Source organism: Amblyraja radiata, chromosome 30 (genome assembly GCF_010909765.2).
Source record: "Amblyraja radiata isolate CabotCenter1 chromosome 30, sAmbRad1.1.pri, whole genome shotgun sequence".
Taxonomy (NCBI): Eukaryota; Metazoa; Chordata; class Chondrichthyes; order Rajiformes; family Rajidae; genus Amblyraja; species Amblyraja radiata.
In genome coordinates, this window is record NC_045985.1 from 33,154 (window position 1) to 94,101 (window position 60,948).

General features: G+C 47.2%; 1 protein-coding gene and 1 long non-coding RNA gene across 6 annotated transcripts in view; one reads left to right on the forward strand and one right to left on the reverse strand.

Annotated features, from left to right (window-relative positions):
• LOC116990063 overlaps positions 1-11,604 on the forward strand; it is a 12,378-nt gene extending 774 nt beyond the window's left edge. Inside the window, exons 2-3 of the long non-coding RNA XR_004416398.1 lie at positions 8,034-8,126; positions 11,555-11,604. This is a non-coding gene — a long non-coding RNA (uncharacterized LOC116990063). The remainder of the gene's footprint in view (positions 1-8,033; positions 8,127-11,554) is intronic.
• A 6,257-nt stretch (positions 11,605-17,861) lies between these two features.
• On the reverse strand, positions 17,862-59,209 carry tmem268 (transmembrane protein 268). 5 transcript variants are annotated; one of them, XM_033047592.1, is made up of 11 exons: positions 59,142-59,209; positions 54,409-54,664; positions 42,145-42,419; positions 40,631-40,708; positions 36,995-37,104; positions 31,679-31,786; positions 26,792-26,953; positions 24,850-24,960; positions 24,076-24,165; positions 20,427-20,627; positions 17,862-18,419 (listed from the first exon to the last, which is right to left on the reverse strand). In XM_033047592.1, the coding sequence occupies exons 3-11, from the start codon at positions 42,242-42,244 to the stop codon at positions 18,249-18,251; spliced, it is 1,131 nt and encodes a 376-aa protein (XP_032903483.1). In that variant the 5' UTR covers positions 42,245-42,419; positions 54,409-54,664; positions 59,142-59,209; the 3' UTR covers positions 17,862-18,248. The 5 variants fall into 5 exon arrangements, with proteins under 5 accessions (XP_032903483.1, XP_032903487.1, XP_032903484.1 ...); XM_033047596.1 differs by lacking the exon at positions 26,792-26,953; XM_033047593.1 differs by lacking the exon at positions 54,409-54,664 and having other exon boundaries at positions 59,142-59,203.
• Positions 59,210-60,948: the final 1,739 nt, after the last annotated feature.

Here is a 60,948-nt window from a genome sequence, read left to right on the forward strand (position 1 = left end):
GGATAGGGGAGAAAAAGCAGTAACGGGGTACAGTGCTGGCTCGAAGGGCCGAATGGCCTACTCATGCACCTATTTTTCTAGGTAAGACCTCAACATGCGTTGGCACACAGTGAAACACTTGTACCCACTTCTGTTCCCAGTTACAGAGAACAGTACAGCACAGGGACAGGCCCTTCGGCCCACCATGTCTATGCTAGCTCCCAATTTTCATGGGTATTGTATTGTATTTTTTTGTATTGTATTTTAATGACCACACAGCCAGGCTGGTGGAATTTGGGTTGGTGGAATTTGGGCTGGTGGAATTTGGGTATGGAAACCGATTCATATAACCATATAACCATATAACAATTACAGCACGGAAAACAGGCCATCTCAGCCCTACAAGTCCGTGCCGAACAACTTTTTTTTTTCCCTTAGTCCCACCTGCCTGCACTCATACCATAACCCTCCATTCCCTTCTCATCCATATGCCTATCCAATTTATTTTTAAATGATACCAACGAACCTGCCTCCACCACTTCCACTGGAAGCTCATTCCACACCGCTACAACTCTCTGAGTAAAGAAGTTCCCCCTCATGTTACCCCTAAACTTCTGTCCCTTAATTCTGAAGTCATGTCCTCTTGTTTGAATCTTCCCTATTCTCAAAGGGAAAAGCTTGTCCACATCAACTCTGTCTATCCCTCTCATTATTTTAAAGACCTCTATCAAGTCCCCCCTTAACCTTCTGCATTCCAAAGAATAAAGACCTAACTTATTCAACCTATCTCTGTAACTTAGTTGTTGAAACCCAGGCAACATTCTAGTAAATCTCTTCTGTACTCTCTCTATTTTGTTGACATCCTTCCTATAATTGGGCGACCAAAATTGTACACCATACTCCAGATTTGGTCTCACCAATGCCTTGTACAATTTTAACATTACATCCCAGCTTCTATACTCAATGCTCTGATTTATAAAGCATACCAAAAGCTTTCTTTACCACCCTATCTATATGAGATTCCACCTTCAAGGAACTATGCACGGTTATTCCCAGATCCCTCTGTTCAACTGTATTCTTCAATTCCCTACCATTTACCATGTACGTCCTATTTTGATTTGTCCTGCCAAGGTGTAGCACCTCACATTTATCAGCATTAAACTCCATCTGCCATCTTTCAGCCCATTTTTCCAAATGGCCTAAATCACTCTGTAGATTTTGGAAATCCTCTTCATTATCTTGGTATCATCTGCATACTTACTAATCCAATTTACCACACCTTCATCCAGATCATTGATGTACATGACAAACAACAAAGGACCCAACACAGATCCCTGAGGCACCCCACTAGTCACCTGCCTCCAACCCGACAAACAGCCATCCACCATTACCCTCTGGCTTCTCCCATTCAGCCACTGTTGAATCCATCTTGCTAATCCTGCATTTATACCCAACAGTCGAACCTTCTTAACCAACCTTCCATGAGGAACCTTGTCAAAGGCCTTACTAAAGTCCATATAGACAACATCCACTGCTTTACCCTCGTCAATTTCCCTAGTAACCTCTTCAAAAAATTCAAGAAGATTAGTCAAACATGACCTTCCAGGCACAAATCCATGTTGACTGTTCCTAATCAGACCCTGTTTATCCAGATGCTTATATATATTATCTCTAAGTATCTTTTCCATTAATTTGCCCACCACTGAAGTCAAACTAACAGGTCTATAATTGCTAGGTTTACTCTTAGAACCCTTTTTAAACAATGGAACAACATGCGCAGTACGCCAATCCTCGGGGACTATTCCCGTTTCTAATGACATTTGAAATATTTCTGTCATAGCCCCGGCTATTTCTACACTAACTTCCCTCAATGTCCTAGGGAATATCCTGTCAGGACCTGGAAACTTATCCACTTTTATATTTTTCAAAAGTGTCAGTACTTCTTTTACTTTGAAACTCATAGTATCCATAGCTGTAGAAACCCTTTGGATTTATTTTCACCTTACTTGCCAAAGCAACCTCATATCTTCTTTTAGCTTTTCTAATTTCTTTCTTAAGATTCTTTTTACATTCCTTATACTCCTCAAGCACCTCATTTACTTCATGCTGCCTATAATTATTGTAGACCTCCCTCTTTTTCCGAACAAGATGTCCAATTTCCCTTGAAAACCAGGGCTCTTTCCAATTTTTACTTTCCTTTCAACCGAACAGGAACATAAAGATTCTGTACTCTTAAAATTTCCCCTTTAAATGTCCTCCATTTCTCTTCTACATCCTTCCCATAAAACAAAATGTCCTAGTTCACTCCTTTTAAATCATCTCGCATCTCATCAAAGTTAGCCTTTCTCCAATCAAAAATCTCAACCCTAGGTCCAGTTCTGACCCTCTCCATAATTATATTGAAACTAATGGTATTGTGATCACTGGACTCAAATTGCTCCCCAACGCATACCGCCGCCACCTGTCCCGTCTCATTTCCTAACAGGAGGTCCAGCACTGCCCCTCCTCTAGTAGGTACCTCTATGTATTGCTGCAAAAAACTATCCTGCACACATTTTACAAACTCCAAACCATCCAGCCCATTTACAGAATGTGTTTCCCAGTCTATGTGTGGAAAGTTGAAATCTCCCACAATCACTACCTTGTGCTTACTACTAATATCTGCTATCTCCTTACATATTTGCTCTTCCAAATCTCGTTCCCCATTTGGCGGTTGATAATACACCCCTATAAGTGTTGCTACACCTTTCCCACATCTCAGTTCCACCCAAATAGCCTCCCTAGATGAGCCCTCCAATCTATCCTGCCAAAGCACTGCTGTAATATCTTCCCTAACTAACAATGCAACACCTCCACCTCTTGCCCCTCCAATTCTATCACACCTGAAGCAACGAAATCCTGGAATATTTAGTTTCCAATCACAGCCCTCCTGCAACCATGTTTCACTGATCGCCACAACATCATACTTCCAGGTGTCTATCCAGACTCTAAGCTCATCCACCTTTCTTACAATGCTCCTAGCATTAAAATATGCACATTTAAGAAACCCCCCGTCTCTTATTCTCTGTTTATTTCCTTTTTTTCTTTCTCCTCTTGTGTCCGAGTGCTTCCCTTTTCTGCTTCCTGCCTCCCATTCTGTCTACTAGCTTTCTCTATTTGAGTCCCTCGCCCCAACCATTCTAGTTTAAAGTCTCCCCAGTGGCCTTTGCAAATTTCCCCACCAGGATATTGGTCCCCCTCGGGTTCAAGTGCAACCCATCCTTTCTGTACAGGTCACACCTTCCCCAAAAGAAGTCCCAATGATCCATAAACTTGAATCCCTGCCCTCTGCACCAGTCTTTCAGCCACGCATTTATCCTGCACCTCGCTCCATTTCTACTCTCACTGTCGCGTGGCACAGGCAGTAATCCTGAGATTGTTACTTTTTTGGTCCTTTTCCTTAACTCCTTCCAACTCCCTAAATCCTCCCTTCAGGACCTCTTCCCTTTTTTTACCTATGTCATTGGTACCTATATGTACCACGACCTCAGGCTCCTCTCCCTCTGATTTCAGGATATCTTGGATGCGTTGAGACACGTCCGAGACCTTGGCACCAGGGAGGCAGACCACCATCCTGGTCTCCCGACTGCGTCCACAGAAACGCCTATCCGACCCCCTAACAATAGAGTCCCCAATTACTATTGCCCTCTTCTTTTTGTCCCTACCTTTCGGAGCAACAGGGCCGGTCTCTGTGCTGGAGGCCCGTCCGCTGTTGCTACCCCCGGGTAGGCTGTCACCCCCATCCGTACTCAAACAGGAGTACTTATTTGCAAGGTGTACCGACATTGGAGTACTCATTTGTCCCTGCCTCTGCCCCTTGCCCTTCCTTAGCGTGACCCACATGTCACTCTCCCGTGGTTTTGGAGTGACCACCTCCCTATAACTCCCCTCTATGACCTCCTCACTCTCCCTGACCAGACAGAGGTCATCGAGCTGCTGCTCCAGGATCCTAATACGGTCCCTTAGGAGCCCCATCTCACTGCACCTGGTGCAGATGTGGACGTCTGGAGGGCCATCCGACACCATGACCTCCCACATCTGACATCCAGAACAGTACACTGCTCTGACTGTCATTCTCTCGCCTTACCCTGGATCTGATACCAGTATAATACAATAGAAACTGCTGGGAGAAATCAGCAGGTATCTGACTCACAACAGCTGCTCCCTCTTGACCTTTAAACTGCACCTTTATTATATAAACAAAAAGCACTGTACCTTTAGCCCACTGTACCCTTAGCTCACTGTACCTTTACTAAAGCACTGTACCTTTAGCCCACTGTACCCTTGGCTCACTGAACCTTTACTAAAGCACTGTACCTTTAGCCCACTGTACCTTTAGCCCACTGTACCCTTGGCTCACTGCACCTTTACTAAAGCACTGTACCTTTAGCCCACTGTACCTTTAGCCCACTGTACCTTTAGCCCACTGTACCCTTGGCTCACTGTACCTTTACTAAAGCACTGTACCTTTAACCAGAAAGCAGAAATGCTAACCCGAGGTTGCACCCAATCTGCTGCTTCCTCTAGTCTGCTTCCGCCAATCAGCGGCTTCCACCAGAACCCTCCCTATGGAGTGTGGAACGTTACGGATTTTGGTGAAAGCCCCGACCCTCCTCCACTCGCTCCAACGATTCGTAACAGCTTCCCCACCCCCTCCGCCCAGCCTCGTGTTACCAGTTTAGTTTAGAGACACAGCACGGAAACGGGCCCTTCGGCCCACCGAGTCCGCGCCGACCAGCGATCCCCGCACATTAACACCACCCTACACACACTAGGGCCTGATCCGCGCCCATTCCTTCCCTCCCCGAGACGCTGCCCATCCCGCTGAGCTACGCCAGCTGAGAGACAATTTACAATTGTTACCAAGCCGAGTGGGCGGACACGGTGGCGCAGCGGTAGAGTTGCTGCCTTACAGCGCTTGCAGCACCGGAGACCCAGGTTCGATCCCGACTACGGGCGCTGTCTGTACGGAGTTTGTACTGCGTGGGTTTTACCCGAGATATTCGGTTTCCTCCCACACTCCAAAGGCGTACAGGTTTGTCGTTGAATTGGCTTGGTGTATGTGTAAAACACTATCAAGTGTTCAAGTTCAAGTTCAAGTGAGTTTATTGTCATGTGTCCCTGTATAGGACAATGAAATTCTTGCTTTGCTTAAGCACACAGAAAATAGTAGGCATTTACTACAAAACAGATAAATGTGTCCATATACCATGATATAAATATATACACACATGAATAAATAAACTGGTAGTGCAAATAACAGAAAGTGGTTGCTAATAATCAGAGTTTTGTCCGAGCCAGGTTTAATAGCCTGATGGCTGTGGGGAAGTAGCTATTCCTGAACCTGGTTGTTGCAGTCTTCAGGCTCCTGTACCTTCTACCTGAAGGTAGCAGGGAGATGAGTGTGTGGCCAGGATGGTGTGGGTCTTTGATGATACTGCCAGCCTTTTTGAGGCAGCGACTGCGATAACTCCCCTCGATGGAAGGAAGGTCAGAGCAGATGATGGACTGGGCAGTGTTTACTACTTTTTGTAGTCTTTTCCTCTCCAGGGCGCTCAAATTGCCGAACCAAGCCACGATGCAACCGGTCAGCATGCTCTCGACTGTGCACCTGTAGAAGTTAGAGAGAGTCTTCCTTGACAATCCGACTCTCCGTAATCTCCTCAGGAAGTAGAGGCGCTGATGAGCATTTTTGATAATTGCGTTAGTGTTCTCGGACCAGGAAAGATCCTACTATCCTACACACACTAGGGACAATTTACATTTACACCAATTCAAGTAAACTACAGACCTGTCCGTCTTTGGAGTGTGGGAGCCATGCGCTCATGGGTAGAACGTACAAACTCCCCCGTGGTCAGGATTGAACCTGGGTCTCTGGCGCTGTAAGGCAGCAACTCTACCGCTGCACCACCGTGCCGCCCAGATTTGTCCCTTGTGGCCAGTCTGATGATACCCAGGCTGGAAGGGTTACAATCCACATATATCTGGTCTGTCAGTTCATTCTTTATAGGGGTCACAATGCCTTTTCGTTTCCTACTACTTTTTGAAGTTGAGTATAGGAGCAAAGAGGTCCTTCTGCAGTTGTAGTGAGACCACACCTGGAGTATTGTGTGCAGTTTTGGTCTCCAAATTTGAGGAAGGACAATCTTGCCATTGAGGGAGTGCAGCGTAGCTTTACAAGGTTAATTCCCGGGATGGCGGGACTGTCATATGCTGAGAGAATGGAGCGGCTGGGCTTGTACACTCTGGAGTTTAGAAGGATGAGAGGGCATCTTGTTGAAACATATAAGATTATTAAGGGTTTGGACACGCTAGAGGCAGGAAACATGTTCCCGATGTTGGGGGAGTCCAGAACCAGGAGCCACAGTTTAAGAATATGGGGTAAGCCATTTAGAACGGAGACGAGGAAACACTTTTTCACACAGAGAGTTGTGAGTCTGTGGAATTCTCTGCCTCAGAGGGCGGTGGAGGCAGGTTCTCTGGATGCTTTCAAGAGAGAGCTAGATAGGGCTCTTAAAAATAGCGGAGTCAGGGGATATGGGGAGAAGGCAGGAGCGGGGTACTGATTGGGGATGATCAGCCATGATGACATTGAATGGCGGTGCTGGCTCGAAGGGCCGAATGGACTACTCCGGCACCTATTGTCTATTGTTAAATGGCCCTCTGTAAATTGCTCCTAGTTTGTAGGTTTAGTTTTGTTTAGAGATACAGCTCCGAAACAGGCCCTTCGGCCCAGCAGGTGCATGTCGACCAGCGATCCCGCACATTAATACTATCCTACACCCACTAGGGACAATGTTTACATTTACCAAGCCAATTAACCTACAAACCTGTACGTCTTAGGTGTGTGGGAGGAAACACGAAGATCTCGGAGAAATCCCATGCAAATATCACCGTACCTTATGGTGCATATGACAATAAATGTGAATGTGAATCCTGCACCTATTGTCTATTGACTATTGAAGATCGTTTCTGAATATTGAACAGTACAACACATAAAGTCACAATGTCTGTGCCGAACATGATGGCAAGAACATCTCTTATCTGATGCAACCAAAACCTGACGACTATTGCGAATGGGCTCGTGGATTGTTTCTATGTATTATCTAAATGGTGGCCGACTAGGAAAAGGGGAGATGCAGCGAGACCTGGGTGTCATGGTACACCAGTCATTGAAAGTGGGCATGCAGGTGCAGCAGGCAGTGAAGAAAGCGAATGGTATGTTAGCTTTCATAGCAAAAGGATTTGAGTATAGGAGCAGTAAGGTTCTACTGCAGTTGTACAGGGTCTTGGTGAGACCACACCTGAAGTATTGCGTACAGTTTTGGTCTCCAAATCTGAGGAAGGACATTATTGCCATAGAGGGAGTGCAGAGAAGGTTCACCAGACTGATTCCTGGGATGTCAGGACTGTCTTATGACGAAAGACTGGATAGACTTGGTTTATACTCTCTAGAATTTAGGAGATTGAGAGGGGATCTTATAGAAACTTATAAAATTCTTAAGGGGTTGGACAGGCTAGATGCAGGAAGATTGCTCCCGATGTTGGGGAAGTCCAGGACAAGGGGTCACAGCTTAAGGATAAGGGGGAAATCCTTTAAAACCGAGATGAGAAGAACTTTTTTCACACAGAGAGTGGTGAATCTCTGGAACTCTCTGCCACAGAGGGTAGTCGAGGCCAGTTCATTGGCTATATTTAAGAGGGAGTTAGATGTGGCCCTTGTGGCTAAGGGGATCAGAGGGTATGGAGAGAAGGCAGGTACGGGATACTGAGTTGGATGATCAGCCATGATCATATTGAATGGCGGTGCAGGCTCGAAGGGCCGAATGGCCTACTCCTGCACCTAATTTCTATGTTTCTATGTTTCTATTCGGAACTAAATCAGGGATTGTACTTATGTATGGCATTAATCTTGTTGATGTGTAAGCCAAAATAAATTCACTGTAACTGGGTACACATGTTAACACAAAGAACCATTGAAGCATTGCATGTTCTGAATGGTATTTATTTTGCAGCCTGCAGCTATGTGGCAAGCAAGATCGGCAGTGTCATAAGCAAAAAGGAAGGCCCACCTGGCACGTCTGAGCTCCAAAGCAGCCAGGTCCAAGGTCAGTATCTCCCTTATATTGAAACATATAATATTATGAAGAGATTGGACACGCTAAAGGCAGGAAACATGTTCCCGATGTTGGGGGTGTCCAGAACCAGGGGCCACACAGTTTAAGAATAAGTGATAGGCCATTTAGAACAGAGTTGAGGAAAAACATTTTAATAATAATAATAATGGATGGGATTTATATAGCGCCTTTCTAATACTCAAGGCGCTTTACATCGCATTATTCATTCACTCCTCAGTCACACTCGGTGGTGGTAAGCTACTTCTGTAGCCACAGCTGCCCTGGGGCAGACTGACGGAAGCGTGGCTGCCAATCTGCGCCTACGGCCCCTCCGACCACCACCAATCACTCACACACATTCACACACAGGCAAAGGTGGGTGAAGTGTCTTGCCCAAGGACACAACGACAGTATGCACTCCAAGCGGGATTCGAACCGGCTACCTTCCGGTCGCCAGCCGAACACTTAGCCCAATGCGCCACCTGTCGTCCATTTTCACCCAGAGTTGTGAATCTGTGGAATTCTCTGCCTCGGGCCAATTCTCTGGATGCTTTCAAGAGAGAGCTAGATGGGGCTCTTAAAGATAGCGGAGTCAAGGGATATGGGGAGAAGGCAGGAACGGGGTACTAATTGTGGATGATCAGCCATGATCACATCGAATGGCGGTGCTGGCTCGAAGGGCCGAATGGCCTACTCCTGCACCTATTGTCCATTGTCTATTGACTTCATTGCAGGGGTTCCATGCACTTGTTTTAGATTTGATTCCTTGCCTGTTGCTGGGTTCACAAGTGATGGCAGCAGAATGAGGCCATTCGGCCCAGCAGGTCTTTTCCACCATTCAATCACAGCTGATCGATCTCTCCCTCTTAACCCCATTCTCCTGCCTTCTCCCCATAACCCCTGACACCCGTACCAATCAAGAATCTATCTCTGCCCCCCAAAAATATCCATTGACTTGTCCTCCACAGCCTTCTGCGGCAATGAATCCCACCAATCATTAATTAATCAAATAATGCTGACCTCGATGGTAATGTAAATATCAATCCTCAGTCAGAATTCTATAACAAACCCTCCTGGAATGAAACGCCTAGACTCTTGGTCACGGTGGCACAGCGGTAGAGTTGCTGCCTTACAGCGAATGCAGCTCCGGAGGCCCGGGTTCGATCCCGACTACAGGTTCTGTCTTTACGGATTTTTTAAGTTCTCCCTGTAACCTGCGTGGGTTTTCTCCGAGATCTTCAGTTTCCTCCCACACTCCAAAGACGTACATATTTGTAAGTTAGTTGGCTTAGTGTATCTGTAAATTATCCCTAGTGTGTGTAGGATAGTGTTAATGTGTGGGGTTCGCTGATTGGCGTAGACCCGGTGGGCTGAAGGGCCAGTTTTCGTGCTGTATCTCTAAACAAAACTAAACCTATTATATCCATGCACTAGACAATAGACAATAGACAATAGGTGCAGGAGTAGGCCAATCGAGCCAGCACCGCCATTCAATGTGATTATGGCTGATCATCCACAAACAGTACCCCGTTCCAGCCTTCTCCCCATATCCCCTGACTCCGCTATCTTTAAGAGTCCTATCTGGTTCTCTCCTGAAAGCATCTAGAGAACCGGCCTCTGAGGCGAGAATTCCCCAATCATCTTCAATCGGTTTCATGGGGAGAAGGCAGGAACGGGGTACTAATTGGGAATGATCAGCCATGATCACATTGAATGGCGGTGCTGGACCGAAGAGTCTAATGGCCTCCTCCTGCACCTATTGTCCATTGTCTATTGGAATTAAGTCACGTGGCATTGAAACAGGCCCTTTGGCCCAACTCGTCCACTCGTACTGCAGATAGCATCAGCAATGGCTAGACCGATCGTTTCGCTGAACGCCTCCGCTCAGTCCATCTCAATCTACCTGATCTCCCGGTGGCTCAGCACTTCAACTCCCCCTCCCATTCCCAATCCGACCTTTCTGTCCTGGGCCTCCTCCATTGTCAGAGTGAGGCCCAGCACAAATTGGAGGAGCAGCACCTCATATTTCACTTGGGTAGTTTACATCCCAGCGGTATGAACATTGACTTCTCTAACTTCAGATAGCCCTTGATTTTCCTCTCTCTCCATCACCTCCCCTTCCCAGTTCTCCCACCAGTCTTACTGTCTCCGCCTACTTTCTATCGCTGTCCCACCCCCTCCCCCGACATCAGTCTGAAGAAGGGTCTCGACCCGAAACGTCGCCCATTCCTTCTCTCCAGAGATGCTGCCTCACCCGCTGCGTTACTCCAGCATTTAAGTAAGTAAGTAAGTCAGTTTATTGGCCAAGTATTCACATACAAGGAATTTGCCTTGGTGCTCCGCCTACAAGTAACAACATGACATACAGTGACAGTTATGAGTGACTCAGAAAACACTAAACATTAATAATAATAAAACATTAATGATAAGGTAAAGAAAGCTTTTGGTGTGCTGGCCTTTATAAATCAGAGCATTGAGTATAGAAGTTGGGATGTAATGTTAAAATTGTACAAGGCATTAGTGAGGCCAATTCTGGAGTATGGTGTACAATTTTGGTCGCCTAATTATAGGAAGGATGTCAACAAAATAGAGAGAGCACAGAGGAGATTTACTAGAATGTTGCCTGGGTTTCAGCAACTAAGTTACAGAGAAAGGTTGAACAAGTTAGGGTTTTATTCTTTGGAGCGCAGAAGGTTAAGGGGGGACTTGATAGAGGTTTTTAAAATGATGAGAGGGATAGACAGAGTTGACGTGGAAAAGCTTTTCCCACTGAGAGTAGGGAAGATTCAAACAAGGGGACATGACTTGAGAATTAAGGGACTGAAGTTTAGGGATAACATGAGGGGGAACTTCTTTACTCAGAGAGTGGTAGCGGTGTGGAATGAGCTTCCAGTGAAGGTGGTGGAGGCAGGTTCGTTTTTATCATTTAAAAATAAATTGGATAGTTATATGGATGGGAAAGGAATGGAGGGTTATGGTCTGAGCGCAGGTATATGGGACTAGGGGAGATTATGTGTTCGGCACGGACTAGAAGGGTCGAGATGGCCTGTTTCCGTGCTGTAATTGTTATATGGTTATAAAACACCATTGATCAAGCATGTGAACCAACAAAATACCAGATCAAAGGGAAGCTACAGATTGTTGGCTGTTGAGTAGAGCTACTGCTCGTGGATAAAAACTGTTTTTATGTCTGGCTGTGGCAGCTTTGACAGTCCGGAGTCGCCTTCCAGAGGGAAGTGATTCAAAGAGTTAGTGGCCAGGGTGAGAGGAGTCAGAGATGACCTTGCCCGCTCGCTTCCTGACCTTTGTGACGACCTTCCTCCACGTATGTTCACCTACCTGTTGCAACGCTGCAAGTAAGAATTCCTCTGTCGTGTTTCGGGACGTACCGTGAATAAAAACAACCTTTACACTTGCAGGTGAAAAGTACAATCCGGTAAACACAATGGAGGATGAGGGATTCTTCCCGGAAAAGCCGCCGAAATCGGGAGCCATGATCCAGCAGTCTGGGTCCTGAGGATAAAGGTTGCACCAGCCTTGTCTTGGCATTCGGTGCATTTTCATAGTTCCTGACACAACAGAATATGTGAGACCACAGCAAAGCATGAAGACTTGCCCAGCAACTCTCTTCCCAGTGAGATGAGCATTTCTGAATATACCTGCTGTGTTTCAAAGTTCACAAGTTCATGTTGTAGTGTAATCAGACCATTCGGCCCATCAAGTCTAATCTGCCTTTCAATCATGTCTGATCTATCTTTCCCTCTCAACCCATTCTCCTGCCTTCTCCTCATAACTCCTGACACCTGTACTAATCAAGAATACATCTGTCTCTGCCTTAAAAATATCCATTGACGGCCTCCACAGCCTTCTGTGGCAAAGAATTCCACAGTTTCACCACCCTCTGACTAAAGAAATTCCTCTTCATCTCCTTTCTAAAGACGCATCCTTCTATTCCGAGGCTGTGACCTCTGGTCCTAGACTCTCCCACTAGTGGAAACTTCTCTCCACATCCACTCTATCCAAGCATAACACTATTTGGTAAGTTTCAGTGAGGTCCCTCTGCCCCTCATCCTTCTGAAATCAAGCCCAGCACTGCCAAATGCTCATCGTAGGTTAACCCACTCATTCCTGGGGTCATTCTTGTAAACCTCCTCTGGACCCTCTCCAGAGCCAGCGCATCCTGCCTCAGATAAGGGGGCCCAAAATTGCTCACCATATTCCAAATGCAGCCTCACCATCAAGATGACATCCCTGCTTCTGTATGCAAGCCCTCTTGAAATTAATACTGGCATTCCGTTTGCCTCCCTTACTACTGATACGACTTGCAAACTAACTTTACGGGAATCATGTCCCAGCACTCCCTTTGCTCCTCTGGTCTTGGGCACTTGATGTATTTGAATAATTTCCTGGCGAAAAACAGTACGCTTGAGACCACCGCAAAGCATGAAGCCGTGCCCAGCTACTCACTGACCTGTGAGATGGGCATTTCTGAAAATACCTGCTGTGTTTTAAAGTCTACAAATTAAAAATCAATCATGCCTGATTACAAAGATGTCTGTCTTCTCTGAACTAAAGGGTGTGTGGAATGAGCTGCCAGAGGAGGTCATTCTTGCTGTTGAGGGAGTGCAGCGTAGGTTCACCAGGTTAATTCCCGGGATGGTGGGACTGTCATCTGCTGAGAAAATGGAGCGGCTGGGCTTGTATACTCTGGAGTTTAGAAGGATGAGAGGGCATCTTATTGAAACATATAAGATTATTAAGGGTTTGGACACACTAGAGGCAGGAAACATGTTCCCGATGTTGGGGGAGTCCAGAACCAGGGGCCACACAGTTTAAGAATTCAGATTCAGATTCAGATTCAATTTTAATTGTCATTGTGAGTGTGCAGTACAGAGACAACGAAATGCAGAATAAGGGGTAAGCCATTTAGAACGGAGATGAGGAAACACTTTTTCTCACAGAGAGTTGTGAGTCTGTGGAATTCTCTGCCTCAGAGGGCGGTGGAGGCAGGTTCTCTGGATACTTTCAAGAGAGAGCTAGATAGGGCTCTTAAAGATAGCGGATTCAGGGGATATGGGGAGGAGGCAGGAACGGTGTACTGATTGAAGATGATCAGCCATGATCACATTGAATGGTGGTGCATGGCTCGAAGGGCCAAATGGCCTCCTCCTGCACCTGTTGTCTATTGTATTTGACGCAGGGACTATCGCAACATTTAAGAAACAGGTACATGGATAGGACAGGTTTGGAGGGATATTCGCCAATTGCAGGTAGGTGGGGCTGGTATAGCAGGGACTTGTTGGACAGTGTGGACAAGTTGGGCTGAAGGGTCTGTTTCCATAGTGTGTGACTCTATTAACCACTGCTGCACGATGGCTGCCTCGCCAACAGTCTGTCTGTCGTTATTTTTTTGTGTGTTTTAAAAGTTTGTGTTAATGTTCTCTGGTTTGTTTTATGTGGGGGAGGGGGGAGGGTTAGGGGAGGGGGTCGGGGGAAACTTTTTTTCAATCTCTTACCTTGATGGAGATGCGATTAATTTCAGGATCGTATCTCCGGTTGCTCTGCGGCCTAACATGGTGGAGCTGGAGGCCTCGCTCGGGACTGACTTTGAGCCCCACCGCGCAGACGTGGACTTACCATCGGAGCCTGCGATCCCTTGCCCGGGATCGACGCTCCAGCCTGCGGATTTCACATCGGGAGCTCGCAGTCTCGGGAGAGAGACCGTGGATTTTGGGAGCTCCAATTTCGCGGAAGGTTCGACCAGCCCCGACGCGGGGTTTGTTACCCCTTATTCATAAACTGTGTGGCCCCTGGTTCTGGACTCCCCCAACATCGGGAACATGTTTCCTGCCTCTAGCGTGTCCAAACCCTTAATAATCTTAGGTAGACAAAAATGCTGGAGAATCTCAGTGGGTGAGGCAGCATCTATGGAGCGAAGGAAATAGGCGACGTTTCGGGTCAAAACCCTTCTCCAGAATAATCTTATATGTTTCAATAAGAAACCCTCTCATCCTTCCAAACTCCAGAGTGTACAAGCCCAGCCGCTCCATTCTCTCAGCATATGACAGTCCCGCCATCCCGGGAATTAACCTGGTGAACCTACGCTGCACCCCCTCAACAGCAAGAATGTCCTTCCTCAAATTTGGAGAACAAAACTGCACACAATACTCCAGGTGTGGTCTGACTCGGGGGGCCCCGTACAACTGCAGAAGGACGTCTCGACGGGATCGTTGAGTTCCGTCATCCCGGGAATTAATCTCGTGGACCACCCTACCTGCGACTCCATCTTCAAAAAACGTGCCGATACCATACCTGCCAACATTTGAAAATGAAAAATCTTCCTCTGAGTGCGCGGGTTGACGGAGTGCGAGCGCGGGGTGGGGTCATACCCATGTAAGAGTACAAGAATGCATAACTTGTTTATTGTGTATTTATAGAAATATAGAAACATAGAAAATAGGTGCAGGAGTTGGCCATTCGGCCCTTCGAGCCTGCACCGCCATTCAATATGATCATGGCTGATCATCCAACTCAGTATCCTGTACCTGCCTTCTCTCCATACCCCCTGATCCCTTTAGCCACAAGGGCCACATCTAACTCCCTCTTAAATATAGCCAATGAACTGGCCTCGACTACCTTCTGTGGCAGAGAATTCCACAGATTCACCACTCTGTGAGAAAAATGATTTTCTCATCTCGGTCCTAAAAGACTTCCCTCTTATCCTTAAACTGTGACCCCTGGTTCTGGACTTCCCCTACATCGGGAATAACCTTCCTGCATCTTCCCGATGTTGAGGAAGTCCAGAACAAGGGGTCAGAGTTTAAGGATAAGGGGGAAATCTTTTAGGACCGAGATGAGGAAAACCTTTTTCACACAGAGAGTGGTGAATCTCTGGAATTCTCTGCCGCAGAAGGTAGTTGAGGCAAGTTCATTGGCTATATTTAAGAGGGAGTTAGATGTGGCCCTTGTGGCTAAAGGGATCAGGGGGTATGGAGAGAAGGCAGGTACAGGATACTGAGTTGGATGATCAGCCATGATCATATTGAATGGCGGTGTAGGCTCGAAGGGCCGAATGGCCTACTCCTGCACCTATTTTCTATGTTTCTATCTAGCCTGTCCAGCCCCTTAAGAATTTTGTAAGTTTCTATAAGATCCTATAATATATAATATATAACATATAACACAGTTTATTGTGTATTATATGTCATAGCTGCTTTCTTTGCATTTGTCCAGAAGTTTATAATTGAAAGTCATTTGGTAGCAACGTTTCCCCATGGCCCGTGGAAACGTTAAGAGGCTGGAATCCCTCTATATCTCGTTCTCTCTTTCTCTCTCCCTCTCTCTGAAGCTGGTCGGTGATTGGCCGCACGCCCCTCGGAGACAGTGTCTGATTGGCCGCCGAGTGACCAGCGCATTATGTGATTGGACACAATGTCCTTGGCGACAGCGGCTGATTGGACGGGACTTTTAAGGGAAGCTGGTCGGTAATTGGCCGCACGCCCCTCGGAGACAGTGTCTGATTGGCCGCCGAGTGACCAGCGCATTATGTGATTGGACACAATGCCCTTGGAGACAGCAGCTGATTGGACGAGAATTTTAAGGGAGTCTGATCGATGATTGGACGCAATCCCCTTAGAGACAGCGGCTGATTGGACGTTTTTTTCCCTTCATTTCAAAATCGTACTCTCATTTTTCACACTTTTTTTACCTAAAAATCGGAACAAATACGATAAAATCGGACTAGTCGGCAGTTATGCAATGCACACCTAGATCCCTCTGCTCTGCAACACTCCCCAGAGCTGCACCATTCACTGTGCAAGTCCTGCCCATGTTAGATTCTCCAAACTGCAACAGCTCACATTTCCTTTATGGTGTGAAAATAAAAATATCTGCACACCCAGTCATCAGCTGCTCCTTGACCAAACGACGCACACACCCAGCTTCCAGGAAATCTTACTGCAGAGCCATAAGAACAAATAATCCTGCTTGCTGCTCCTAAAATAAAGAGCTCTTTATTTAAAATCCCATCCACAGGAGTTTTCCAGGGTTCACTTTGCCAGAATCACACCCCCCCAACTCTCCTGAAATGTCACTGCTCGCAGCCCATCTACAAAATTGCCGCTGTGTTATAATAATAATAATAATAATAACTTTATTTATAAAGCACTTTAAACAACTGCAGTTGCCACAAAGTGCTGTACATGAGAACTCATGAACAAAAAGCTATTACAAACAATTAAAAACCATTAAAAACCATAAAACGAAGGACTATAAAAAACACACTAAAAATTAAAAGACATTAAAAGTACTAAAAACAGGAGCAATGCCTCAGCCAGTGTCGAAAGCCAAAGAATAAAAATGTGTTTTTAGGGAGGATTTGAAGATGGACAGTGAGGGGGCCTGTCTGATGTGCAGCAGCAAGGTGTTCCAGAGTGCCGGAGCAGCAACAGAAAAGGCTCTATGCCATTAAATAAACAGTTAAATTACACCGAAGATAGACACAAAGTGCTGGAGTAACTCAGCGAGGACAGGCGGCATCTCTGGAGAGAAGGAATGGGCGACGTTTCGCGTCGAGACCTTTCCTCAGACCAGCATTCTGAAATTACACCAGCGTTCTAAAGAAAGGTCTCGACCCGAAACGTCACCCATTCCTTCTCTCCAGAGATGCTGCCCGTCCCGCTGAGTTACTCCAGTATATGTTGTGCCCGTCTTAAATTACAACTAACATATTTGCGCAGTTCAGCACTCACGAGAAGCCTTTACACTTTCAAAAAGAAAATGTTTTTGGTTTGGAATCTTGCACAGTTAGTGAGCTCAGAAAATAGAATCACAGGCGGCAAAGATGGCACAGAGGTCGAGCTGCTGCCTAGCAGAGACAGAGACCCGGGTTCGATCCTGACTATAGGTGCTTGTCTGTACGGAGTTTGTACGTTCTCCCCGTGACCTGCGTGGGTTTTCTCCGACATCTTCAGTTTCCTCTCACACTCCAAAGACGTCCAGGTTTGCAGGTTAATTGGCTTGGCGTAAACGTAAAATTGTCCCCAGTGTGTATAGGGTAGTGTTAATGAGCTGGGATCGCTGGTCGGCGCAGAATCGGTGGGCCTGTTTCCATGCTGTATCTCTAAACAATAGGACAAGGCTTCACACCATGGTAGACCAGCACAAAGCACTGGTCCGTTGAGTTGTACAAGCATACACTAGGCAATAGGGGCAGGAGTAGGCCATTCGGCCTTTCGAGCCAGCACCGCCATCCAATGTGATCATGGCTGATCATCCACAATCAGTACCTCGTTCCTGCCTTCTCCCCATATCCCCTGATTCTGTATCTTTAAGAGGCTCTTTTGAAAGTATCCAGAGAACCGGCCTCCACCGCACTGAGACAGAGAATTCCACAGACTCACAACTCTCTGTGTGAAAAAGTGTTTCCTCACCTCCCTTCTAAATGGCTTACCCCTTAATCTTAAACTGTGGCCCCTGGTTCTGGACTCCCCCAACATCGGGAACATGTTTCCTGCCTCTAGCGTGTCCAAACCCTTAATAATCAGATTTCTGATGCTGGATTTTGACCGCCCAAAGAAAATGGATTTATCTTCAAGTATAAATCTGCTCAGTTCAATCCCACCATTTTGTGGTGGAGAAAATGTAAATAGGAATCTGCAGCCATGCCTTGCAATATTAAAATTCTGTTTAAAAATAGACTCAAGAACGATTCCTACTCACCCTTAATGATTAGTCAGATCATGTTTTTATTCCTGCTTTATTCCTGCTCTGCAGTTGCTGGTTGGGAAAGAAAAGGTGGAAGATGGGGGGAGAGGGAGAGCAGGGATCCAGACTTTCCTCGTGTTCCGACTAACGTTCAGTTCAGTCTGACCCCTCTGGAGAAACGGGGCCAACTCGCAAAGTTGGACTAAACTCCAGCAAGTTTTTTGATGAGATTGTAAAGTGAGTGTAAGGGCTGCTGATCAACAGATTATTTCCTTAGACGTCCTTGCAGGTCTTGAAAACAACCGCATTCATCCAACGTGGTAACAGTGTTATACACAGTCGTGGCTCAAAAGTCCAATAATGTTTCGGAGATGAGAAGCCATCCAAAGTTCGCTGTTGAGGGCACGGCTATGACTCACAGCCGGAGAGCTTCAGTATCGAGGTCTCTATGTACTGGCAAAGGCAAGGGACATGTGCATCACCAGTGTGGATGGAAGCTGTGGTGTGGGGGAGCTGGTTCATTGCAAGTAGTTTCACGTAATATCCACTGTATATGACCAGTAGTTGATAAGCTATTTCCTGAAACAACAACCACAAGAAAAGATTTTTGATAAAAGGGAAAGTGAGATGAGACATCAAAATATCAACTAGACAGTGTCGTTCTCAGGAACTCACAAAGTATTTCTTAGATACAATAGACAATAGACAATAGGTGCAGGAGTAGGCCATTCAGCCCATCGAGCCAGCAACGCCATTCAATGTGATAATGGCTGATCATACCCAATCAGTACCCCGTGCTTGCCATCTCCCCATATCCCCTGACTCCACTATTTTTAAAAGCCCTATCTAGCTCTCTCTTGAAAGCAAGAGAACTGCAGGAATTGCAAGAACCACAACTAGACTGCAGTCCTAAACTGCTATCTACCTCATTGGTGATCCTTGACCCATCAGTCTGAAGAACGGTCTCGACCCAAAACGTCTCCATAGATGCTGCCTCACCCGCTGAGTTTCTCCAGCATTTTTGTCTACCTTCGATATTTCCAGAATCTGCAGTTCTTTGTACAGGGCCCTAATGAGACCATTTAGATAATAATCTGCCTTCCTGTTTTAGCTACCAAAGTTGATAACCTCACATTTATCCACATTAAATGTGGATAAACACCCCATGAGATTGATGGTAGATGATCAGTCTGAAGAAGGGACTCAACCCGAAACGTCACCTATTCCTTCGCTCCATAGAGAGTGCCTCACCCCCTGCGTTTCTCCAGCCTTTGATGGTTGCTCAGCACTGTTCTCTAGTAATAATAATAATAATGGATGGGATTTATATAGCGCCTTTCTAATACTCAAGGCGCTTTACATCGCATTATTCATTCACTCCTCAGTCACACTCGGTGGTGGTGAGCTACTTCTGTAGCCACAGCTGCCCTGGGGCAGACTGACGGAAGCGTGGCTGCCAATCTGCGCCTACGGCCCCTCCGACCACCACCAATCACTCACACACATTCACACACAGGCAAAGGTGGGTGAAGTGTCTTGCCCAAGGACACAACGACAGTATGCACTCCAAGCGGGATTCGAACCGGCCACCTTCCGGTCGCCAGCCGAACACTTAGCCCATTGTGCCATCTGTCGTCCCGGAGGCGAGGAGACCAAGAGAGAGATGCATTACCTCAGAGAACGCTCCCTCCATAACTTCTGGTCAATTCGTCCCTTCCCACCCAAACCACCCCCCTCTCCTGGTACTTTCCCTTGCAACCACAGGAAATGCTACACTTGTCGCTTTACCTCCCCCCTTGACTCCATTCAAGGACCCAAGTAGTCTTTCCAGGTGAGGCAGAGGTTCACCTGCACCTCCTCCAACCTCATCTACTACATCCGCTGCTCTAGGTGTCAGCTGCTCTACATCGGTGAGACCAAGCGCAGGCTTGGCGATCGCTTCGCCCAACACCTCCGCTCGGTTCGCACTAACCAACCTGATCTCCCGGTGGCCCAGCACTTCAACTCCCCCTCCCATTCCGTATCTGACTTTTCAGTCCTGGGCCTCCTCCATGGTCAGAGTGAGTCCCACCGCAAATTGGAGGAGCAGCACCTCATATTTCGCTTGGGTAGTTTACACCCCAGCGGTATGAACATTGACTTCTCCAATTTCAGGTAGTCCCTGCTTTCTCCCGCCTTTCCCGCCCCTTCCCAGCTCTCCCTCAGCCCACTGTCTCCGCCTCTTCCTTTCTTCTTCCCGCACCCCCCACCCCCCCCCACATCAGTCTGAAGAAAGGTCTCGACCCGAAACGTCACCCATTCCTTCGCTGCATAGATGCTGCCTCAGCCGCTGAGTTTATCCAGCATTTCTCTCCACCTAAAGAGCCTGTCCCACTTTCACGACCTAATTCACGACCTTTTTTTACTCGTGGACATTTTTCATCATGTTGAAAAACACCCCGACCTACTTGATGCCACGAGTACCTACGACTAGCATCACGGCTTGCTACGATCTACCTACGACCTCGTGATGACCATGCTGCGAGTACGAGTCAAGGGCAAACTCGGGAATTAGGTCATGAAAGTGGGACAGCCCCTTAACGTTACCTCAGATGTGCCTTCAGGCACTAAGCTGGTCAGAGTGTCAAAGACATGCTTCGGTTGATGACTGCTGTGACTCGGAGAGCCACCGTCATTCCCTGGTAACAGAGGAGCCTCTTCAGACCCAGCGACCACTTCATTCAGAGCACTGACTTGAGTTGTCTCAATGACGATGTAGAGATGGCCCAGCTTCTCACGCAGAAGGGACTGTGGATTGGAAACACAAACTGATTAGTTTCATTTAGAGATTCAGTGTGGTAACAGGCCATTCGGCCCACACCGACCAACTACCCACCCTGTTCACTAACCCTATATCCAACACACTGGGGACAACTAACCTAGAATCTCACTGTAAGCCAACATCTGCAGCTCCTGGGTCAGGGTCTGAAGAAGGGCCTCCACCCAAAACGTCAACCTTTCCTTGACAATCATAGCCAATAACTGCAGGAGTAGGCCATTCAGCCCTTTACCGCCATTCAATATGATCAGGGCCAATCATCCACAATCAGTACCCCGTTCCTGCCTCTCCCCATATCCCCTGACTCCGTTATCTTTAAGAGCCCTATCTAGCTCTCTCTTGAAAGCATCCAGAGAACCGGCCTCCACCGCCCTCTGAGGTAGAGAATTCCACAGACTCACAACCCTCTGTGTGAAAAAGTGTTTCATCATCTCCGTTCTAAATGCCTTACCCCTTATTCCTAAACTGTGGCCCGATTCTGGTCTCTCCCAACATCGGGAACACGTTTCCTACCTCTAGCTTGTCCAAACCCTTAATAATCTTATTTTTCACAAGCAACAGGACTGGGAGAAATTCAGAGACCAGCAGAGGAGGACAAAGGGCTTAATTAGGAAAGGAAAAATAGATTATGAAAGAAAACTGGCAGGGAACATAAAAACTGACTGCAAAAGTTTTTATAGATATGTGAAAAGAAAGAGATTAGTTAAAACAAATGTAGGTCCCTTGCAGTCAGAAACAGGTGAGTTGATCATGGGGAACAAGGATATGGCAGACCAATTGAAAAACTACTTTGGTTCCGTCTTCACTAAGGAAGACATAAATAATCTGCCGGAAATAGCAGGGGACCGCGGGTCAAAGGAGTTGGAGGAATTGAGTGAAATCCAGGTTAGCTGGGAAGTGGTGTTGGGTAAATTGAATGGATTAAAGGCCGATAAATCCCCAGGGCCAGATACCCAGAGTACTTAAGGAAGTAGCTCCAGAAATAGTGGATGCATTAGTAATAATCTTTCAAAACTCTTTAGATTCTGGAGTAGTTCCTGAGGATTGGCGGGTAGCAAACGTAACCCCACTTTTTAAGAAGGGAGGGAGAGAGAAAACGGGGAATTACAGACCACTTAGTCTAACATCGGTAGTGGGGAAACTGCTAGAGTCAGTTATTAAAGATGGAATAGCAGCACATTTGGAAAGTGGTGAAATCATTGGACAAAGTCAGCATGGATTTACAAAAGGTAAATCATGTCTGACGAATCTTATAGAATTTTTCGAGGATGTAACTAGTAGCGTGGATAGGGGAGAACCAGTGGATGTGGTGTATCTGGACTTCCAGAAGGCTTTCGACAAGGTCCCACATAAGAGATTAGTATACAAACTTAAAGCACACGGCATTGGGGGTTCAGTACTGATGTGGATAGAGAACTGGCTGGCAAACAGGAAGCAAAGAGTAGGAGTAAACGGGTCCATTTCACAATGGCAGGCAGTGACTAGTGGGGTACCGCAAGGCTCAGTGCTGGGACCCCAGCTATTTACAATATATATTAATGATCTGGATGAGGGAATTGAAGGCAATATCTCCAAGTTTGCGGATGACACTAAGCTGGGGGGCAGTGTTAGCTGTGAGGAGGATGCTAGGAGACTGCAAGGTGACTTGGATAGGCTGGGTGAGTGGGCAAATGTTTGGCAGATGCAGTATAATGTAGATAAATGTGAGGTTATCCATTTTGGTGGCAAAAACAGGAAAGCAGACTATTATCTAAATGGTGGCCGGCTAGGAAAAGGGGAGATGCAGCGAGACCTGGGTGTCATGGTACACCAGTCATTGAAAGTAGGCATGCAGGTGCAGCAGGCAGTGAAGAAAGCGAATGGTATGTTAGATTTCATAGCAAAAGGATTTGAGTATAGGAGCAGGGAGGTTCTACTGCAGTTGTACAGGGTCTTGGTGAGACCACATCAGGAGTATTGCGTACAGTTTTGGTCTCCAAATCTGAGGAAGGACATTATTGCCATAGAGGGAGTACAGAGAAGGTTCACCAGACTGATTCCTGGGATGTCAGGACTGTCTTATGAAGAAAGACTGGATAGACTTGGTTTATACTCTCTAGAATTTAGGAGATTGAGAGGGGATCTTATAGAAACTTATAAAATTCTTAAGGGGTTGGACAGACTAGATGCAGGAAGATTGCTCCCGATGTTGGGGAAGTCCAGGACAAGGGGTCACAGCTTAAGGATAAGGGGGAAATCCTTTAAAACCGAGATGAGAAGAACTTTTTTCACACAGAGAGTGGTGAATCTCTGGAACTCTCTGCCACAGAGGGTAGTCGAGGCCAGTTCATTGGCTATATTTAAGAGGGAGTTAGATGTGGCCCTTGTGGCTAAAGGGATCAGGGGGTATGGAGAGAAGACAGGGATGGGATACTGAGTTGGATGATCAGCCATGATCATATTGAATGGCGGTGCAGGCTCGAAGGGCCGAATGGCCTACTCCTGCACCTAATTTCTATGTTTCTAATCCCTCTCATCCTTGTAAATTGCAGAGTAAAGCCCAGCCGCTCCATTCTCTTCAGAGATGCTGCCTGTCCCGCTGAGTCACTCCAGTTTTTTGTGTCTGTCCGATTTAAACCAGCACATGCACTTCCTTCCTGCACATCTGTAGTTCCTTTCCACACAGTAATTTACAAACCTGTTGAGTTGCGCTGACACTTTGTGTCCAAGCTGCAAACTTGCATGTTTTCGGAATGTGGGAGGAAACCCGGAGCACCCGGAGGAAACCCACGTGGTCACAGGGAGAACGTACAAACGTCTTACAGCCAGCACCCTGGGTCAGGATTGAACCCTGGTCTCGAGCGCTGTGAGGCAGAAACTCTACCATTGCGTCACTATGGTGCGTTAAAATGGTCTGAGAAAGGGGGACCCAAATATGAATGAATGAATAAGTTTATTGGCCAAGTATATTCACATACAAGGAATTTGCCTTGGTGCTCCGCCCGCAAGTGTCAACATGATCTACAGTGACAGTTAGGTATGACACATATAACATTAAACATTATGGGCAAATGGGATGAGCTTCGATGGGGTAGGGACAATAGGTGCAGGAGTAGGCCATTTGGCCCTTCGAGCCAGCACCGCCATTCAATGTGACCATGGCTGATCATCCCCAATAATAGACGATAGATAAAAGAGACCCTTCGGCCCAGCGAGTCCGCACCGACCAGCGATCGCCACACTTGGTGTTTTTTTTTGTAATGTAAATAACTGGAGTAAATGTAATTTCGTTCAAACCTAGGTTTAAATGACAATAAATAGCATTCCATTCCATTCCATTCCATTTCCATTCCATGGACCTAAGGGTCAGTTTTGGCGCAGCGCGAGTCTACGATTCTACGATCAGATTCACGAGCAGGCAAAGAATGCAAAAGCTACCTGGAGCCCAGAGCCTGCATGACGTCTTGATTCCAGCAGAGAAGCCAGTCTCCTCTCACATCCCCGAATGTTGAAATAAATGAAACAGAGCTGTGCGTTGGTCAAGGAACAATTTCCACTGGTGATGTCACACACCCATGCACCAGCCCGTTTATAGAGACCATAATCACAATACTACTTTATTAGCCAAGTATGTCTTGCAACCTACGAGGAAATTCATTTGCCATATAGTCATACCAATAAAAAGCAACGGAACACACAAAATATATTTTAACATAAACATCCACCACAGTGACTCCTCCACATTCCTCACTGTGATGGAAGGAGAAAAAAAAAGTTCAATCTCTTCCCTTCACCACCAGGTGACGGGATGATCTTGGTTCCCGTAGCCGGTGGCGATTGGGGCCTCCGCGTTGGGGCGATCAAGCTCATGCATCGGGGGAGGGGGGACGGTCAAGTTTCGGGTCAAGACCCTTCTTTCAGACTGAAGGGTCTCGACCCAAAACATCACCCATTGCTTCTCTCCATAGATGCTGCTGGTCCCGCTGAGTTACTCCAGCATTTTGTGTCCATCTTCAAATGACGTCACGCGCTCCAGATGGCTGTGTGGATGCATGAAGTCGCGCGGGTCCATCACGTATTTAGCATGCCAAGGACACGCAAGTGGGACGGGGGGCTTAAGAGTTTCATTGTTCCCTGGCCAGTACATGTGACAATTAGGCACTTTGGACATCTTTAATCCCCAGAGATTATTCTGCTGTTTGAGAAGGATACGTGTAGCACACTTGAGCAGTATTTTGTGGCATCCATTGCTCCAACTAGGATGTTGTGTTTCACGAGATTCTCGTTGGTCCACATGAGACGCAGATCTGTATTTGCGTTAATCTTTAAAATAGATAAAATAGAAAGATAGAATTGAGACTTAATCGAGGAGTTCTCATTGGAGATCAACATACAAGAATTGGGGTGGGAAGATTGCAACCTTCACTCTGTTTCGACGAATGCAATCGACCTGGCGTGCACAATCAAATAAGATCAAATAGAACAATTTGCCCTACAACTTTAGGCTGTGCATGCCATTCGCAAGATGAAGAATGTGCAAGAATATTACATGATGTCACGATGCAGCTCATACAAACATAGAAACATAGAAATTAGGTGCAGGAGTAGGCCATTCGGCCCTTCGAGCCTGCACCGCCATTCAATATGATCATGGCTGATCATCCAACTCAGTATCCCGTACCTGCCTTCTCTCCATACCCTCTGATCCCCTTTAGCCACAAGGGCCACATCTAACTCCCTCTTAAATATAGCCAATGAACTGTGGCCTCAACTACCCTCTGTGGCAGGGAGTTCCAGAGATTCACCACTCTCTGTGTGAAAAAAGTTCTTCTCATCTCGGTTTTAAAGGATTTCCCCCTTATCCTTAAGCTGTGACCCCTTGTCCTGGACTTCCCCAACATCGGGAGCAATCTTCCTGCATCTAGCCTGTCCAACCCCTTAAGATAAGACTACTCGATAAGACATTGGACACGCTAGAGGCAGGAAACATGTTCCCGATGTTGGGGGAGTCCAGAACCAGGGGCCACACACACAGTTTAAGAATAAGGGGTAAGCCATTTAGAATGGTGATGAGGAAACACTTTTTCACCCAGAGAGTTGTGAATCTGTGGAATCTCAGAAAGGCAGTGGAGGCCAATTCTCTGGATACTTTCAAGAGAGATTTAGATAGGGCTCTTAAAGATAGTGGAGTCAGGGGATATGGGGAGAAGGCAGGGACGGGGTACTGATTGTGGATGATCAGCCATGATCACATTGAATGGCGATGCTGGCTCGAAAGGGCCAAGTCGCCTACTCCTGCATCTATTGTCTATTGTTAGGCCACATTAGGAGAATTGCCAGGGACCCGGGTTCAATCCTGACTACAGGTGCTGCCTGCACAGAATTTGTACATTTTCCCTGTGACCATGTGAGATTCCCTCCATCATTCCAGTGTACTCCAAAGACAATAGACGAAAGGTGCAGGAGTAGGCCATTCGGCCCTTCGAGCCAGCATCGCCATTCAATGTGATCATGGCTGATCATCCACAATCAGTACCCCGTTCCTGCCTTCTCCCCATATCCCTCGACTCCGCTATCTTTAAGAGCCCTATCTAGCTCTCTCTTGAAAGTATCCAGAGAACCGGCCTCCACCGCCCTCTGAGGCAGAGAATTCCACAGACTCACAACTCTGTGTGAAAAAGTGTTTCCTCATCTCCGTTCTAAATGGCTTACCCCTTATTCTTAAACGGTGCCCCTGGATCTGGACTCCCCCAACAACGGGAACAAGTTTCCAGCCTCTAGCATGCCCAAACCCAAAATAATCTTATATGTTTCAATAAGATGCCCTCTCATCCTTCTAAACTCCAGAGTGTACAAGCCCAGCCGCTCCATTCTCTCAGCATATGACAGTCCCGCCACCCCGGGAATTAACCTGGTGAACCTACGCTGGGCTCCCTCAATAGCAAGAATGTCCTTCCTCAAATGTGGATACCAAAACTGCACACAATACTCCAGGTGTGGTCTCACCAGGGCCCTGTACAACTGCAGAAGGACCTCTTTGCTCCTATACTCAACTCCTCTTGTTATGAAGGCCAACATGCCATTGGCTTTCTTCACTGCCTGCTGTACCTGCATGCTTACAGTGTGGCAACAAAACATTTGTTTTCTCTCCTACCTTCTTGTGCTGCCAGTGTAAGATGAGAAGCAGGGCGGTGGTGAGCAGAACAGCTACAACGCTGACCAAGAGGCAGAAAGCCCAGAAGAAGCTCTTCAGATACTGGCTCAAGTAGACATGGAAGGTGGAGTAGAGACAACACCAGGTGACCACATAGAACACCTAAGTGATCAACAGACAAGATTGTAACAATGTGTAGGAACAAGGAACTGCAAATGCTTGTTTAGATAAAAACATACTGTAGAAACACAGAAAAATAGGTGCAGGAGTAGGCCGTTCGGCCCTTCGAGCCTGCACCGCCAATCAATATGATCATGGCTGATCATCTAAAATCAGTACCCCATTCCTGCATTTCCTCATATCCCTTGATTTCTTAGACGATAGACAATAGGTGCAGGAGTAGAGGCCATTCAGCCCATCGAGACAGCACCACCATTCAATGTGATCATGGCTGATCATCCCCAATCAGTACCCCGTTCCTGCCTTCTCCCTATATCCCCCTGACTCCGCTATCTTTAAGAGCCCTATCTAGTTCTCTCTTGAAAGTATCCAGAGAACCGGCCACCACCGCCCTCTGAGGAAGAGAATTCCACAGACTCACAACTCTCCGTGTGAAAAAGTGTTTCCTCGTCTCTGTTCTAAATGGCTTACCCCTTATTCTTAAACTGTGTGGCCCCTGGTTCTGGACTCCCCCAACATCTGGAACATGTTTCCTGCCTCTAGCATGTCCAAACCTTTAAATATCTTATATGTTTCAATATGAAAGAACTGCAGATGCTGATTTAAATCGAAGGTAGACACAAAATGCTGGAGTAACTCAGCGGGTGAGGCAGCATCTGTGGAGAGAAGGAAGGGCGATGTTTCAGTCTGAAGAAGGGTCTCGACCTGAAACGTCGCCCATTCCTTCTCTCCAGGGATGCTGCCTCACCCGCTGAGTAACTCCAGCATTTTGTGTCTTCCTTAGTTCCGTTAGCCCCAAGAGCTAGATCTCTCTTGAAAACATCCAGTGAATTGGCCTCCACTGCCTTCTGTGGCAGAGAATTCCACAGATTCACAACTCTCTGGGTGAAAATGTTTTTCCTCATCTCAGTCCTAAACAGCCTATCCCTTGATCTTAAACTGTGAGACCACACCTGGAGTATTGCGTACAGTTTTGGTCTCCAAATCTGAGGAAGGACATTATTGCCATAGAGGGAGTGCAGAGAAGGTTCACCAGACTGATTCCTGGGATGTCAGGACTGTCTTATGAAGAAAGACTGGATAGACTTGGTTTATACTCTCTAGAATTTAGGAGATTGAGAGGGGATCTTATAGAAACTTACAAAATTCTTAAGGGGTTGGACAGGCTAGATGCAGGAAGATTGCTCCCGATGTTGGGGAAGTCCAGGACAAGGGGTCACAGCTTAAGAATAAGGGGGAAATCCTTTAAAACCGAGATGAGAAGAACTTTTTTCACACAGAGAGTGGTGAATCTCTGGAACTCCCTGCCACAGAGGGTAGTCGAGGCCAGTTCATTGGCTATATTTAAGAGGGAGTTAGATGTGGCCCTTGTGGCTAAGGGGATCAGAGGGTATGGAGAGAAGGCAGGTACGGGATACTGAGTTGGATGATCAGCCATGATCATATTGAATGGCGGTGCAGGCTCGAAGGGCCGAATGGCCTACTCCTGCACCTAATTTCTATGTTTCTATGTTTCTATGTGATCCCTGGTTCTGGACTCCCCCAACATCAGGAACATTTTCCCCAAAGATTACACCAAAGATATACACAAAAAGTTTGAGTAACTCAGCGGGATAGGCAATTTCTCTGGAGAGAAGGTACGGGTGACGTTTCGAGTCGAGACCCTACTTCAGACCGTAACAAACTCCGACGCTGTGAGGCAGCACCTCTATCAGCTCGATTCTTCACAATGAACTTATATTCGATATACTATACCAGTCGGAAGGGTTAGTTATTTATTTACAAAAATCCCAAGTTGGTGACCATGATTATATAACTTCCTCCTGAATTTTTCACTTTTAAAAAAAAAACTTGGAGTTGCAAAATGATTGGCAATGCTATTAATGGAAAATAGTTAACATTGTGCCTGGGCTGCCTGGTGTCAAGTTACTCCACTACATCTCATGTCAATTAAATGGGATGCCGTGTTGGTTTCTTAGGAGTCTTGCTATTGAGGGAATGCAGCGTAGGTTCACAAGGTTAATTCCCGGGATGGCGGGACTGTCATATGCTGAGAGAATGGAGCGGCTAGGCTTGTATACTGTGGAATTTAGGATGATGAGTGGGGATCTTATTGAAACACGTAAGATTATTAAAGGTTTGGACACGCTAGAGGCAGGAAACATGTTCCCGATGTTGGGGGAGTCCAGAACCAGGGGCCACAGTTTAAGAATAAGCGGTAAGCCATTTAGAACGGAAACGAGGAAACACTTTTTCTCACAGAGTTGTGAGTCTGTAGAATTCTCTGCCTCAGAAGGCGGTGGAAGCGGGTTCTCTGGATACTTTCAAGAGAGAACTAGATAGGGCTCTTAAAGATAGTGGAGTCAGGGGATATGGGGAGAAGGCAGGAACGGGGTACTGATTGTGGATGATCAGCCATGATCACATTGAGTGGCGGTGGTTGCTCGAAGGGCCTAATGGCCTACTCCTGCACCTATTGTCTATAGGAACAAACTCAAGACCAAAGGAACCACAGAATTTCGACCAACTAAATGTCACGGAGACTTGCTCCCACAACAAACAGTTCCCCAATTTGCACAGGGGACCAATGGTAGATTTTTGCTCGATTTCAGCGCCAGAGATCCGGGCTCAATCCAGACTAGAGGTGAAGTCTGTACAGAGTTTGTACGTTCACGTTCGTTACCTCCGGGTCCCTCCCACACTCCAAAGACGTGCATGTTTGTCGGTCAAGAGCTTCAGTGAATTGTCCCTAGTTTGTCAGAGAGAACTAGTGTAAGGGTGATCGATGGTTGGTGCATTCTCGGTCGGCCGAAGGGCCAGATTCCACGCTAGAGATACTGCATAGAAACAGGTCCTTCGGCCCACCGAGTCAGCGCGGACTAGCGATCCCCGCACATTAACACTATCCTACACACATACTAGGGACAATATACACTTATACCAGGTGTACAAAGCCAAGCCAATTAACCTACAAACATAGAAACATAGACAATAGGTGCAGGAGTAGGCCATTCGGCCCTTCGAGCCTGCACCGCCATTCAATATGATCATTGCTGATCAACCAACTCAGTATCCTGTACCCGCCTTCCCTCCATACCCCCTGATCCCTTTAGCCACAAGGGCCACATCTAACTCCCTCTTAACTATAGCCAATGAACTGTGGCCTCAACTACCTTCTGTGGCAGAGAATTCCACAGATTCACCACGCTCTGTGTGAAAAATGTTTTCCTCATCTCGGTCCTAAAAGATTTCCCCCTTATCCTTAAACTGTGACCCCTTGTCCTGGACTTCCCCAACATCGGGAACAATCTTCCTGCATCTAGCCTGTCCAACCCCTTAAGAATTTTATACGTTTCTATAAGGTTCTATAACCTGCACATCTTTGGAGTGTGGGAGGAAATCGATGATCTTGAAGAAAACCCACGAGGTCACGGGAAGAACGTACAAATTCCTTACAGATAACACCGGTAGTCAATAGACAATACACAATATGTGCAGGAGTAGGCCATTCGGCCCTTCGAGCCAGCACCGCCATTCACTGTGTATATGGCTGATCATCCCCAATCAGTACCCCGTTCCTGCCTTCTCCCCATATCCCCTGACTCCGCTATCTTTAAGAGCCCTATCTAACTCTCTCTTGAAAGCATCCAGAGAATTGGCCTCCATTGCCTTTCTGAGGCAGAGAATTCCACAGACTCACAACTCTCTGAGCGAAAATGTTTTTCCTCATCTCCCTTCTAAATGGCCTACCCCTTCTTCTTAAACTGTGGCCCCTGGTTCTGGACTCCCCCAACATCAGGAACATGTTTCCTGCCTCTAGCATGTCCAGCACTTAATAATCTTATATGTTTCAATAAGATGCCCTCTCATCCTAAATTCCAGAGTGTACAAGCCCAGCCGCTCCATTATCTCAGCATATGACAGTCCCACCATCCCGGGAATTAACCTGGTGAACCTACGCTGCACTCCCTTAATAGAAAGAATGTTCTTCCTCAAATTTGGATAACAAAACTGCACCCAATACTCCAGGTGTGGGCTCACTAGGGACCTGTACAACTGCAGAAGGACCTCTTTGCTCCTATACTCAACTCCTCTTGTTATGAAGGCCAACATGTACTTCGCTTTCTTCACTGCCTGCTGTACCTGCATGCTTACTTTCATCGACTGATGAACAAGGACCCCCCAGATCCCGTTGTACTTCCCCTTTTCCCACCTTCACACCATTTAGATAATAATCTGCTTTCCTGTTTTTGCCACCAAAGTGGATAACCTCACATTTATCCACATTAAACTGCATCTGCCATGCATCTGCCCACTCACCCAACCTGTCCAAGTCACCCTGCATCCTCACAGCATCCGGAGAAAACCCACATGGTTCATGTTCATGAAGTATAGGAGCAAAATTAGGCCATTCAGCCCATCAAGACTACTCCGCCATTCATTCATGGACGATCAATCTTTCCCTCTCAACCCCATTCTCCTGCCTTCTCCCCATAACCCCTGACACCCGTACTAATCAAGATACTGGCAATCTTCGCCTTAAAAATGCCCAAAGAGTTGGCCTCCACCACACTGTACAACTGCAGAAGGACCTCGTTGTTCCTATATTAAACTCTCTGGCGCTGCAAGAAAGCAAATCTACCGCTGCACCAGCCCTTAATCTAGTTAAATCTATTCGCTCGATTAGGAAGTGGCAGTGTTACTTACCGGAGTGAAGAGCATCATGAAGCCGCTGGAACTGAAGTACATGTATCTTCTTACTTCTGAGCTCATCAGCGTTGCTTGGATGGGCAGCTTGTAAACCTCTGGTGGTATCTGTGCAGCGTGGAAACAAAATGCCGAAAGTGAATCCACCTGTAACGGCCTTCCCTTGGCTTGGACTCTCGCCCCCTTGCCAAGGGCAGTCACGGTGGGGCAGTGGTAGAGTTGCTACCTCACAGCGAATGCAGCGCCAGAAACACGGGTTCCATCCTGACCACGGGTGCTGTCTGTACGGAGTTTGCACGTTCTCCCCGTGACCTGTGTGGGTTTTTCTCCGAGATTTTCAGTTTCCTACCACACTCCAAAGACAGTAGACAATAGACAATAGGTGCAGGAGTAGCCCATTCGGCCCTTCGAGCCAGCACCGCCATTCAAAGTGATCACATAGATACATAGAAAATAGGTGCAGGAGTAGGCCATTCGGCCCTTCGAGCCTGCACTGCCATTCAATATGATCATGGCTGATCATCCAACTCAGTATCCCGTACCTGCCTTCTCTCCATACCCCCTGATCCCTTTAGCCACAAGGGCCACATCTAATTCCCTCTTAAATATAGCCAATGAACTGTGGCCTCAACTACCCTCTGTGGCAGAGAGTTCCAGAGATTCACCACTCTCTGTGTGAAAAAGTTTCTTCTCATCTCGGTCCTAAAGGATTTCCCCCTTATCCTTAAGCTGTGACCCCTTGTCCTGGACTTCCCCAACATCGGGAACAATCTTCCTGCATCTAGCCTGTCCAACCCCATAAGAATTTTGTACGTTTCTATAAGATCCCCTCTCAATCTCCTAAATTCTAGAGAGTATAAGCCAAGTCTATCCAGTCTTTCTTCATATGAAAGTCCTGACATCCCAGGAATCAGTCTGGTGAACCTTCTCTGCACTCCTTCTATGGCTATAATGTCCTTCCTCAGATTTGGAGACCAAAACTGTACGCAATACTCCAGGTGTGGTCTCACCAAGACCCTGTACAGCTGATCATCCACAATAAGTACCCCGTTCCTTCCTTCTCCCCACATCCCCTGACTCCGCTATCTTTAAGAGCCCTATCTAGCTCTCTCTTGAAAGCATCTTGAAAGACGTACAGGTATGCAGGTTAATTGGCTTGGTAAATGTAAAAATTGTCCTTAGTGGTACACTATAGGATGGTGTTAATGTGCGGGGATCGCTGGTCGGCTCGGACCCGGTGGGCCGAAGGGCCTGATTCCATGCTGTATCTCTGAACAGTTACAAGATAGACACAAAATGCTGGAGTAACTCAGCGGGTCAGGCAGCATCACTGGAGAAAAGGAATAGGTGATGTTTTGGGTCGAGACACTTCTGCATGCTCTCTGGCCTGTTGAGTTACTCCAGCTTTTTGTGTTTGTCTTCGGTTTAAACCAGCCAGCACAGTTCCGTCCTAAACGTTTAAACGAAATTAGGTCCAAACTTGACCAGCTGGCCCGAAACGTCGCCTATTTCCTTCGCTCCATAGATGCTGCTGCACCCGCTGAGTTTCCCCAGCAATTTTGTGTACCTTCGATATTCCAGCATCTGCAGTTCCCTTTTGAACACTGGGACTAGTATAGATGGGGCATCTTGGATGGCACGGACAAGTTGGGCCGAAGGGCCTGTTTCCAAGCTTCCAAGTCCAGAAGCAGGGGCCACAGTTTAAGAATGTGTAGGTCATTTGGAACGGAGACGAGGAAAAACGTTTTCACCCATGGAGTTGTGAGTCTGTGGAATTCTCTGCCTCAGAAGGTGGTGGAAGCCAATTCTCCGGATACTTTCAAGAGAGAGTTAGATAGAGCTCTTAAAGATAGCGGAGTCAGGGGATATGGTGAGAAGGCAGGAACGGGGTACTGATTGGGGACGATCAGCCATGATCACATTGAATGGCGGTGCTGGCTCGAAGGGCCGAATGGCCTAATCCTGCACTTATTGTAATAATACTCCATGACTCTACAAATCCTGATGGTCGATGCCCAACTTTATTGACCTGCTATATAGACACAGAGTGCTGGAGTAACTCAGCGGGTCAGGCAGCATCTGTGGAGAACATGGATAGGTGACGTTTCACAAAGTGCTGGAGTAACTCAGCGGGTCAGGCACCATCTGTGGAGAACGTGGATAGGTGACGTTTCACAGAGTGCTGGAGTAACTCAGCGGGTCAGGCAGCATCTGTGGAGAACATGGATAGGTGACGTTTCACAGAGTGCTGGAGTAACTCAGCGGGTCAGGCAGCATCTGTGTGGAGAACATGGATAGGTGAGGTTTCACAGAGTGCTGGAGTAACTCAGCAGGTCAGGCAGCATCTGTGGTGAAAAAAAGGACGGGTGTCATTTCGAATTCGGATCTTTCTTCACTGAAGTGAGAACTAGAGGTATGAAAACACGGGATAATTTACAGAAGCCTATTAACCTAATTAACTGCACTTCTTTGGAATGTGAGAGGAAACCGAAACACCCGGAGAAAAGGCGCACAGTGACAAAGAGTACGTGCAAACTCCGTACAGATAGCACCCGTGATCAGGATTGAATCCAAGTCTCTGGCACTGAGAGGCAGCAACTCCAGGGTCAAACCATCTAAATTCACGTTCAAAATACCCAGACTTGGCCTCCACAGCCGTCTGAGGCAAGTTTTGATACAAAAGTGAGCGGTTATGCAGATAGTGAAGATGGTTGTGAACGATTGCAGCAGGATCTGGATCAATTGGCCAGGTGGGCGGAGGAATGGTTGATGGAATTTAATACAGAGAAGTGTGAGGTGTTGCATTTTGCGACTTCGAACAAGGACAGGACCTACACAGTGAATGGTCGGCCTCTGGGTAGTGTTGTAGAGCAGAGGGATCTAGGAGTACAGGTGCATGGTTCCTTGAAGGTCGAGTCGCAGGTAGATAAGGTGGTCAAAAAGGCTTTTGGCACTTTGGCCTTCATCAGTCAGAGTATTGAGTATAGAAGTTGGGAGGTCATGTTGCAGTTGTATAAGACGTTGGTGAGACCACATTTAGAATATTGTGTTCAGTTCCAGGCACCGTGTTATAGGAAAGATATTGTCAAGTTTGAAACGGTTCAGAAAAGATTTACGAGGATGTTGCCAGGACTAGAGGGTGTGAGCTACAGGGAGAGGTTGAGTAGGCTGGGTCTCTATTCCGTGGAGCGCAGGAGGATGAGGGGCGATCTTATAGAGGTGTACAAAATCATGAGAGGAATAGATCGGGTAGATGCACAGAGTCTTTTACCCAGAGTAGGGGAATCGAGGACCAGAGGACATAGGTTCAAGGTGAAGGGGAAAAGATTTAATAGGAATCTGAGGGGTAACTTTTTCACACAGAGGGTGGTGGGTGTATGGAACAAGCTGCCAGAGGAGGTAGTTGAGGCTGGGACTATCCCATAATTTAAGAAACTGTTGGGTATGTACAAGGATAGTAGAGGTTTGGAGGGATATGGGCCAAGCAAGGCAGGTGGGACTAGTGTAGCTGGGACATGTTGGCCGGTGTGGGTGAGTTGGGCCGAAGGGCCTGTTTCCACACTGTATAACTCTGTGACTAGTCTAGATGGGACATTGTTGGCGAGTTGGGCCGAAGGGCCTGTTTCCACGCTCTATCACTAGTGTAGATGGGGGGGACGGACGGACGGACGGGGGGGGGGGGGGGGGGGGGGGACGGACGGACACACACACACACACACACACACACACACCAACAGCCTACAAGGATCTGGGCCTCTTCTGCAAGTTTCTTGCAGAGGTGATTAAGTTTCGGTTCTCTATTCCCACAGTGGGTCACATGGAAGTCGAGAGGAGAGATCACCAAACGTTTCTGCAATTTAAGCTGGTACTACGGAACTATTTTCAACTTCTCTGCAGATTCAAGTCAAAACCAGGAACTGAAAGTCGGGGGGAGGTGAGGAGTCAGGAGGTTGCAGGAGAAATCCCTGTCCAGATTCGACCAGTCGAGACACTATGCAATAACAAGGAACTGCAGATGTCGGTTTACCAAAGAAGGACACCAAGTGCTGGAGGAACAACAGACAATAGGCGCAGGAGTGGGCAATTTGTAGGTTAATTGGTAAACTGTCGCAGAAGTGGGGCTGCACTGTGGTAGAGCCACTGCCTTACAGTGCCAGAGACCTTGGTTCGAGCCCCACACCGGGTGCTGCCTGTGCGGAGTTTGCATGTTATCTCTGTGACCACGTGGGTTTCCTTCAGATGCTCCGGTTTCCTCCCACATTCCAAAGACGTGCGGGTTTGAGTGAGTGCAGCGTAGGTTCACAAGGTTAATTCCCGGGATGGCGGGACTGTCATCTGCTGAGAGAATGGAGCGGCTGGGCTTGTACACTCTGGAGTTTAGAAGGATGAAATGATATCTCATTGAAACATATAAGTTTGTTAAGGGCTTGGACACGCTAGAGGCAGGCAACATGTTCCTGATGTTGGGGGAGTTCAGAACCAGGGGGCACAGTTTGAGAATAAGGGGTAAGCCATTTAGAACGGAGATGAGGAAGCACTTTTTCTCACAGAGCGTGGTGAGTCTGTGGAATTCTCTGCCTCAGAGGGCGGTGGAGGCCGGTTCTCAAGATGCTTTCAAGGGAGAGCTAGATAGGGCTCTTAAAAATAGAGGAGTCAGGGGATATGGGGAGAAGGCAGGAACGGGGTACTGATTGTGGATGATCAGCCATGATCACATTGAATGGCGGTGCTGGCTCGAAGGGCCGAATGGCCTACTCCTGCCCCTATTGTCTATTGTTAAATGGCCCTCTGTAAATTGCTCCTAGTTTGTAGGTTTAGTTTAGTTTAGAGATACAGCTCGGAAACAGGCCCTTCGGCCCACCAGGTCCGCGCCGACCAGCGATCCCTCACATTGACACGATCCTACACCCACTAGGGACAATGTTTACATTTACACCAAGCCAATTAACCTACAAACCTGTACGTCTTTGATATGTTGGAGGAAACCGAAGATCTCGGAGAAAAATCACGCAAATATCACCGTACCTAATGGTCCATGTGACAGTAAATGTGAATCTGAATCAGGTCACGGGGAGAACGTACAAACTCCGTACAGACAGCACCCGTAGTCGGGATCGAACCCGGGTCTCCGGCGCTGCATTCGCTGTAAGGCAGCAACTCTACCGCTGCGCCACCGTGACCGGATAGGAAAGTGGGATTACATAGAAGGGTTGATTGATGGTCAGCGTGGAAACGATGGGCCGAAGGGTCTGTTTCTGCCTGAAATCTCCAAAACAAAAGCAGGCACCATGTCACAAAGAAAGGTGAGCTTTGTACCTGGATTCCAAATCTGGAGAGACCTTCCTCACACGACTCTAGATCGAATCCACGAGTCCACCAGGGCCCGCCGGAGGCGAGGACCAGCAACGTCCGGCCGTTGTACAACACTGCAACACAAAGTGTGCACGGTTTAGAAACATAGAAACATAGAAATTAGGTGCAGGAGTAGGCCATTCGGCCCTTCGAGCCTGCACCGCCATTCAATATGATCATGGCTGATCATCCAACTCAGTATCCCGTACCTGCCTTCTCTCCATACCCTCTGATCCCCTTAGCCACAAGGGCCACATCTAACTCCCTCTTAAATATAGCCAATGAACTGGCCTCGACTACCCTCTGTGGCAGAGAGTTCCAGAGATTCACCACTATCTGTGTGAAAAAAGTTTTTCTCATCTCGGTTTTAAAGGATTTCCCCCTTAGCCTTAAGCTGTGACCCCTTGTCCTGGACTTCCCCAACATCAGGAGCAATCTTCCTCCATCTAGCCTGTCCAACCCCTTAAGAATTGTATAAGTTTCTATAAGATCCCCTCTCAATCTCCTAAATTCTAGAGAGTATAAACCAAGTCTATCCAGTCTTTCTTCATAAGACAGTCCTGACATCCCAGGAATCAGTCTGGTGAACCTTCTCTGCACTCCCTCTATGGCACTCCCTCTAGGTGGATGGTCGGAGGCCAAGAAAGTGCATGCATTAGGACCAGAAGCAGAGGTTCACCTGCACCTCCTCCAACCTCATCTATTGCATCCGCTGCTCTAGCTGTCAACTGCTCTACATCGGTGAGACCAAGCGCAGGCTTGGCGATCGCTTCACCTAACACCTCCGCTCGGTTCGCAATAACCAACCTGATCTCCCGGTGGCTAAGCACTTCAACTCCCCCTCCCATTCCCAATCCGACCTTTCTGTCCTGGGCCTCCTCCATGGCCAGAGTGAGTCCCACCGTAAATTGGAGGAGCAGCACCTCATATTCCACTTGGGTAGTTTACACCCCAGCGGTATGAACATTGACCTCTCCAATTTCAGGTAGTCCCTGCTTTCTCCCTCCTTCCCCTCCCCTTCCCAGCTCTCCCACAGCCCACTGTCTCCGCCTCTTCCTCTCTTCTTCCCGCCCCCCCCCAGCCCCACATCAGTCTGAAGAAGGGTCTCGACCCGAAACGTCACCTATTCCTTCTCTCCATAGATGCTGCCTCACCCGCTGAGTTTCTCCAGCATTTTTATCTACCTTCAGAATTAAAAGACGTTCCTTTAGGAAGGAGATGAGGGTGAATTTCTTTAGTCAGAGGGTGGTGAATCTGTGGGATTCATTGCCACAGAAGGCTGCGGAGGCCAAGTCAATGGATATTTTTAAGGCAGAGATAGATAGATTCTTGATTAGTATGGGTGTCAGAGGTTAATCTGTAGGTCAAGCAGTATCTGTGATAAGAGTGACTGTTTACTCTTTTCCCTCAAAGTAACATGAACTGTTTACCTTCTCAGCTATTTTGGGCCCCATATCCGAGGAACCGCTGGCTCTGGAGAGGGTCCAGAAGAGGTTTACAAGAATTATACCAGGAATAACATACGATGAGCGTTTGACGGCACTGGGCCTGTACTTGCTGGAGTTTAGAAGAAACTTACTGAACAGTGAAAGGCCTGGGCAGAGAGGATGTGGAGAGGATGTTTCCACTAGTGGGAGAGTCTAGGACCAGAGGACACAGCCACAGAATTAAGGGATGTGCTTTAGGAAGGAGTTGAGGATGAATTTCTTCAGTCAGAGGGTGATGAATCTGTGGAATTCTTTGCCACAGTATGTCGTAGAGGCCAAGTCAATGGATATTTTTTACGGCATAGATACATTGATTCTTGATTAGTATGGGTGTCAGGGGTTATGGGGAGAAGGCAGGAGAATGGAGCTGAGAGGGGAAGATAGGTCAGCTATGATTGAATGTCGGAGCAGACTTGATGGGCCGAATGAGCTAATTCTGCCCCTATCACTTGTGGATTCTGCAGGGGGATAGTTGGTGAGAAGACATTGGTTCTCAACACTGTGCTAGTGTAAACTTGAAACCCTTTTAACTTCAGGAAGTGAACCAGTGCCCATACCCTGATATGCATTGAAGTAGAGATACTTGTCCGGCAACATCACAATCTGGTTTGGGAACAGCTCTGCCCAGGACAGGAAGGCTTTGCAGAGAGTAGTGCGTTCGGCCGAACGCACCATAGGAACTACACTCGCCCCCCTGCAGGACCTATACACCAGGAGGTGCAGATCCAGAGCCAGCAACATTATGGGGGACCCCTACCCCCCCAGCAACGGACTGTTCCAGCTGCTACGGTCAGGCAAACGCCTCCGCTGTCACGCTGTGAAAACAGGGAGGATGAGACGGAGTTTCTTCCCACAGGCCGTCAGGACTGTAAACTCTGATCTTCCTTAAAAAAAATGTAAATACTGGTTCTGTTCTGTTCTGTTGTTTTACACAATCCCACAAGCATTGCCACTTTCATTTCACTGTACATCTTGCATGTGTATGTGACAATTAAAGTTGACTTGAAAGTTTCCTGGAGTAAATATCAGCAGAAACTGGCCTTGGACCACCCATCATCGAAGCAATGCCCAAGTAACCACGCCATGCTTCCTTAGAAGGCCAAGGAAATTCGGCATGTCCCCTATAACTCTCACCAACGTCTATAGATGCACCATTGATCGGGATGAATCTCAGTAAAGTTTGGGAACAGCTCCATCCAAGACCGCAATAAATTGTCCCTTTGGCCCAACCTGCCCACACCGACCAACATTCAATAGACAATAGACAACAAATGCAGGAGTAGGCCATTCAGCCCTTCGAGCCAGCGCCGCCGTTCAATATGATCATGGCTGATCATCCACAATCAGTACCCCGTTCCTGCCTTCTCTCCATATCCCCTGACTCCGCTATCTAAGAGCCCTATCTAGCTCTCTCTTCAAAGTATCCAGAGAACCGCCCCCTGAGGCAGAGAATTCCACAGACTCACAACTCTCTGTGTGAAAAAGTGTTTCCTCGTCTCCGTTCTAAATGGCCTACCCCTTATTCTTAAACTGTGTGGCCCCTGGTTCTTAACTCCCCCCAACATCGGGAACATGTTTCCTGACTCTAGCGTGCCCAAACCCTTAGTAATCTTATATGTTTCAATAAGAAACCCTTTCATCCTTCTAAACTCCAGAGTATACAAGCCCAGCTGCTCCATTTTCTCAGCATACGACAGTCCCGCCATCCCGGGAATTAACCTTGTAAACCTACGCGGCACTCCCTCAATAGCAAGAATGTCCTTCCACAAATTTGGAGACAAAAACTGCACACAATACTCCAGGAGTGGTCTCACTAGGGCCCTGCACAACTGCAGAAGGACCTCTTTGTTCCTATACTCGACTCCTCCATCCAAGACCGTAAGACATTGTCCCTTTATCCCAACCTGCCCGCACCGACCAACATTCCCCACATGCACACTCTGCCTGTGTTTTACCTGTATCCCTCTTAACCTGTCCTATCCATGGACCGGAATGTTTCTTAAACGTTGAGTGTGTTGTTGGTCACAAACCTATCGTGCTGCTGCAACAAGTAAAAATGTCCCTGCTTGTTACGTATTACAATCAGCTCTGGTAGTTTGACTTATTAACTCACCTGGTCTCTCGGATGAAGAATAGCACTCGGGATCGTTGCTGCTGCTGCTGCCGCTGATACTGCCTAATCCATTTGGATCTAGTGGAGAAAAGTCAGGAGATGGGAATAGGTGACGTATAACACATTGAGGTAAGATCGAGTCATATATTTTTTTTTTTTTCACTTAGATTTTTATTGATTTTTAAGAGATATATACAAAACAGAACACCATCACCATAAATAAAACAAAGTAAGAAAAACAGCGATCAATATAAAAAAATAAGTAGATAGGGGGAAAAAAAAGAAGTAAATAAATTAAAAAATTGACTTACCAAATTAAAAAAAGAAAAAAACATTGCATTGATTAGTTATCTGGAGATAATTCAACATTCATACAAACATACCATCTATATAACGTAATCTTCCCATATCTAGCTCGGCATTTATCTAATTGGTGTCATTGCTCAAATAAACAGTCTATTTTTCCCAGATCTTCTCAAATGAATTCTCCTTGACTCTGGGACGACAGATGGCACAATGGGCTAAGTGTTCGGCTGGCAACCGGAAGGTAGCCTGTTCGAATCCCGCTTGGAGTGCATACTGTCGTTGTGTTCTCGTGGGCCCACCTTTGCCTGTGTGTGAATGTGTGTGAGTGATTGGTGGTGGTCGGAGGGGCCGTAGGCGCAGATTGGCAGCCACGCTTCCGTCAGTCTGCCCCAGGGCAGCTGTGGCTACAGAAGTAGCTTACCACCACCGAGTGTGACTGAGGAGTGAATGAATAATGCGATGCAAAGCGCCTTGAGTATTAGAAAGGCGCTATATAAATCCCATCCATTATTGACTCTCAAGGAATATGTCAATTTCTCCATAATAAAGATATCTTGCACAATTTCTAACCACTGTTCCTGTTTTGGACTTTTTTCATTCAGCCACTGCCTGGTCATAAATTAGAGTAATAAATGTATTCAATACAGAACAGGTTCAACGGCCCAACCATGTCCCTCCACTTCTTCTTCTCAGGCCCCCTTTCTGTCGTGGCTGACCTGACCATGGGTGTCTCCAGGGTTGGAGGATGCCAGTGCGTGACTTTGTATAATGTGGGGAGACTGGTGCACAGACGGTCCTTGACAGATCTGGGTCAGGATCCAGTGGCATGGAGCCCAAGACGAACGGAGACCCTTTTCTGCTGCAGCCCTCATCCGCCTTCCCAGCCGTTGTGACGCTCCACTAAGGTCATCCATCGTCCTCCGCCTGTTCCACCGTTGAGGTCTTGGTTGGATTGCTCGTTGTCAGAGAACTCCCCCTCGACCTCACCGCCATGGGTGGCCCTACCAGGAGCATCGATAGCTCCAGACGGCATCGCTCTCAGGATCTCAGGACCACACAAGCTTCTCCACCACGACAAGGTGACAATCCACAGAGAAGCTAGTGGGTGTAGGATCGTGTTAATGTGCGGGGATCACTGGTCGGCGCAGACCCGGTGGACTGTTTCCACGCTGTATCTCCAAACTGTATCTCTAAACTAAATTGCTCACCATTTATCCAGTGAATAAGGTCTGCCTCTTCCACAGCCTCGAGTGACGTCACAGAGGAGCGAGCGGATGAGATGCTTTCTCCGCCATTGCAGCGTGCCATTACACTATTCTCTGGCCACGCGATGCTGCAGGACCTTGCCTCCTTGCAGATTCAACCATGGCATAAAGGACAGGTACTCCCGCAACCCACACGTGCAACCCTCTTCACATGCACTGCTGGTCAGCGATGCCCGACGATTCACTTCAATAATGGTACATCTTGAGGCCCATCCAACCTGAAGCAAAATACAGATTACAAATAACAAAAAATATATTATAACAATAGACAATCGACATCGGCCCATGGAGCTGTGATCATGTGTTCACTGTGACATTGGCTGATCAACCACTATCAGTACTGATTGATCATAGAAACATAGAAATTAGGTGCAGGATTAAGCTATTCGGCCCTTCGAGCCTGCACCGCCATTCAATATGATCATGGCTGATCATCCAACTCAGTATCCCATCCCTGCCTTCTCTCCATACCCCCTGATCCCTTTAGCCACAAGGGCCACATCTAACTCCCTCTTAAATATAGCCAATGAAGTGTGGCCTCGACTACCTTCTGTGGCAGAGAGTTCCAGAGATTCACCACTCTCTGTGTGAAAAATGTTTCCCTCATCTCGGTTCTAAAGGATTTCCCCTCTATCGCTAAGCTGTGACCCCTTGTCCTGGACTTCCCCAACATCGGGAACAATCTTCCTGCATCTAGCCTGTCCAATCATGGCTGAGTTCTTAATCAAATTTCATAGCTGGACCAAACTGCAATATCAAAGGTGCTTTCCATGTTTTGTTAGTACTGGATTAAATCAATGGACAACAGACATTAGGTGCAGGCCAGGCCATTCAGCCCTTCGAGGCAGCACCACCATTCATTGTGATCATGGCTGATCGTCCCCAATCAGTACCCCGTTCCTGCCTTCTTCCCATATCCCTTGATTCCACTAGCCCCCAGAGCTCTACCTAACTCTCTCTTAAATCCATCCAGTGATTTGGCCTCCACTACCCTCCGTGGCAGGGAATTCCACAAATTCACAACTCTCTGGGTGAAAACATTTTTTATCACCTTAAATGGCCTCCCCTTTATTCTCAGAATGTGGCCCCTGGTTCTGGACTCGCCCAACATTGGGAACATATTTCCTGCATCTAGCTTGCCCAGTCCTTTTATAATTTTAAATGTTTCTATAAGATCCTCCCTCATCCTTCTAAACCTATTAACCTACAAACCTGCACGTCTTTGGAGTGTGGGAGGAAACCGAAGATCTCGGAGAAAACCCACACAGGTAACGGGGAGAACGTGCAAACTCCGTACAGACAGCGCCCGTCGAACCCGGGTCTCCGGCGCTGCATTCGCTGCAAGGCAGCAACTCTACCGCTGCGCCAATGTGACCGCCAAAACATCTGCCTGATAACATCTGGGAAGAAACTATCCCAGAATCTGTCCCTGTCCCTGGAACTTCCTCTGTTATCAATAAGGAGATCGACATTGTTTTCCTCTCAGCATTTTCTCAGACATACTTTTTCCTTGAACGACTGTGGTAAATAAAGTCTGTCGATGTCAGGCTTATATCCCCTCTCAGGGAGGGGAACTTCAAAAGTTTCACATCGTCCGAGTGAAGGAATTTCTCATCTCAGTCCTAAGTTGCGACACCACTATTCGATGATTCGGTGCCAGCTAAATTTAGACTCAGCAGCTAAAGGAAACATATCGTCAGGCATCGACCAATTCCAGAACTGGAACCCCATTGAGTTACAGAGCTGTACTCAAAGGGGAGCACAGTGTCACAGCGGTAGAGTTACTGCCTTACAGTCCAGCACATCATCTCCATTCACCCATTGAGACCTCGTCTTGTGCTTCCTCTTCACCCTTGCTCTTCCCCCTCTGCCTTTCTGAAAAGGCTGCTGAAGCAAAAGGGCTACTGCAAACAGCAGTGGTTGTATTTTTACTAACATCCTCCAAACGAGTTCCTTCCTTGCTTGCATGGTTCAGAATGACTTAAAAAAAAAAACCTGGGATGCATTTTTTTTTGAGAAATAAATGCAGACATGACATCATTTTATCAAGTCAATGCAAGTCAGTTTTATTTCTCCAGCATATTTAAAAACCAACTCTCGTTGGCCAAAGGGCTTTACATTGGTGGAGGTACTAACGTTATACACCAGTGGTTCATAGATTAAGCACGTACATAAATACATAGCAAAAGGATTTGAGTATAGGAGCAGGGAGGTTCTACTGCAGTTGTACAGGGTCTTGGTGAGACCACACCTGGAGTATTGCATACAGTTTTGGTCTCCAAATGTGAGGAAGGACATTATTGCCATAGAGGGAGTGCAGAGAAGGTTCACCAGACTGATTCCTGGGATGTCAGGACTGTCTTATGAAGAAAGACTGGATAGACTTGGTTTATACTCTCTAGAATTTAGGAGATTGAGAGGGGATCTTATAGAAACTTACAAAATTCTTAAGGGGTTGGACAGGCTAGATGCAGGAAGATTGCTCCCGATGTTGGGGAAGTCCAGGACAAGGGGTCACAGCTTAAGGATAAGGGGGAAATCCTTTAAAACCGAGATGAGAAGAACTTTTTTCACACAGAGAGTGGTGAATCTCTGGAACTCCCTGCCACAGAGGGTAGTCGAGGCCAGTTCATTGGCTATATTTAAGAGGGAGTTAGATGTGGCCCTTGTGGCTAAGGGGATCAGAGGGTATGGAGAGAAGGCAGGTACGGGATACTGAGTTGGATGATCAGCCATGATCATATTGAATGGCGGTGCAGGCTCGAAGGGCCGAATGGCCTACTCCTGCACCTAATTTCTATGTTTCTATGTTTCTATGTACAGCGCTCGCTCAGAGGACGTCAAGAAAGGCTTGAGAGTAAAGATGAGTTTTAAGTCTCGACTTAAAGGAGTCGATGGAGGGGGCAGTTCTGTTGGGAAGAGGGATGCTGTTCCACAGTCTAGGAGCTGCAACCGCAAAGGCACGGTCGATCGCCCCTGAGCTTATGCCTAGACCGCGGGATGTTCAGTAACCTCAAGTCGGCCGATCTGAGGGACCTGGAGGTGGAGTGGTGGGTGAGCAGATTTTTGATGTAGGTGGGGGCAAGCCCGTTAAGGGCTTTGTAAACATAGAGGAGGATCTTGACATTTATTCGGAACCGCACAGGGAGCCAGTGGAGAGAGGCCAGGATCGGGGTGATGTGGTCCCTTTATCGGGGGCCCGTCAGGAGTCTCATGATCATTTGAGCTGTAGACATTCGTCACTGGTCATTGTTGGTTTTCGGTGTGGTCCTCTGAGGTGGAAGGGGGTCATGCTCATTCACGGACCAATTTGCCAGAGACCATCCTCGAGTAAAACGTACATGGTCGAAGCCAGTCTTCAACATAGTCGAAGGAGGTCTTCTTCATAGTCGAGAGAGGTCTTCAACATAGTCATAGGAGGTCGTACACATCGTCGAGGAAGGTGGTAGGAGGTCGTAGGTCACCGAGACCCTGATTTATTTGGATTTTTTATAATCGCTTAAGGTCGCCAGAACTCGCGGTGGAGGTCTCCCAAGTGGGACAGGCCCTCAACACTATCCTACACCTGCTAGGGACAATTTTTACATTTACCAAGCCATTTAATCTACAAACCTGTACGTCTTTGGAGTGTGGGAGGAAACCGAAGATCTGGGAGAAAACCCTCGCAGGTCACGGTGAGAACGTACAAACTCCGTACAATAATAATAATAATGGATGGGATTTATATAGCGCCTTTCTAATACTCAAGGCGCTTTACATCGCATTATTCATTCACTCCTCAGTCACACTCGGTGGTGGTGAGCTACTTCTGTAGCCACAGCTGCCCTGGGGCAGATTGACGGAAGCGTGGCGGCCAATCTGCGCCTACGGCCCCTCCGACCACCACCAATCACTCACACACATTCACACACATTCACACACAGGCAAAGGTGGGTGAAGTGTCTTGCCCAAGGACACAACGACAGTATGCACTCCAAGCGGGATTCGAACCGGCTACCTTCCGGTCGCCAGCCGAACACTTAGCCCATTGTGCCATCTGTCGTCCCAACAGACAGCACCCATGGTCGGAATTGAACCCGTGTCTCCGGCGCTGGATTCGCTGTGAGGTAGCAACTCTACCACTGCGCCACCGTGACTACCTGCACCGTGTGGGCTACTTGGCTTGGCGACTTGTCCCCAGTGTGTGTGTAGGATAGTGTTTGTGTGCAGGGATTGCTGGTTGGCGCAGACTCTGTGGGCCAAAGCACCAGTTTCCACACTGTATCTCTAAACTAATACTAGATTAAAGGGTGGCTGGAATCTGAACATCACTGCCTGCAGGAAAGCTTTCTATGCCTCTACTCTTTCGAGGTACGGCAGCCTGAGAACCAAATTTGTGCGGATCAATGCTCTATTGCGTACAGTTTTGGTCTCCTAATCTGAGGAAAGACATTCTTGCCATAGAGGGAGTACAGAGAAGGTTCACCAGACTGATTCCTGGGATGGCAGGACTTTCATATGAAGAAAGACTGGATAGACTCGGCATGTACTCGCTAGAATTCAGAAGATTGAGGAGGGATCTTATAGAAACTTACAAAATTCTTAAGGGGTTGGACAGGCTAGATGTAGGAAGATTATTCCCGATGCTGGGGAAGTCCAGAACTAGGGGTCACAGTTTAAGGATAAGGGGGAAGTCTTTTAGGACCGAGATGAGAAAAACATTTTTCACACAGAGAGTGGTGAACCTCTGCAACTCTCTGCCACAGAAAGTAGTTGAGGCCAGTTCATTGGCTATATTTAAGAGGGAGTTAGATGTGGCCCTTGTGGCTAAAGGGATCAGAGGGTATGGAGAGGCAGGGATGGGATACTGAGTTGGATGATCAGCCATGATCATATCGAATGGCGGTGCAGGCTCGAAGGGCCGAATGACCTACTCCTGCTCCTATTTTCTATGTTTCAATTGCCAGCATGGACATGGTGGGCCGAAGGGCCTGTGTACATGTTGCAGGACACTTATAGTTCATCACTGAGCAACTGGGAGATTAGGTATACCTACCTGATCTCCTGGTTGCTCAACACTTCAACTCCCCCTCCCATTCCCAATGTGACCTTTCTGTCCTGGGCCTCCTCCATTGTCAGAGGGAGACCCAGCGCAAATTGGAGGAGCAGCCTCTCATATTTCACTTGGGTAGTTTACACCCCAGCGGTATGAACATTGACTTCTCTAACTTCAAGAAGCCCCTGCTTTCCCTCTCTCTCCATCCCCTTCCCCTTCCCAGTTCTCCCACCAGTCTTACTGTCTCCGACTACATTCTATCTCTGTACCACCCACTCCCCTGACATCAGTTTGAAGAAGGGTCTCGACCCGAAACGTCACCCATTCCTTCTCTCCAGGGATGCTGCCTGTCCCGCTGAGTTACTCCAGCATCTTGGATATGGAGGATGCTTCCACTGGTGGGAGAGTCTAGGACTAGAGGTCATAGTCTCAGAATCAAAGGACATTCTTTCAGGAAGGAGATGAGGAGAAATGTCTTTAGTCAGAGGGTGATGAATTTGTGGAATTCTTTGTCACAGAAGGTTGTGGAGGCAGTCAGTGGATATTTTTAAAGCAGAGATAGATACATTCTTGATTAGTACGGGTGACAGAGATTATGGGGAGAAGGCAGGAGAATGCAGTTAGGAGCGAAAGATAGATCAGGCATGATTGAATGGCGGAGTAGACTTGATGGGCCGAATAGGCCTAATTCTACTCCTATCACTTGTGTCCTTATGACCTCCAAAAATTACAATTGCATCTCAAACTGTGCAAATAGGTCCTTCTGCAGTTGTACAGAGCCCTAGTGAGACCACACCTGGAGTATTGTGTGCAGTTTTAGTCCCCTAATTTGAGGAAGGACATTCTTGCTATTGAGGGAGTGCAGCGTAGGTTCACAAGGTTAATTCCCGGGATGGCGGGACTGTCATATCCTGAGAGAATGGAGCGGCTGGGCTTGTACACTTTGGAGTTTAGAAGGATGAGAGGGTATCTCATTGAAACATAAGATTATTAAGGCTTTGGACACGCTAGAGGCAGGAAACATGTTCCCGATGTTGGGGAGTCCAGAACCAGGGGCCACAGTTTAAGAATAAGGGGTAAGCCATTTATTCTTTTTACTCTATTTACAACAAAATAGAGAGAGTACAGAGGAGATTTACTAGAATGTTGCCTGGGTTTCAGCAACTAAGTTACAGAGAAAGGTTGAACAAGTTAGGGCTTTATTCTTTGGAGCGCAGAAGGTTAAGGGGGGACTTGATAGAGGTCTTTAAAATGATGAGAGGGATAGACAGAGTTGACGTGGATAAGCTTTTCCCACTGAGAGTAGGGAAGATTCAAACAAGGGGACATGACTTGAGAATTAAGGGACAAAAGTTTAGGGGTAACATGAGGGGGAACTTCTTTACTCAGAGAGTGGTGGCTGTGTGGAATGAGCTTCCAGGGAAGGTGGTGGAGGCAGGTTCGATTTTATCATTTAAAAATAAATTGGATAGTTATATGGACGGGAAAGGAATGGAGGGTTATGGTCTGAGCGCAGGTATATGGGACTAGGGGAGAATACGTGTTCGGCACGGACTAGAAGGGTCGAGATGGCCTGTTTCCGTGCTGTAATTGTTATATGGTTATATGGTTATATTTAGAACGGAGACGAGGAAACACTTTTTCATCCAGAGAGTTGTGAGTCTGTGGAATTCTCTGCCTCAGAGGGCGGTGGAGGCCGGTTCGCTGGATACTTTTAAGAGAGAGCTAGATAGGGCTCTTAAAGATAGCGGAGTCAAGGGGATATGGGGAGAAGGCAGGAACGGGGTACTGATTGTGGATGATCAGCCATGATCACATTGAATGGCGGTGCTGGCTCGAAGGGCCGAATGGCCTACTCCTGCATCTATTGTCTATTGTGCTTCAAAATCAGGGAAGTATTGGGCAGCTGGAAATAATGTCAGATATTTTCCACTTCTGCAGCTTGCCGGGAATTCCTACTGGGAAACGGATCACCCTGGAGTGCAGTCTTCTTGGCTATTGATATATGAATAAACGGAACCATTGAAGACTGGGTCAGGTCTGGTATCCCATGACATGCAACTTGTCAGCACATGGAACATCTTAGCCTACAGTAGCTGGGTTCCCCAGAGGTGTTACTACCTTGTGACTCAACACTAACGTAGGAACAACAAACTGCAGATGCTGGTCAATACACAAAGGACACATACTCCAAGTGCTGGAGTATGTCAGACAATCGACAATAGACAATAGGTGCAGGAGGAGGCCATTCGGCCCTTCGAGCCAGCACCGCCATTCAATGTGATCATGGCTGATCATCCCCAATCAGTACCCCGTTCCTGCCTTCTCCCCATATCCCCTGACTCTGCTATCTTCAAGACCCCTATCTAGCTCTCTCTTGAAAGCATCCAGAGGACCGGCCTCCACCGCCCTCTGAGGCAGAGAATTCCACGGACTCACAACACTCTGGGTGAAAAAGTGTTTCCTCATCTCCGTTCTAAATGGCCTACCCCTTATTCTTAAACTGTATGGCCCCTGGTTCTGGACGCCCCCAACATCGGGAACACGTTTCCTGCCTCCAGCATGTCCAAATCCTTAAGAATCTTATATGATTAAATAAGATCTCTCATCCTTCTAAACTCCAGAGTTTACAAGCCCAGCGGCTCCATTCTCTCAGCCTTTGACAGTCCCGCCATCCCGGGAATTAACCTTGTGAACCTACGCTGCACGCCCTCAATAGTAAGAAAGAATTGCAGATACTGACAAAAATGCTGGAGAAACTCAGCGGCTGAGGCAGCATCTATGGAGCGAAGGAATTTTTGACGTCTCAGGTCGAGACGTTTTCCGTCGAAACTTCGCCTGTCTCCTTCGCTCCGTAGATGGTGCATCACGCGCTGAGTTCCTCCAGCATTTTTGTCCACCAGAGTGCTGGAGTAACTCAGCGGGTCAGGCAGTATCTCTGGAGAAACACGGATAGGTGACGTTTGTGGGCGAGACCCATCTTTGGACTGATTGTAATGGGGGGAGGGAGAAGCGGGGGGGAAACCGGAGGAAACCCACATGATCGCAGGGAGATCGTGCAAACTCCACACACAAGGTCAGAATCGATCCCGGTTCTCCGGCGCTGTGAGGCAGCAGCTCTACCCGCCGCGCCACTGATCATGGATAAACTGGGCTGAATTTCCAGAGGCATGCAACAGTTTGGGATAAAATTCACAAGAGGTTGGCATGGTGGCGCAGGGGTAGAGTTACTGCATTACAGCGTCAGAGACATCGGTTCAATTCTGACCACGGCTGATTGTCTTTACGGGATTTGTACGCTCTCCCCGAGTTTTCCCCGGGTGCTCCAGTTTCCTCCAACACTCCAAAGACATAGAAACATAGAAAATGGGTGCAGGAGGAGGCCATTCGGCCCTTCGAGCCAGCACCGCCATTCATTGTGATCATGGCTGATCATCCCCAATCAATAACCCGTGCCTGCCTTCTCCCCATATCCCTTGACTCCACTAGCCCCTAGAGTTCTATCTAACTCTCTCTTAAATCCATCCAGTGATTTGGCCTCCACTGCCCTCTGTGGCAGGGAATTCTACAAATTCACAACTCTCTGGGTGAAAAAGTTTTTTCTCACCTCAGTCTTAAATGACCTCCCCTTTATTCTAAGACTGTGTGGCCCCTGGTTCTGGACTCGCCCAACATTGGGAACATTATTCCTGCATCTAGCTTGTCCAGTCCTTTTATAATTTTACATGTTTCTATAAGTTACCCCCTCATCCTTCTAAACTCCAGTGAATACAAGACATACAGGTTTGTAGGCCAATTGGCTTAGTATAATTGTAAATTGGCCCGAGTGTGGATAGGATAGTGTAAGGGCATTCTCCTTAACTTCTACAGGTGCACTGTAGAGAGCATGCTGACCGGTTGCATCGTGGCTTGGTTCGGCAACTTGAATGTCCAGGAGCGGAAAAGACTACAAAAAGTTGTGACCACTGCCCAGTCCATCACCGGCTCTGACCTCCCCACCGTCGAAGGGATCTATCTCACAGTCGCTGCCTCAAAAAGGCAGCCAAAACCATCAGACCCACACCATCCTGGCCACACACTCATCTCACCACTGCCATTGGGAAGAAGGTACAGGAGCCTGAAAATTGTAACGTCCAGGTTCAGGAACAGCTGCTTCCCCACAGCCATCAGGCTATTAAACACAACAACAAATAAGCTCTGAGCTGCAAAAGACTATATTATTACTGTTCTATGTCTGTTATTTATTGAAAAAAAATTTCTTCCCCCGTTAGGTACAATGTTTACATATACACATATTCTGTTGTGCTGCAGCAAGTAAGAATGTCATTGACCCATCCGGGACATACGACAATAAAACTCTCTTGAATCTTGATGTATGTGGGGATCTGTGGTGGGGGGGGGGGGGGGGGGGGGGTGGAGTGCAGACTCAGTGGGCTGAAGGGCCTGCTTCCGCGCAGTATCTCTAAATAAACTGGCACTTAAAATGTCACCCAGATCAGAAAAGTTCCCAGCCACAGATTTCTTCTTAAACAGTGGTTCTGGTACAAAAGTGAAACTGATAAAAATAGAACACATCTTGCAATTCTGCAAAGAGACGTCCTCTTTCAGAAACTTTCAGACCACAATGTCTCAACAAACAAACGGAAGATAATGTATACAACCAAATAAAGATCCCTGATTTTTCAACAATCTCACGCAGATATCCCTGTATCAACATCACCAAGCATCACAAAATGCTGGAGTAACTCAGCGGGACAGGCAGCGTCTATGGAGAGACGGAATGGGTCGATAATTCTGAAGAAGGGTCTCGACCCGAAACGTCACCCATTCCTTCTCTCCATAGATGCTGCCTCACCCGCTGAGTTACTCCAGCATTTTATGTCTACCTCCAATTTCATCCAGCATCTGCAGTTCTTTCTCACACAGGAAGAGCAGCAATTCTGTTTGGAGCCGTTGCTTTAACTCGAGCAGCAGGCTGTCAAAGAATTATTCACAGGAAGAGCGTTAGTCAGTGTCAAAACATGCAACGACTTCAAGAGGATTTTAAAAATCTGATGTTATGCTGTAGTTTTAACACTGGCGCTTTAAAGTTACCAGGCCATTATCAGTCGCAATTTCCACGCATATAAACATTTCAAAATAGACAATAGGTGCAGGAGTACCTTCCAGCCAGCACCGCCATCCAATGTGATCATGGCTGATCATCCCCAATCACTACCCCGTTCCTGCCTTCTCCCCATATCCCCTATCTTTAAGAGCCCTATCTAGCTCTCTCTTGAAAGTATCCAGAGAACCTGCCTCCACCGCCCTCTGCGGCAGAGAATTCCATGGACTCACAACACACTGTGTGAAAAAGTGTTTCCTCATCTTTGTTCTAAATGGCTTACCCCTTATTCTTAAACTGTGTGTGGCCCCTGGTTCTGGGCTCCCCCAACATCGGGAACGTGTTTCCTGCCTCTAGCGTGTCCAAACCCTGAATAATCTTACATGTTTCAATAAAATACCCTCTCATCTTTCTAAACTCCAGAGTGTACAAGCCCAGCCGCTCCATTCTATCAGCATATGACAGTCCCGCCATCCCGGGAATTAACCTTGCACTCACTTTACAAAGGTGATATTCGACAAGTTGGTCAAAATAGCAGCTTGAGTTTGCTTTCCCTGTCATTGCAAATTTACAATTATATTAATACAACCCCACTATTATTTTAACTGAATTTACAGTTCAGCGCCGCAGGGTATTCTAATGACGTCACGCGCACCAGACGGCTGATGCGTGATTTGCGCGCGACATCACGCATCACGACCTATTTTACATATGACGCATAAATGAGGCGCAAATGAGGGCCAAGTGGGACAGGCCCTTAACACTCTATGTGGACTCTGTGGATGGCTCGATTATATCCATGTATAGTCTTTCACACAACAAAAGATGTTCACTGTCCCTCAGTACACGTGACAGTAAACTAAACTCAAACACAATGAATATTATTTTTCTCAGCAATATTTCAAGACAAAAAACACTTTAGTAAACCAGTACAAGTACAGCTTCATTAGCAGAATCTCAACTAGAGCGCAGATCACGAGCTGATACATCATTCTCAAAAATGCATGACATGGGAATGTTTCACTTTCAATCACCTGCAGTTGTGCTGCTTGTTTCTTTTGGGTCTGTGTCCAATTTGTCAGCGTTGCTGGGGTTTGTGTTCGACTAGTCAGCTGGCGGCGGGTCTGGGGGCCAGGTTTCCACCGCACTCTCGCTCGCACGACTTCAGTTCCTGCCACAGATGGCTGCCACAGATGCCGTGACTTCACAGGAAACCTTTCTGCTCGACAGCACTTGCTTTCGATGCTAATCTCTTTCCAGATTCCTTTCGCGACTGAGTTAACCCTTTGCACCATTTCGTCCCTGCAGCCGCCAACCCATCAGAATTCCAGTCTGAAGATGGGTCTCGTCCCGAAATGTCACCCATATACAGTCTGAAGATGGGTCTCGTCCCGAAACGTCACCCATATACAGTCTGAAGAAGAGTCTCGTCCCGAAACGTCACCCATATGCAGTCTGAAGAAGTGTCTCGACCCGAAATGTCACCCATTCCTTCTCAACAGACACTAGACAATAGGTGCAGGAGTAGAGGCCATTCGGCCCCTCGAGTCAGCACCGCCGTTCAATGTGATCATGGCTGATCATCCACAATCAGTACCCCGTTCCTGCCTTCTCCCCATATCCCCTGACTCCGCTATCTATAAGAGCCCTATCCAGCTCTCTCTTGAAAGTATCCAGAGAACCGGCCTCCACCGCCCTCTGAGGCAGAGAATTCCACAGACTCACCACTCTCTGTGAGAAAAAGTGTTTCCTCGTCTCCGTTCTAAATGGCTCACCCCTTATTCTGAAACTGTGGCCCCTTGTTCTGGACTCCCCCAACATCGGGAACATGTTTCCTGCCTCTAGCGTGTCCAAACTCTGAATATTCCTATATGTTTTAATAAGATTCCCTTTCATCCTAAACTCCAGAGTATACCAGCCCAGCCGCTCCATTCTCTCAGCATCAGACAGTCCCGCCATCAAGGGGCCTCCACCACCCTCTGAGGCAGACAGTTCCACAGGCTCACAACTCTCTGTGTGAAAATTTAATAGAATGAACATGAGAATTAAGCAAATAGAACCAACTAACCTGAATCATTCACTCTGTCTGTCTCTCTGTCTGTCTCTCTGTGCAGAGATCGCCTGATCTCCTGAGCATTTCCAGCATTTGCTGTTTGATTTTTCATTCGGATCAGCACTTGTTTTCTTTGGTTGAATAAACACACATTAGAGCGGGCGCCAGGGAACTGAGACTGAAAGCCACTGGTTTTGCCCTGAAGAGGGGGAGCGGATCCTGTGCTCGACATGTGACTCCTGCTCACTCTGATGCAGTTCACACTTCATGCCTAGTTATGGAATCAAATAAAAGTTCTCTTGTTAGTGCCTTCCACAATTCTAAAAGCAGAGCCAACATCAACATTCCTTTCCTTCACTTAGAACAAAACAAAGAAGATGCACGGCACGGTGAGGCAGCGCTAGAGTTGCTGCCTCACAGCGCCAGAGACCCGGGTTCGATCACGACTACGGGTGCTGTCTGTGCGGAGTTTGCACGTTCTCCCCGTGACCGCGTGGGTTTTCTCCGAGATCTTCGGTTTCCTCCCACACTCCAAAGAACAGGTTTGTAGGTTAATTGGTTTGGTATATGTGTGAAATTGTCCCCGAGTCTGCATGGGATATTGTTAATGTGCAAGGATCGCTGGCTGGCGAGGATTCGGTGGGCCGAAGGGCCTGTTTCCGCGCTGTATCTCTAATCCAAATTAAACTAAGCTGCAGATGCTGAATGGGTGATGTTCCAGGTCGAGACCCTTCTTCAGACCCGATCTCGACCCGAAAACTTCACCCATTCCTTCTCTCCAGAGATGCTGCCTGTCCCGCCGAGTTACTCCAGCATCTTTGGTGTAAATTGGCATCTGCAGTTCCTTCCGACACATAAAGGGAATGGATACAGGATAATAGGAATTCTATGTATTTTCTGATAGTAACATTTTTGTGAAGTGCGTGTGCATGTCATGGTATGAAATCCTGTGCTATTAATGTGAAAATATCTATGACAGCAAATTGCATGTAATTTTTTCTCTCTCTGAAGTCAATAAAATAGAATCTTTTTTAAAAATCCATTCGCAATTAACATGACTTCTGGGGAATGTTTGCAAAATAATATTTACTTTTGGTATCAAAAACAGGAAGGCAGATTATTATCTAAATGGTGTCAAGTTGGGAAAAGGGGAAGTACAACGGGATCTGGGGATCCTTGTTCATCAGTCTACGAAAGTAAGCATGCAGGTACAGCAGGCAGTGAAGAAAGAGAATGGCATGTTGGCCTTCATAACAAGAGGAGTTGAGTATATGAGCAAAGAGGTCCTTCTGCAGTTGTACAGAGCCCAAGTGAGACCACACCTGGAGTATTGTGTGCAGTTTTGGTCCCCTAATTTGAGGAAAGACATTCTTGCTATTGAGGGAGCCCAGCGTAGGTTTACAAGGTTAATTCCCGGGATGGCGGGACTGTCATATCCTGAGAGAATGGAGCGGCTGGGCTTGTACACTCTGGAGTTTAGAAGGATGAGAGGTTCTCTTATTGAAACATGTAAATTATTAACACGCTGGAGGCAGGAAACATGTTCCCGATGTTGGGGGAGTCCAGAACTAGGGGCCACAGTTTAAGAATAAGGAGTAAGCCATTTAGAACGGAGACGAGGAAACACATTTTCTCACAGCGAGTTGTGAGTCTGTGGAATTCTCTGTCTGGTGGCAGCCGATTCTCTGGATACTTTCAAGAGGGAGCTAGATAGGCCTCTTAAAGAAAGCGGAGTCAGGGGATATAGGGAGAAGGCAGGAACGGGGTACTGATTGTGGATGATCAGCCATGATCACTTTGAATGGCGGTGCTGGCTCGAAGGGCCGAATGGCCTACTCCTGCACCTGTTGTCTGTTGTCTATTGTTTCTTCTATCCGTCGTGCTAATTGGGTTTCACATATAATGAACCAAAAAATGGAAATGAATCCAGTCGTAACTAAGGTGCTGAAACCACTGTTGTTATGCATTGTATCAATGCTGTTTAGAATGAGGAAATGAACATATAAAATACATGAGGGGGAAGCACCTTAGTAAAATGGGGTAGAGTATTGAAAGGCAGGTCGTCTCAATGCGGATATCAATATCTAAGTTTGCAGGGAGCCTGAAAATTTTTAAATACTAGCAAACTAAATCATAGTCATAGAGGCATATGGAGTCTCTTGCCCAGAGTTGATGAATCAACGATATAGGTTCAAGGTGAAGGGGAAAAAATTTAATAGGAATCTGAGGGGTCACTTTATCCACACAGAGGGTGGTGGGTGTATGGAACGAGCTGCCAAAGGAGGTAGTTGAGGCAGGGACAAACCAAACATTTAAGATACAGTTAGACAGGTACATGGATAGGACAGGTATGGAGGGATATGGACCAAACACAAGCAGGTGGTAGTAGTGTAGCTGGGATATGTTGGCCTGTGTGGTCAAGTTGGACCAAGGGGTCTGTTTCCACACTGTATCACTCTATGACTCCCTAAGAAATAGAGTCATACATTGTGAAAACAGGCCCTCCGACCCAACTTGCCCATACTGAGCGCCCAGGAGAGGAAAAGACTACAAAAAGTAGTAAACACTGCCCAGTCCATCATCGGCTCTGACCTTCCTTCCATCGAGGGGATTTATCGCAGTCGCTGCCTCAAAAAGGCTGGCAGTATCATCAAAGACCCACACCATCCTGGCCACACACTCATCTCCCTGCTACCTTCAGGTAGAAGGTACAGGAGCCTGAAGACTGCAACAACCAGGTTCAGGAATAGCTACTTTCCCACAGCCATCAGGCTATTAAACCTGGCTCAGACAAAACTCTGATTATTAATAACCATTTTCTGTTATTTGCACTTTATCAGTTTTTATTTATTCATGCGTGTATATATTTATATCATGGTATATGGACACACTTATCTGTTTTGTAATAAATGCCTACTATGTTCTGTGTGCTGAAGCAAAGCAAGAATTTCATTGTCCTATACAGGGACACATGACAATAAACTCACTTGAACTTGACCAAATTATCCCATATCTAGCATCCACACTGAGGCCTACTCCTGCACCTATTGTCTATTGTCAAATGTCATGTAAATATATGTATGTATGTGTGTATAATTGTTTTTATATATATTATTTATATACTTATATTTACTTTATATACTTATAAAGTATACTTATATTTACTGTATATACTTTAGATATACTGTATACTTTAAATATATACACTATATACACACATGCACGCACACATCCGTAAACATATAAAAACAAACAATAATAGTGCATAAGAAGGCAAAACCAGTGCCCCAGGTTGATGTTGTTCAGAGTTTGTTCTGTTTAATAGCCTGATAACTTCATGGCTTACACTAATACATATACATGGCTAATTTAACGAAGGACATTCTTGCTATTGAGGGAGTGCAGCGTAGGTTCACCAGGTTAATTCCCAGGATGACGGGACTGTTATATGATGAAAGAATGGAGCGACTGGGCTTGTATTCACTGGAATTTAGAAGGATGAGAGGATATCTTATAGAAACATATAAAATTATTAAGGGATTGGGCAGGCTTGATGCAGGAAACATGTTCCTGATGTTGGGGGAGTCCAGAACCAGGGGCCACAGTTTAAGTTAAAGATAGCTGGAGTGAGGGGATATGGGGAGAAGGCAGGAACGGGGTACTGATTGGGGATGATCAGCTATGATCGCATTGAAGAGCCGAATGGCCTACTCCTGCACCTATTGTCTATTGTCTAAGTATAACGGGTAGGCCATTTCAAGTTCTTCTAGTTCAAGTTACATTTATTGTCACATGCACTAATTGGTGCAGTGAGATTTGAGTTATCATAGAGACATACGAATAAAAATAACACAACACACGATAGAATTTAACATGAACCTCCCCACACAGTGGAATCAAGGATTCACTCTGTGAGGGAAGGCAATAAAATCCAGTCATCTTCCTCATTGTTCACCCGTGGTCTCTTCTTTCTTCTCCCCCTTCGAACTGAGACGAGGAAAAACTTTTTCACCCGGAGAGTTGTGAATCTGTGGAAGCTAGATGCAGGAAAAACATTCCCGATGTTGGGCGAGTCCAGAACCAGGGGGCCTCAGTCTTAGAATAAAGGGGAGGCCATTTAACACCGAGGTGAGAAAAAAACTTTTTCAACCAGAGAGTTGTGAATCTGTGCAATTCTCTGCCTCAGAAGGCAGTGGAGGCCGATTCATTGGATGTATTCAAAAGAGAGTTAGATAGAGCTCTTGGGGCTAATAGAATCAAGGGATATGGGGAGAAGGCAGGAACGGGGTACTGATTGTGGATGATCAGCCATGGTCACATTGCATGGTGGTGCTGGCTTGAAGGGCTGAAAGGCCTCCTCCTGCACCCATTGCCTATGTATCTATGCATGCACAAGAATGCATAAACCAATGCCCAGGGTCGATGTCGTTCAGAGTTTGTTGTGTTTAATAGCCTGCTAGCTTGTGGCTTGTTCAGTATAGCACTGGGGAATTCCCAATCCCAGAAGCTGTGCGGCAGCCGGTGAAAGTCGGAGGAGCTGGTTTGGCAGAGCACTTGCACACCTCATCCCTTCCACAAGTTATCGAGCTATTACACACAAACAAACTCTGAACAAAACATCGGCTCCGGGGCATTGATTTTTGTCTTCTTATGCACTATTATTGTTTTGTTTTTTAATGCATATAAGGATGTGTGTGTATCCAGTGCATATATCTCCACAAGTCCACGGATAAGGCGACCCCACTCACCTCCATCGTAAGTCGAGCGGCGTCTGCGATCTTCTCCCTTCCACCGTCTGCCTGGACGAGCGGCGCAGCGCAACCAAACCTGGCCCGGGCCACTAAGCCCGCCCCTTAGGGCGGCGCCTCCTTTGATCGCCGGCTTCCCATTGGTCCACCCGCATGTCAATCAAGCGACCAGCAAGCTTGGTTGTCGGCCGGAGGCGGGTTCTGCAAAAGGGAGCGCGCTGATTGGTCGCCGGTCCCGGCGGCAGGACAATTGCTGGCCGGTGATTGGCTGGACCAGACGTCGATCAGAGAGGTGAGGGGGGCGGGATTTGGCTCAAGTTACGACCAAAGATCAGAGTTACGACCAGCTCGACTCCATTCAAGGTCCCAAGCAGTCGTTCCAGGTGCGACAAAGGTTCACCTGTATCTCCTCCAACCTCATCTACTGCATCCGCTGCTCTAGATGTCAGCTGATTTACATCGGCGAGACCAAGCGTAGGTTGGGCGATCTTTTCGCCGAACACCTCCGCTCAGTCCGCAATAACCTACCTGACCTCCCGGTGGCTCAGCACTTCAACTCCCCCTCCCATTCCCAATCCGACCTCTCTGTCCTGGGTCTCCTCCATTGCCAGAGTGAGCAACAGCGGAAATTGGAGGAACAGCACCTCATATTCCGTCTGGGGACCTTGCGTCCTTATGGCATTAACATTGAATTCTCCCAATTTGGCTAGCCCGTACTGTCTCCTCCCCTTCCTTAACCCTCTAGCTGTCTCCTCCCACCCTCCCATCCGCCCGCCCTCGGGCTCCTCCTCCTCCTCCCTTTTTCCTTCTTTCTTTCCCCACCCCCCATCAGTCTGAAGAAGGGTTTCGGCCCGAAACGTCGCCTATTTCCTTCGCTCCATAGATGCTGCTGCACCCGCTGAGTTTCCCCAGCAATTTTGTGTACCTACGACCAGCATTGATCCGATGGCCAGGAATGCATTGAGTCCCAGTCTGCCCTCTCCTTGCAAAGGGTGTTTCATGGGCAAGAAGCCATTCCATTGCCGTGTAGTCAAAGTAACATTAGCAAATTTGCAGATGACACAAAGCTGGGTGCCAGTGTGAACTGTGAGGAGGATGCTATGAGCATGCAGGGTGACTTGGACAGGTTGGGGGAGTGGGCAGATGCATGGCAGATGTGGTTTAATGTAGATAAATTTGAGGTTATCCACTTTGGTATCAAAAACAGGAAGGCAGATTACTATCTAAATGGTGTCAAATTGGGAAAAGGGGAGGTACAACGGGATCTGGGGGGTCCTTGTTCATCAGTCAATCAAAGTAAGCATGCAGGTACAGCAGGCAGTGAAGAAAGCAAATGGCATGTTGGGTTTTATAACAAGAGGAGTCGACTATAGGAGCAAAGAGGTCCCTCTGCAGTTGTACAGGGCCCTAGTGAGACCACACCTGGAGTATTGTGTGCAGTTTTGGTCCCCTAATTTGAGGAAGGACATTCTTGCTATTGAGGGAGTGCAGCGTAGGTTTACAAGGTTAATTCCCGGGATGATGGGACTGTCATATGCTGAGAGAATGGAGCGGCTGGGCTTGACACTCTGGAGTTTAGAAGGATGAGAGGATATCTTATTGAAACATATATAACCATATAACCATATAACAATTACAGCACGGAAACAGGCCATCTCGACCCTTCTAGTCCGTGCCGAACACGTATTCTCCCCTAGTCCCATATACCTGCGCTCAGACCATAACCCTCCATTCCTTTCCCGTCCATATAACTATCCAATTTATTTTTAAATGATAAAATCGAACCTGCCTCCACCACCTTCCCTGG

Coding starts and splice junctions, on each gene's coding strand:
- tmem268 (XM_033047592.1), bottom strand. CDS start 42,244: ATGGCACGCTGCAATGGCGGAGAAAGCATCTCATCCGCTCGCTCCTCT. Junction 31,787..36,994: donor TCTCCAGATTTGGAATCCAG/GTACAAAGCTCA, acceptor CACGCTGCACAG/ATACCACCAGAGGTTTACAA. Junction 24,961..26,791: donor TACACTGGCAGCACAAGAAG/GTAGGAGAGAAA, acceptor TCTATTTTAAAG/ATTAACGCAAATACAGATCT.